The following is a 72,089-nucleotide window of genomic DNA, read 5'->3' as shown; positions in this document are numbered from 1 at the left end:
TCGGGAATTAACCACAGGTGCCGCTATCGAGGTGAAACAACGCAATCGTGATGGTATCATGTTAACGCTGTGTTGAAATTCCAAGGTCGAGAGTTTTCATATTATCCAAAATTAAAGTTAGCTAGAAAATAAAATTGATCAAAGCAGAAGGTTTGTGTGTGATTCTTCCTGAAATCCTGCATAATATTGTTCTGCGTATGAGATCTGAATCCTGGGGACCTATCATAAGCACACTATCACCACACATAATCCATAACACACATAATTCGTAATGTTAAATCGAGAGTAATCGTATCCTTATCGATAATACGGAATTAAAGAGCAGAGTCGAATCGACTCTCTCTCATTCACGCTCACAACGTCTGCGTCACTGCATACGATTAATTGCGTCATTCCAATTCATAACACAATCCTAGTCACCGAGGCTCGACCTTATAATCCATAACGACCTGCATCATCATAACCACGCCCACTCGCATAAATTAATACGATTATCTCTCGAATCAGCATAATTTATGCGCATAATTACACTGATTAACATAATTTCGGATAAATTATGCAAATCTCAAATTTCATTTAATTTTCATTATTTTCATCAATTTTCATAACACCTATATATACAACATATTGGGCGCGTCGTCCGGGATCTCTCGCAGACAGTTTATGCTTGAATTAAGGAACAAATCACTGTTGTATTAACCAAGGTTTTATGATCTAACGTTGCCCTGTGACTGTTACGGGTGTAAAGCAAACAAAAAACGCACTCTGAAGGGAAATTCCAGAGTAGCAGGGTATAACAAAGACAATTGAAGTAAGATTATTTGCTCGAGTCAAACTGACCATATCCTGTGATACAATTGTTTATACGTACTCTGAAGGGAATACCAGAGTCACAGGAGTCGAACTGATGAATTCTGGATACAACTGTTTTGATATGCACTCTGAAGTGAAATTCCAGAGATGCTCGTATTAAGAGTAATTTTTGAGTGGATTGCGGGATATTGGGAACTTGTACCAAAAAGGTCAGGCCGATCTGCTACAGAGCAAACAAATCAGGGAGACACATGGAAGGGGAGCTGTATTGATGACATTGGGACACTGCTTAAGAACTGGATAAAATGGGAGAAAAGCGAACACGATGTAAAAACATCAGGAATAGCTACGCTGAACTCAGACCCTCTCGCACAGACAGACAAACAGAGATTATGGGATGAGGAAAATTTCGGAAAAGAAACAGGTGGGACTGATAACCCCGAAGTCAGAGTGAGACAGAATATCAAAACTAAATCACCAGGAGATTATGTACTAATAACGCGAGAAAGGGCGGAGCCGAAGCTCCGAGGCAACTCTCCAGGAAAACGCACACCACGCACAGACGGCCGACACAAACATCGCGACAGGCACGACGCACCAGACAAATATAAATCAAACACCCCACAAAAACCACCTAAGTATGAGCCATGGGGAAAACATGAGTCACCGAGCAAAGTTGACCCACGTTACAGGCGCAAAATACACTACAAAAATCATGTTAAGCAACGCCACCGTGATGTTAATGACTCATCCGAATCTGACTCGGATGACGATGATCAACTTTCCGAATACTCGTTCAGTAGTAACACTCTGAAATTGATGGACAAAGCTCTCGTCAGAATTCCCTATTTTGATCCACACAATAAGAACAGGGACATTCACACTCACATCGCAACGGTAGAAGCAGAAGCGATGATCAGGGGTCTGAGGAAAACGGATGAAAAAGCGAGTTTGCTGAAACGCAGCTTGCATGGACAGTCCATATCATGGGTAAAATCGCTACCATACGAGGTTCGGAACGATTTTAAAAAGCTGAGCCTGGCAGTGATTCGGAAGTTTGGAGAGTATTCAACACTGTCTGAGGGATTTAACGCTGCAAAATCTATGACCCAGTGTGCAGACGAGGATCCTCGGGATTACCTCATGCGATTTAAAAGAGCGTACTATGCGGGCGATGTGGATCAGTATCACGAAGGTGACAAAAGGTTCAAAATTATGTTTTTTGGATCTTTGAGTCCAGAGATTACAGAAATTGTGGGAATGGTCTTGAATCCAGAGACAGCCTCCTTAGACCACATAGTGGATCGGGCACACATGGCTTGGCTGTACCGGGCTAAAAACAATGATTTCACAGCACACAGTGAACGGGACAAGGCAACCAGCCTATCAGAGGAAAATAAAAAACATGTGAGGCATTTGATGCACGCAGGCCCACAGTGCAGAAAACAAAAAGCACCCACGGATTACCAACATAATTACATACACGGGTGGTCAAATAACAATTACACGAGACAATGGCACGCAGACCGGGAGCGATCGCAGCGTGCAGGGACGCGTATTTGCGAGAATCGCAATGCGTGGAGACCACGAGCAAAGTCAGACCAGTGCCCAATTCCACGGCACACCGACCGAGAGCGTTCGCAGCGTGCAGAGACGCGTGTTTGCGACAATCGCCACGGGTGGAAGCAAAGAGCAGGACCATATCTTCATCCAATGCAGCGGCACACAGCCGGCCAAAATTACCCACACAGATGGCGAGATAACAATTACGGTCGACAGTGGCACATAGAGAATGGGCAGCCACGACACACAAAGACACATAATCGCGAGAATCACGGCGTGTATAGACCAAGAGCAGAATCACACCGATTCCCCATTCCACGATACGCAAGGGGCACACATGGCTTGGCTGTAACAAAGAGGGTGACATGGGCACGTGATAAATCGCTCACACCAGTTGAGAGGAAAATGACAGGGAAAGAGGTGTCCGCTGATCTGAAAAAAAAATCACAGCCCTTTGAAAAGATCAAGCATGTTGGAGGTTACAAACAGAACCAGGAGGGGAACCATGATTGTGGAAAACTAAATGCGCCATGCACACGCTTGGATGTGGTGGGGAATGCGAGAGTCGCTCCCGTGGTGAACCCACCTATTGAACAAGGAAAATTAACCATGAAGCGTGATCTAACAGGAAATGATAACCAACAGGATCGGGAGGAGAAACATGCTTGTTTGGTAAATGGAAACGCGATCAATTGTGTCGCAAAATTGCGTGAGAGTACAGTAAAAGTGCCAGGGAAACGCGTTACGGAGACAAAAATCCATGATGGATTGGGGAATGTGTGGAAATCCAGCACATGCAAAAACATGGAATCGAATCGAGGCACGGAATCGGATCGTGGTACGGAGTCAGCAAATCTGCACATGGCTGCGGAGAAGGCAAATGACCCCAACAGTCGAGCACGGAAACTCGTGTTGTGTACTAATCCTGGTGGCGTACGACATGGCTTCACGCCACATAAACCCACAGGGAAGGCGAGGGATAAAAAAAATTACCGATACGAACCAAGGAACCGTGCTCATTTGGCTAAAGCCATACCGACGATGGACCAAAACGACGATGTGATGATGTTGCATGGAAAGGTCACAGGTTACTCTAAAATACCTGGCCATGAGAAAAATTATTCTGCACTCTTGACCAAAGGTGGCAGTAAGGTTGCCAATAACTTGGTAAACAGAAAACAAAGAGGTGAATGGAGGGAAACTGTGTACCACCGGGCGCGAAACCGCTATCCAGTGTTTCCCAGGAACTGAAACAAAAATCAAAGTAGCAATAATTGATAACAACCGATGTAACATGTTGCCTTTATTTTTTTCTTTTTCCTGTTCTTTTATTTTCTTATTTCAAATGTAATCATGCTGTGACACGTACGCGCGCGTTGTAAGGGAAAATCAGTCAACTCGAGGAATGTCGATGGTTCTAGATGGAAAAGGCATTTTTCTTTTATTTTTAAAAATAATCCGTGGCAGACCACCGATCATTTTTAAAAGGGCGGTGTGTTGTATATGAGCCTTTTCCAAAATTGATATTAACAATAATATTTGCCGTTATATATATCATATTTTTTTTTAACAAACGAAACAAAATAATTAATAAAACCCGTAAGCCAGGCACACAAAAAAACCAGGTGTCGGTCATAAACAGGCTATTAATAAATAAAGAAATAATAAAACTCTCGAGGCGAGGATGTTAGCAGCTATCTGCGAAGATCTCCAGATGAACAAGAGTTTGATGTGCCCTAAGGGAGGTCAAGCAGAGGGAAGCCCTCCCGCAAGCCAGAAATGAGGACGCCCACGGGTTAAACTATTTTTTTTTTTAAACAACGGTTCAAATTTAAAATTCAATAACAAGAATGAGCTAAAGTTAGCGGTCCTCGCACTCACTCCAATCAAGACCAGGCCACCAGATACATCAGTGAATTATTATCCAATAATTAATTCGCTATCAAATGATTTTCACCTTTAATACTTTTACTGTTAAAACAAAGCTTGGAGACAAAATACCGAGTCACATCAAAGGTTATCGAGAAGGAATGAGGCGAACGGGCAAACTTACGAAAGAGTTTAAACAATATCCCAAGCAACCCCGACCATCTTTGTCTCTCTCACAGCGCGGAGAAGCAGGAATTACACCTTATCACAAGGGGCCATCTGGAAAAGCCAGCCGGGTTTGATGAGGAGACACACCCCACCCCACACACGGCAACCAGACAAACAAGTTTTAAAGAAATTGCAAAATAACATTAACAATAATGTGTTAACCTTAAACGATATTCCATTATAGAACCTTACAGAACCAAGGGATATGGATTCCAACAATCTGGAAACGGACCTCTTAAACTCAGGATGAAAATTATTTTTATTTTTAATAATTCCATCATAACATTTCGAACCTCGGTAAACCGAGAGGTGTCGGGAGGACGTAGTTACAAACACGAGTCGTGGCGAACATGGGACCAAATGGTATTTGAGAAATATAAGTCGAAAGTATAAAGAGATAGGTGCTCCCGACCACCTTTGTCTCTCCCGAAGAGCGCGAGAGAGGAATTTCACGCCAGGGCAAACAGATCGTTATCGCAGGAGCCATCTGTACACACACACACACGAACTCACACACACAGACCCCGCCCCCCCCTTTTCCACTGCGCAGAGAGAATTGTCTTTGAATATAACGGTCAGCCGCATTTTCAAAAGTCAGTGAAGTCAAGTCAAGAGTCAAGACAGATCAGCGAGTCAAGACGTCCACAGGACTAGCAGTCGCATGGAGCGGCTGGCTCCGAGCCTCGCTGAGTAGCGAGGATCGCTGAGTCGCGATGTATCAACAAAAGTGAGTCATACAGCAGTGGAGGAAACCTGCTGTCAGCGAACCAGCACGGGCGCGTTCGCGCACTTCAACAGAGAGAGAGCACGTGCGACTCAACTCACTCAACTGAAGAAAAAGCTTGGCCAGCCGCCAACAAAGTATCAGCGAATCAGCGCTGAGAGCGCTCGAGCATCTCCACAAAGCAAGCACGTGCAACGTGGCTCAACCAGCAGCGGAAAAGCTTGGGCAGCCGCCAACAACTTCAGCAAACCAGTGGCCAAGCGCGTGCGACTTGAGTCATACAGCAGTGGAGGAAACCTGCTGTCAGAGAGCCGCCAACAACCTCAACAAAGAGAGCGCGTGCGACTCGGCTCACTCAGCAGAAGAAAAACTTGACCTGTCGCCGGCGAGCGCAGCGTCAGATAATACAGCAGCGGAAAGAGCGCGCGCCGGCGTAGCTCATCCAGCAGTGGAGGAAACTGCGGTCAGCGAATCAGCACGGGCGCTTTCGCGCATCTTCAAGGAGAAAGAGCGCGGCCAGCAACGCCAAGCAAGAGCGTGCAGCAGCTCAGCCAGCAGTGGAGAGAAACTGCTATCAGCGAACCAGCACGGGCGCGTTCGCGCATCTTCAAGGAGAGGGAGCGCGTGCCAGCAGCGTGCCACCAGCGTGCCACAGTGCGCAACTTCGCGTCACCAGCGCTGAGAGGGCAGCGGCCACGCACTCAACACCCATCGGCGCGACGACGGCGAGCGTCGTGCTGACTCATCCAACCAGCGGTGGACAGAAACTGGCAGCCGGTCGTATGCAACCCCTCCTCCACACTCTCCCCCTCACTCCCCCACCGCGCCGCAACACACAGGAAACACATTTTGGACACAAGAGATGCTAACCTCGGCGTCTGCTTTACGCAAAGAATTGAACCAGTGATAAAGAAGACACACGATACGCATATCGGGATAATCAAGAAGGGTGCCACTCCAAGGTGGTGCATTAAAAATAAATTCATAAAGGAAAATACTGCTGTCATTGAGTTGCATAATAACCAATCGTCCTGTTAACAACGTGATACGAATTGACTTGAAGGTCTATGAATGGATGTGGTACTGTGTGGGCAATGTTTAAACACGAATTTACATATTATAAGGTTAAGGTTTTGATAGAATAGTTGCATGTTTTAATCTCTCTCTCAACAACCGATTGATTGCGTTACGCGTCGGGAATTAACCACAGGTGCCGCTATCGAGGTGAAACAACGCAATCGTGATGGTATCATGTTAACGCTGTGTTGAAATTCCAAGGTCGAGAGTTTTCATATTATCCAAAATTAAAGTTAGCTAGAAAATAAAATTGATCAAAGCAGAAGGTTTGTGTGTGATTCTTCCTGAAATCCTGCATAATATTGTTCTGCGTATGAGATCTGAATCCTGGGGACCTATCATAAGCACACTATCACCACACATAATCCATAACACACATAATTCGTAATGTTAAATCGAGAGTAATCGTATCCTTATCGATAATACGGAATTAAAGAGCAGAGTCGAATCGACTCTCTCTCATTCACGCTCACAACGTCTGCGTCACTGCATACGATTAATTGCGTCATTCCAATTCATAACACAATCCTAGTCACCGAGGCTCGACCTTATAATCCATAACGACCTGCATCATCATAACCACGCCCACTCGCATAAATTAATACGATTATCTCTCGAATCAGCATAATTTATGCGCATAATTACACTGATTAACATAATTTCGGATAAATTATGCAAATCTCAAATTTCATTTAATTTTCATTATTTTCATCAATTTTCATAACACCTATATATACAACAGTCTACATGCTCTTCTGGGGATATTACCCCACATTTACCATTCATTGATGTTCCCTTTGACATTGGTAATTGGCATTGTCACACCATAGTAATTCATGGGCAATTATGTAATTATCTCTGTGTCTATCTTTCTCTGCATCTACCTGTGTGGTTGTCTCTCTCTGCCGGTGTGTTTTTCTCTATATGCGTCTCTCGTGTGTCTCTGTGTGTGCCTCTCTCTGTGTGTGGATGTCTCTCGGTGTCTGTGTCTCTCTTTCCTTTTCCACGATGTGGTGTTGTATTTACATGCAAATTCTACCTCTAGCCCCGCCCACTTACCCTTGGGCTGAGCTTATCTCAAGCCAATATAACTTCGTGTTTCAGCAGCTTTCTCGCTACATTTTTTCACCTGATGATGGTTGCTTGTGTTGCGATCGAAACGTCGTGATCTATTATCTTTTCTACCTACGTGACTTTACCGAAAGAACCAAAGAGTATTGTGATTGTAATTTTGATTGTGATCGTTGTGGTGGAGGTGGTGATATTGATGGTGGTGTTAACAATAGTGGTGATTTTGGTGGTTGTAATGGTGGTATTGATGGTGGTAATGGTGGTTGACTATTACCCCTCTCGTGTCCTTACTTCCACCACCAGGTTTAAGAATCTCCTGGTGTCTGTGCTGGAGGTGGACGTCGGATATCTGTGCGGTCTGGAGCGGTGGACAATAGACTTCTGCAGCTCAACCAGGTGGACGCACTGGGCAGGGGGCAAGATGGTGGTGGCCTTAGAGACCCACTTACTCCCACAGAGAGCCATAGACTCACTCACAGAGTACATTCACACAGAGAGCCAAAGTCTCACTGACACAGAGCCATAGGCTCACTCACATGGAGACACATAGACTCACTTAAACAGAGAACCATTGATTAACCCACACAGAGAACCATAGAGTCACTCGCACAGACTCACACAGAGAGACATAGACTCACTGACGTAGAGGACTATATGCAGTACATCCTCGTCTTTTATGTAATGTGTTTCGCTTAGCGCACACCACACCCACTATAACTCGATTAGCACATGACGGACTGCTCTTATGAGTGGTGTGGGTGTTGGCAGCGTTGTTCTGTATTGCTGGGAGCTAATGCTGTACCGGTGCGCACTGTGTTACGTGGCGTGTCATCCTCTTCCTCAGCCTTTGTTCCAGCATCTGTGTGTAGTGTCATCTCACTCACTCCCTTATAGTTTTCACTCATCATATCTCCCTTTCATGTCCTTTGTATGTATTTTGATAAATGTAACACAATTTTTTATTATTATTTGGCTGCTATAAATTTCCACGTCATAAGCTACTTCATTCATCTATCATTTGTGGCCAGTTCGCTTCTGAAATAGAAGCTAATAGCTTAGAGGGCTTTACTAGGTAAGATAAAAAATAGTTTATTTTTTTGTGATTTGCTTACCTTTCCTATACTTTTCACTTCGATTGTGTTTTTGCATCGTTTGTTCTTGTAACTTTCTGTACCACCCCAACTGGAAATCTGTGAAAAAGGGCTTTTTAGATTCCTCCAGTATAAATAAAGATTATAATATAGATCTTCTACATATACACAACACATTTAAAATAAACATAGAAAACAGTGTACTGTACTCTCAATTAAAAATAATAATAAAAGTTATATTGTGCTAAAACGGAGTCTCCCCCTTTACCGTTTTTCCTTGTAGAAAAGTTTTCTGCTTGACGTAAAATAGCTTTAAGCAGCAATTTTCGACAACGCAACCCCCGCCTTAAGCAAGGATATGTTGTACTCACTTACACAGAGAGACATAGACTCAAACTTGATTTGGCACTTTCGTGACTGCAGGAATTACTCTTTGGTTATTTCGGTAAAGTCACGTAGACATAGACTCGCACAGAAAGCCATAAACTCACTCGAACAGAGAGACTTGGAGTCAATCACACAGAGCCATCGACTCATTCAAACACAGATGATGATAACAGATACCCATGAACTCACATTGAGACCCATGGACTCACACAGAGACCAGTAAACTTACCAGACCTGTAGACTCACAGAGACGCATAGACTTACAGAGAGGTATAGACTTACACAGAGACCCATAGACTTACAGAGAGGTAAAGACTTACACAGAGACCCATAGACTGGTGAGCGAGATTTGAACTCGGATCACCAGATTTGTAGCACAGCACATTCGCCGATACACTACCGTTCACCTTACACACTCACACACGCACTCACATGCTCACTCATTCACGCAACCAGACGCTCACTTACACATTCAATCAATCACTCAATCACTCACACACTCGCGTTTTATTGCATGTAGCAATATCTTCAGGAGCTAAATGTCAATTATTGAGGTCTGTTAAGATAAGCGAGTGTGTGGGTGTGTGGATGACATAGCAATAGTGGGTGAGTAGGTGAGTGAAGAGGTGAGCTCAGTAGCATGTTGCAGGTCTTCCCCAGGACAAGGCGGGTCATATTGAGGGTGTGTAACATGTTGATTGACTGGGTTGAGTGTTGTGTTTGTGAGCGAGTAGGTGAGCTCACTCGAATGTCGCAGGTCTCGCCCAGCGTTTTCCAATCAAAGATTAAACAGATGAATGAGTGGTGGGATTTTTGTTATTGTTTTCAGGTGAGCAGCACCACCTTAACACAAATATCTGTATTACACCTTCATCCATGTAATAGCTGTGTCCGTCTTACACCTCCATTTTCTTAGAAGCCTCTGGATTTGACATAGGGCATCTTTTTCTGTGTGTGTGTGTCTGTGTGACCCAGTCCTGAACCTTCCCTCGGTCGACTCACCCTCTAAAGAGTACCTGGTGCAGTGTCTATAATAAACATCAGCAATTGGGAGAGACAAAGGTGGCCGCGTGCATGGTGTTGGCCACATCACATCCCCACAGCGGATTTTGGCGAACCATCGAACAAAGGCGGTCGCTGCATCGCACTTTCAGAAGCGCTTCTGCGGCCGTCTCGAACGCTCTTCCTTCTGATATTAGAAGCCACTGGAGCTGTGCACTTTTACATCTAGATTGAAAACTCATTTCTTTGGAACTACTTTTTGTGCTTACTTTGTTGCCCTTCCCCTGCACCTCCGATTAGCACGGTTGGCTACGTACCGTGCAAAAGAAGTTCAACATACAAAATACATACCACCCCCTTGTGTGTTCCACAGCACAAGGCTCCACAACTTGCCCTAACATGTCTATTGAGGCTACTTTGGTGACCTGTGTGTGTGCATACTTAATTATCATTATTTTATTAAATGGCCTTCATCAACAAAGGACACAAGTCCATTGAGGGACGGGGACAGCGTGGGACCCTTCGTGGAGCCGATTCTCGCAATGGCGGAGGAAGAGTTGGAGGGATGCAGCAGAGGAGGGGGTGGCACCGCACGATGTTCGTGCTGAGAGTGAACGTGGCACTGGGGGAGGCTCCGGAGTTGGGCCTCTTCAGGGCGACTGGCGATAGAGTGGAGAAGTCGAGGTGAGAGTGACTCGGGGAATGGGGGTGAGGTGAGTGGAGGGGTGACTCGGGGAGTGAGATTAGTGGAGGGGTGACTAGGGGAGTGGACGTGCACCTGATTATGCACGAATGTGAGTGGACTGCCCGTGCATTCATCATCATTATGGGCATCATCACCAGTGGTAAATCCACTGTTTGATGAAGGCCTCCCCAAACCAACGTCACTTCTCGTGACGCCTGCGCTGTGACATTCGGCCCCAGCACCTCCTGTGCATGAGCTTCCCACCTCCTCCCCTCCAAGTTACTCTTGATCATCAGCCATCGTCACTTCCAGAAACGTTTTCATCTGCGTGTTGCTTTTTCCTTCTCATCATGGTCAACATGAGGAGGGATCTTACCTCTGTGTATGTTCTCTCATCTGCACGTTCCTCTGTCTTGGTGTGATTTCGAGCACGCGTCTCTGCATGCTTCTCTGCGCAGGGTTTGTTCTGTACGTGTTTTTTGAGCTGGTGGCCGCGTCTGAACCGTGTCGTGCCCGTCAGGATGCCACTCAATACAAAACAAATGGAAGGAGTGAAATTATCTTGGGACCACAGCCTTGTCTCAATTCTTCACCCCTGGTGTACAAGTCAGCAGCTGGGACCATCACTGCTATCCATTAATATGTACGGGCTGCTAAGGATTCTCTTCATCTCTGGGTCTCTACCTCTAAATGATGACTCTGAGTATTGACCGCAGTGCATTTCTCAGCTCTATCGAGTACCCGGTAAGATCGAGAAACTCTCAGCTCACACGGTGGCTTCGGGTGATCATCCAATTAATACATCAGGATGTGCACCCTCATGAATAACAAACGTGCATTGCGGAAGGTGCCGACTGACTGCCATGCTGCATACTGCTGTATAAATAACCCACCCACACATGCACAAGCCTGTGTGGGTATGCTTATTATCCGGTAATTGTATAGTGTTTCGCGTATTGCGCGATGAACTTGGCAACACCAGTACCGATGAACTAAAGTGGTTTTGGGCTAACCCGAGGTCGCCTCAGCCTCAAATGAGAACCTGGTGCAGTGTGTAGTGAACATCGCCACTGGGCAGACAATGGCGGCCGGGCGTGTTGGTGCTGGGCACCCACCCCCTCGTGTGCCACAGTGGCGGCCCTCATAGGCACTGCTCGCTAGCAGCACTTGCCCCTACAGTCTTTTACAGGCTATAGGGAGATCTTTGTCTTTGCAGAGTCTACGTGAGTCTAACTCTAAGTGTGTATCTATTCATACGCAGACACAAAGGCTCCCCACAGGCTATACACACTCACTCACTCACATACTCACTCACTCACACGCTCACTCGCCCACACACTCACATACTCACTTACACACTCAGTCACTCACACACTCACTCGCCCACATACACTCACAAATTCACACACTCACTCAATCACACACTCAATCACACACTCACTCGCCCACAGACACACATTCACCCACTCACATACTCACCCACACATTCACACTCACACATACATTCACACTCACACACACATTAACTCACACAAAGTGATTTAGTCACACATTCATTCACCCAACAACAACCGCCATTCGCCACTATGTGACGGTGATGTCACCACGACGCTTGTGCCAGGCTATGTGCACGTTAAGGTCACGTGAAGTGGCGAAAGCCTGCTGGGCAGGAGGTCACGGGGCAGACCCAGGTGCCACGGGTCGACTGACTGAGATGAGTGGCCGACGCACCACCTGTGCCCCCTACTGTGCCAACTTATTCTGCTTTAGCCACCCGGCGCTCTGCTCGTTGTTGTGAGCGTCGCTCCTCCCCCTCTCCGTTATTATTGGAGGGCGACTGCCTCCAACTGCCCAGTAGCGTCATTCAAGAGCCTCTTCCACAGAGGCTGATCTTGAGACCGCTGGTACCAGTCATCGGCAAGTCCGTTCAGCTCCACATCCTCCTGTACCATCTCTTCTCTACGTTTCGAAAGCATAGAAAATTAGGCAAATGAATGTGGCCGAGAAGACCTCAGAATTCGTTCAGAGCGACAGACCAGGTAGCTTCCACACAGCATTATGCAACCGATGAAAAGATAATGCTGCACGAATGATTCGGAGTGAGACTTCTGGTTAACCGGAGCCAATCATGAATACACTGCCCAGGTATGGGAAACTCTCCACTCTCTCCACAACTGCCCTATCACCAATTGGGAGTGTCCGATGGTACAAAATACCCAGGCAGGTGCTTAGTTTTGGTGGGGCTGATGGTAAGGCCCCACCTCTTAGCAGAAAGCTGAAGGTTCAGCAGCAGCGCCTTCAACTCCTCCTCTGAGTAAGCAGCAATTACCAGATCATCGGCAATAGGGAGTCATCCCTTGACCACACCTGGGCATTCCTCAGCTTCCCATTGTAGCTGTAGCAGATAGAAGGCTTCAGGAATGACGTGGTAAAAATAGATGTTAATTAATGTGGGAGCCAGAGGACATGCCTGTCGCACCCGAAGGTGTAGAGGGAATGGCTCCGACTCCCGGCCATGCAGTTTTACCCGGGCGGCAAATAATATGAAATCCTGCAGTCACAAACGCTGTAAGTGAAAATAAGTAATGTAATAATAGGAAGGTGATATTTTAAAAAATTGGTGTATTTGAACGTGAGTTCACACAATAACAAAGAAGATATTTAACGTGAGTTGACACAAGAATGAAGATGAAAGCAGTGGGCAAGTTATGAGCAAAACATTAGGTGTACGATTTGTATGGTGTGTATGGCATTGTGACAAATGCAACATTTATGAAAATGTTTGTAGCTACGTGATGTAACAGGTGAGCTGCCAGACCATTGAAAATCACCCCCTGCCCCGCAACCCTCCGCATTCCCCCTGCCACCCCTCCTCCACGAGCCCCAACATCGATTCCCTACACAACATTCATAAATACAGTTACACATCATCGGAATCACCACGCTCATCAGAATCTCGGAGCCGCGTTCACCCTTGGCTTCGTGTGCGGTTCACAGAGAGAGAAAGCTCCCCACTCATTGTCGTCTCAGTCAGGCTCAGAGTCGGTGCCGGTGATAGGAGCTGTTGAGGTTAAATGCGCCGGGCTGCTGTGTGAGTCGCGCGTGGGGCAGCTCCATCTGTTGCAGCGCCAGCGTCGCCTATCGGCTTAAATATACAACTGCAGGCTTCTTCTGGAAGTCCATTTGCTCCTCAGCTCCTTCTTCCCCTCCTCACTGAAGTCATTGTCGTTCACCCTGCAGCACAGAGAGAGGTTCACGCTGACGTGGGTTCACACGGAGACTCGGGCAGCGCCTCACAGTTCGAGACCCACGCAGCCAACACAACAACCACGCTGGATGAAGGTCTCCCCATGCTATTAGAGCTGCTTTATCATACTTCACAACGCGGGTCATTGCAGGTCTGTGATGGCAGGGACTGCAGATCTAGGATCGTAGAATAGTTCAACGGTGGATTGTGTTGCACACTGCAGTCTGTTGCCCGCAACTTAGCTCTGCTGCCTATAACGCCTGTGGTTATGTGCGGTGGTTTACCTGATGACGGTTGCTTGTGTTGCAATCGAAACATCTATTATATTATTATTTGGTTTTATTTTCTACGTGACTTTACCGAAAGAACCAAAGAGAATATTAAATGGACTGGAATACACTCCACTACTCACCCCACACTTCTGGCAATGACTCTCATAGCACACAAACATGCTATCAAGGTCCATTGCCCAAAACGTTGCCTTTTTAATGTTTTATTCTGCTAAGGCAACAGTGTTAATGACGAATCAAAGTTGTTTTCTCTGTAGCAACAATCAGAGCGCGTATGAGACACGAGCAGCATAACTTACCTGAGCTCCCTCAATGCTTTGTTGGTGATTATGATGTCATGGAGAGCCGGGATCGATTTGTCCTTCAGTGAGCAGCCTATGAGACTACAGGGAGAGAAGAGGCACTGAGTGGGGTGAAACTGGAAAATAAAGCGTGTACACACCCACAAGAAATGGAGAGCAACTCAACATCTTTTAGTACAATAAGGGTGGAAATCTCGTAATAAGCTAAATAGAGGGAGGGAGTAATCATTTCGTACCCAGGAACGCAACCCTATTTGTCTATTTGTTTAATGCGGCTTTGTCCAAAACGGCATTTTACAGGAACGTAACTCACCGCATTTGGCGAGGTCTGCCTCTGCAATATATTGTATTAAACATCACGTTGATCTATGAAAGGCCACTAGAAACAGGCAGGAGCCAGAATCTAAATCTGAATATTTATTAATGGAGAATCCGAAAATCTATAAAGCTCTTTTCAGAGAGGTCCACGCTACCCATCACAAGGCAAAGGCTGGTTTAAATTGTATATTGGGCAAGGTTAAAATAATGTTCAAATGTATAGGGCTGGCGTATAAGAGCCATTGGTGACTTTATGTCTTTAATAACGGTCAGGTTGTGGTGTTATCTAATGTAAAGTTTGGGTGGGCAATTAATGCCAAGATTGCAGCCGTTCATGATATTACATTCTTAATTGTAATCCATGACGTTAAACACAGACGACCATCGATTATATGCAAAGAGTGCCTATCTGGCTTCCAACATCCGGTGAAACCGGTAAAACCGCTCCAAAGGCTGTACCAGTCCGGCGATCGGCGCCATGTGCGTGACAAAACAAGTAGCTATCCTTTATTTCAGTGTCAAATAATATACACAGTACATCACACGCTGCATACAACTTAAACAATGAAAATACTGCACGCATATACTTTTTTCATGACTAATAACTAGTCATAGAAACAGTAAATATACAGTGCGATTTGGCGAAAATTGCGTGCAATTCGGCGTTTGCCAGAGCACTGATCTGAAGGCTGCATCAGTCTGACGATTGTCAAACACAAGATGTTGTTGTCAAACACAAGTTGTGGTTGTCAAACACAAGTTGTGGTTGTCAAACACAGGTTGTTGTCAAACAGAAGTCGTTGTCCTCAAACACAAGTCCTTGTCAAACACAAGTTGTTGTCAAACACAAGTCGTTGTTGTCAAACACAAGTTGTCAAACACAAGTCGTTGTCAAACACAAGTTGTTGTCAAACACAAGTTGTGGTTGTCAAACACAGGTTGTTGTCAAACAGAAGTCGTTGTCCTCAAACACAAGTCCTTGTCAAACATAAGTAGTTGTCAAACACAAGTCGTTGTTGTCAAACACAAGTTGTTGTTGTCAAACACAAGTTGTTGTTGTCAAACACAAGTTGTTGTCAAACACAAGTTGTTGTTGTCAAACACAGGTTGTTGTCAAACAAGTCGTTGTTAAACACAAGTTGTTGAACACGAGCGTCGTACGCACATCACTGCATTCAGAGTCATCGATATTGGAGTGGTGAGTGCGGTACAGTAAATGGTAACTTTTTACAGCAGGATATTTATTTAGTTTATTTGTATATTTATTTAAGCGATTTTCATATCGTAAACTATTTAAAATATTAAATATATACAGAGCACCTATAAACATAATCTTAATCAAGAACCTGCAAAAATAAGCTGTTTTAAATAATGACGCGATTATCTGGTGTTATTGAAAATCCAGTACCCCCTTCCTCCCGATGCTGCTTGATAATCGAATATCTACTGTATTAACATAATATAGTTTGAAACAATATTATTGGTTAGAGTCGGTAGTGACAATTGTAATTGTATTGTTATTTAAGTGGTTAAAGCATTGTCATAAGTGTGGTTAATAACTTAATTGATGGGTGCATAAAAAAGAAAGTTAGAATAGATGTTAAAATACAACATTATGCTACCAGCTTCTTTGCCCATCCTAGGACGGAAGCTGTAATATTTACGAACAAAAATGAGAAGAGTATAATTGTATATTGTGTTAATTGAATGGCAGTGAATAGTGCACGAAAGTATGCCATAAAACACATTCCTGCGGAGGGAGCTGGTAGGAACGTTGGGTTGCTCGGTCAATGGCCAGGGTCAACGGCGTCGTGGTGTATTCCGCAAATATGCCCGACTGTGAGGGCGGGCACAAGCCGACATGAGTAGGTTAAACGTTGAGTTTTATAAGGGCACCACGGGGTGACCCCCTCCCCGCCCAGCCCCACCCTCCCTCCCCAGCCCCACCCTCCCTCCCTCTTGTTTTCTTTAACGATCAGAAGAAACAGAAAGATGCTCGGTCTTTCGGCACTTTGCTTCGTCCATCATGTCTTTTTTTGTCTTTTTTGTTTACTTATGTGCCCCTTTTTTAAATAAAAGATATAACACGGTTTTACCGTGTAACATGAATCCCATTGTATGCTACTGTGTTCATAAACACCAGCAAAACAAAAATTCAGCCTTAAAACCCCATCACCAGATCCCCTGCTTTCGTCACATTACGCAAAGCGCCCTCGGTAGCCCAATGCTTCGAGAAAGATGCGACACCCCCCGTCAACTGAGGGTACCGAAATTCCAGCCAAATTCTGGCAGAAACCAGGGCCTTGAAGATGCGGCAGTGGCTGGGGAAGCCGCTTCCTTCAATTGCGCATTTCCTGGCCCTATAGATGGCCAGTTTGGCGTTGTTCATGATGAAGTTCGTCAACCCCTCGATATCCTTGGTACCCTCGTGCCCCCTATATCCAACCATAAGAATTGTGGGTGAGAAATGAAGATTGAATTTCAGTAGAATATTTTGTAACAGCTTATAGAGTGAGTCTAGGCTTTTGCAGCGTACGTATTGATACGCCACTGTTTCGAGCTCACCACAGAATCCGCATTCAGGATGTGTCTGTGAAAATTGTCAGGAATGTGTTTCGTGGTCACAGTCCCATGGGCAATGCTCCAGCTAAGATCACCGTGGCGCTTGTATGATGGATTTGAGTAAAACAGCTCCCAATGAGGCCTCAAGCGATCACTGCAGGGCATCGTGTCCCTCCAAGCATAGTCTTTACGTGACATTATTATTTGTTGATGGTGGAAATCCACCATTTGGGCCTACAGCTTTTTCCGGTCTACACCTGAGAAGCACCCCTCCTGGCCATTCCCCGAGGTGTGCCCCCCGTGCTGCTGTGAGGAAGAGAGGTGAGTGTGCTCCCATGCTGGGACGACATTCAGTTTTGGTGGCACTGGGCCACCACCGGCTGACTCGTCGCCAACACTCACAGCAGGCGCGCTCCCCACTGCTGTTGAGAAGGACCTTCATACCTCATTCACAAGTTTTGCGGCGAGTCTCACCGAGTGCATCTTGTTCATTGCAGTTATCTCGGTAGGGAGAAGCCACTGCCCCTCCATGCCTGGTTTCACTAAATCTCCCACCCTCGTGAGACGTGCGTCCACCATGCGTTTTTCCATGGCAGGGCCCACAAGAGAGGGTAGTGCCATGTTGGGGTTCTGTAACAGCGGCTCGTGAGCGAATTCTGATGCCGACTGGGGTGTATTCAGTCGAGCGGTGACAAGCGAACCCAGGTATGTAGGATACTCCTGTAGAAGTGGGGAATCTGTGCGAGTGGAATACCTTTAATGTCCATAAAAAAGAGCTGCTTGCTGCACTGAAGGCCCCCGAGGTTATTCAGAAAAAAAGATGCTGTGGAACACCACATGGGTGATGGGGCCGTGTAGAGAAAGCTCTGTATGGCTTGTAGACGAAAGGTAGAGAGTTGGCTCCGTACACACACCAGACCTTGCCCGCCCTCCCGCAGTGGCAAGGCCAAGATACCAGCAGCCACACGGTGCTTCCTCTGCGACCAGAAGAAGGCAGCTATCATTCTCTGAAGTTTTGCTATGAGGTATGCGGGTGGAGTGAGGGAAAAGAAGCGGTGCCACAAGGTGGATGCAACCAACTGATTCACCACCAGGGTTTTCCCTCTAAACGTGCGAGACTTGCGCAGGTGCCCCCATGGCTCCAGTCGTTTCCTCACCTTCTCTTCCAGCAAATCCCATTTTTCCTGCAGTGGTTTTTCTCCTGGCCCCAGGAGTACACCGAGATGGTGCAGACGCTCTTTGCTCCACGTTATTGTTTTGGCCAACTCAGGGAACCATGCTTTGTCCCACTTCCCAACAAGCAGCCCACTGCACTTCTCCCAGGAGGACGCACGCGGGGAGTAAACCTCTTGGCACTCGTGCAGCCGTTCGATGTCGTCAAAACTCAGTAAGAAGAGGAGAACGTCATCGTCATACGCTGTGAGGGTCACTGTCATACTGGGCTCCTTTAGAGTGAATCCGGTGAGTTGGCGTCGGAGTAGATGCAGAAAAGGCTCCACGACGAGGGTGTAGAGCTGTCCTGACATAGGACTGCCTTGAATGATACCTCTTCTGAAATCTATAGGAGCAATTAGTCCGCCATTAACTTTAACCAGACACTGGGCCATGTTGTACAGCAGACTAATCAATCCTATGAAGCGGGTCCCAAAACCAAACGCTTTCAGAGTGCCAAGAAGATACTGGTGATCAACCCTGTCAAAGGCTTTCTCTTGATCAAGGGAGAGAAAGGCAAGTGGAAAGTTCAAATGCTCCGACAGACTGATCAAATCTCTGACCAGGAAAATCCCATCATGGATGGTCCTCCCTGGAACAGTGTATGCCTGATCATCGGCAATAATCTTAGCCAACACCCTCTCTTAAGCCTTGCAGATGCAGCTTTCGCGAGAATCTTATAGTCTGTGCTCAGCACTGAGAGTGGACGCCAATTTTTAAGGTGTCTGAGGTCGCCCTTTTTCGGAATCAGTGTGAGCATGGCTCTCCTCCAGGACTGAGGCATCATGTTGGTCTCCACTGCTTCATCCAGCACAGCTTTGTAGTCTTTACGTATGGAGTGCCAAAAATGGTGATAAACTCTCCCGTCAGCCCATCAATCCATGGGGATTTGTTCCTGGCCAGGGCACTCACTGCCATGTCCAGGTCGCATTGTTCGACCTCTTCTTCTAGAAGGTCCCTGTCTTCTTCACTCAAAGTAGGCAGGTCCTTCCAGATTTCATTCTGGGTCACTGTGGATATATGCTCTGGAGAGAAGAGATTTTCATAGCACTGTGCTATTGTTGTAGCTATCTGATTATTGTTTGAAACAAGGACCCCCTTGTCATCAAATAAATGCTCCATGGCTTTGCGTCTACCATTCTGCTTCCCCAATGAGAAGAAAAGTGTCGAGCTGGAGTCCATATCAAGGGTATCTTTAAAACGAGAGCGTTCAAATGCCCCTTTTGCCTTTTCTTTCTGCAACCCTTTTAGACATTCTAGGGTTTCCACATATTCCTGCAGCAGGCCTGGATCGTCCCCAATCTTCCGCCTTTGCTCTAAAATATGGGGCCTGTTCTCCTGCTCACAAATTTATCGGTCAATATTTGTTGTGTTTCCCCAGGCGTACAACTGACACAGTTTTTTGATGTGTACTTTCCCTATGTCCCACCATTGTGCTAAGCTATTAAACCGATCTTTATTTCTCTGCCACTGTACCCAGAAGACCCCAAAAAGACCAGTGAAGGTGGTGTCTTGCAAAAGGGCATTATTGAAATGCCAGTATGCCGATCCCCTTGGGACCCCTCGTATTTTCATTTCAAGTAGTATTAGGCGATGATCGGCCAGTGGTGCCGCCTGAATACTGCACGACACTTTACTATTTTCAAGGTCTTTTGAGATGTGACAGTGTTCTGTCAGCTCAGGTTCTCGTAAAGGTGAAACCTCGCTGGTTTGGATGTTGCGTCTGCCACACATCTACAAGACTGCACGTGCAGAGCACATGCCGCAAGGTATTCAGGACACCGCTTTTACACAGCTCGGTGCCAGTGCGGTCGAGGACATCGAGTGTACAGTTGAAATCTCCTCCCAAAATCACACTCGTCATTCGGGATGTTTTTGAGATGGTCCTGTAACTCATTGAAAAAATTAAGTTTTTCTGCATAATTGATGGGGGTATAGATGTTTATGAGGTGGACAGAAATGTCATCAAGTTTGATCGTTATGTCGAGGGCTCTTCCCGGTACCACCTCAACCTGGTTAACTATAGTGGGTGTAAACCCTGGTGCAAATAACGTTGCAACTCCTGAAGAATAATGAGTAAGGTGACTGAAAAACAAATCACCTTTCCATTCTGTTTCCCATTTATCATCCTCGCTGGTTGTAAGATGCGTCTCCTGCACAAAGAGCACCGATGCTTTGTGTTCTTTTGCGAGAGAATGCACAAAGTGTCTCTTGAGTGGACCTCTACACCCATTTATATTAATTGCAGCTATCCGCAGTATTAAGTGTCAGTGGAGTTGTCGCCAGGTGTTTTCTATCCACGTAGTTATTTGGCTCAGGAAATACCTGATCCTCTTCCTTTCCTTCCCAGATGACGACTTTCCCTGTCTCTTGAAGTCCTGTTCAACAGGGAATAGGGAGGCTATAATTGCCTCCACATTTCGCCACCTTGACAGAGCTGCAGTCACTCGTTCTTCTGAGCCATGGACTTCATCTAAAAAGGTCCACAGCTCTGACTGTGAGAATATTGGTGCCCCTTCAGTCAGCTCAGCAGATGTCAGGTTCACTGAACTCTCTGTGCTGAGGGTTTCTTCAAATTCCTCTTCTTGGCTTCCCCCCTGAGCCCCCAGGCTTTGAGGATTTTCAGTCGTCGTGGTATCCTTCGTCGATGCATATATTGGGTGATGCCACTTGCCCCTCCACTGATGGCCCTCCATCGTCCTCGTCCTGGTCACCCCGCGTAGTTTGGGCAGTTGGGTCCTGTTTGGGCTCCTCCGTGCTCTTGGCCGCTCGCGTTTCCTGGCAGCCCTCGGCCGCCTCACTGGGCGCGTCGTCGAGGTCTGAAGTGTGGCCCTCTTCACTTGTTTCCTCCGTCACTGCACAGATTGCGTTTTCCCCCGCTTCTATTTCAGGCTCCAGATTTTCTTCAGGCGTCCTGCGCTTGAGCTTGGTTCCTGCACGGGGCTTCTTCCCTGTGCGTGTCCCACCTCTAGGGATGGTGAAGACCCCGTCCTTGCCACCAGTGCTCTCCGCATCTCCCCCAGGCGTTGGTGCGATGTCAGACTCCAACCCTGGGAGATGTTTAAAGGGACTGACCTCATCCCCACTTGACTCTGGAGACAACGAAGCTGAATCCTCCATAAATTTCCTCTTCAGAGGTCCGGCTGTCAATAATGGCTGGGTGGCTGGCTGAGCCTCAGTCTCCACGGAAGTAGCTGGTGTTGGAGTGGGGTCTACCGCCATCTCGGGTGATCTCCGTGGTGAGGGACCCTCTCCTGAGTCACTTGTTGGGTGTGCTTCTTTAGCACCATTTTCCACCGTTGCCTCACTGTTGGATTGGGCATTTGCTGTCTTTGGGCAGTGTTTTTAATATACCCCTCTGCTTTGCATAGGTTGCATTTTAGCACGTCCCTGCAGTAAAACAGCCTATGGGCCCTTCCTCCATGCATGACCACAAAGGAGCCCTCCTCAAGCTGCCCATTGGGCACCAGCATGTAGACCTGTCTTCTAAAAGACAAGACATGCCACGAGGCAGGATTTTTGAGGCCCAAAGGCACACGTTGTAGGTTGGAAGTCAGCGTGCCCAACTTAGCCAGCTTATCTTGGATGTCTTTATCGGGAATGTAGGGGGGGGGGGGGGCGTTGGATACGATTACACGTACTGATGGCGATGACAGTGGCTCTAAGGTGAGGTGCCAATTGTCAACCGTCAGCCCCTTTCTCCATGGCGGCATTTGCCACCTTTTCGGACTCCATGAAGAAAACCATCCTTCCGCTCACCTTGGAGGCATACTTTATCGAGCCTCCAGGGACGATGGCGCCCAGCGCTTCCATGTAGACTTCGAGCGGGACATCGGTGGAAGCGGATCCCAGCCTCGCGTGGAGGCTTCAGCTGCGGCTGCTGTGGGCGCTTTGCAGGCCCCAGAGACCGGCCTTGCGTAGGCGCGGTAGCTTTCACGTATGTTGTTGCGGGTCGGGTGGACATCTTCACTCGTGTGAGATGTCACACACGACTACTAAAGCAAACCTCTCTATTTTCTAAAGCCAAGAAAAAAATTAACAAAATAACAACAAGAAACGAAAAAAATGTATATAAAGATGGTCAAACCTGTGTTATGACCACCTTCTCTTAATTACTATTACTGCTGTCCACCCAAAGCTCCCCTGGAGAGGGTAAAATTACTTAAGCACACCAATAAAAATAAATGTAAACACGCTCGTAGCACAAAACAAGAGGGGTCTAAAGGGGATGTTAGCACTGCATTCAAACCGGCCGGTGTGGTACAGTGCCAACACGTGGTGTGTGTAACACGTGGAAGCACACGAGACAAAGGAACGGAAAAAAACACGAAAAACCACAAAATTCTAAAATTGCTTGAGGAACAAAGGAACTCAAAATCGAAATTAAAACAAAGAAAAGCGTGAGTATGAAATCAACTATTAAATAAAAGGAGGATTGTGCGGATAACAAAGACACCTGTACACTGCAGAGAGTGCAGCCGCGCCCTGAACAGTGAAAACAGAAAAGAACAAAGAAAGAAGGACGAAGGAAGTCTAAACAAACAAACAAACAATCTGATCACAAATTGTGTATAAAGCGAGACACTGTTGGTGAAATTACATCCCGAAAAAAGGTGAGAAAAATAAAGTTTTAGAGGTAAGGCCAGGAGCTCTGGGTGAAACACGTCTCTTGCCCCACCCTCCCCGCCCAGCCCAGCCCCACTCAGCCCCTCACCACCCTCCCCTCTCCACCCAGCCCCACCCCTCCCATTTTTGGATGCACGACGGACAGACGGAAACAATAATCCCCTGTTGGCTGGTGTAACCAGAGGTTCCTACCAGTAACACTTCACTGCATTTCACTGTAGCACTGTATATAACTGACCTTAAATTTGTTTTAATTCACTGCTCTCTTTTGCTTTCGGTTGCTGGGGTTCCAATAAATTGGATTGCAGTACAATATCTGGAAAATCACCGAGAAATGTCTATTTAACCAAAATGTAGAAGCATAAATTAGACTTACCTTTTGTTTCAAGTGCTGAAGAAAAAAATAAAGACCCCAAATCCACTTTGAGCTGCGTATAATTTATCATAAAATTCACTTTCAATAAAGAAACGTCTAATTTAAAGTGAATTTGCGAAAAATATATATTTCCGCTCGACCTTCTAAATGACGGGGCATGTGGAGTGACGTCACGCGCACGATGCAACTCCCTCATCAATAATCATGAGCGGATGACGTCACTCCACATGGAGCTTCCCCCCTCATCAATAATCATGAGGTGATGATGTCACTCATGTGGACCACGCCCCCCACTCCCTCATTAATAATCAAGAGCGGATGACGTCATTCTACATGGAGCTCCCCACCATCAATAATCATGAGTGGATGACGTCACTCATGTGGACCCCGCCCCTACTCCCTCAATAATCATGAGCGGATGACGTCACTCCACATGGAGCTCCCCCCCCCCCGTCACTTTCTGTAAAGAAACGTCTGCGAAGAGTTATTTATTTGGTTAACTTTCAATAAAGAAACGTCAAATTTAAAGCGAATCTGCGTAAAAAAAAAATTCCGCTCGACCTGCGTGAGTGTAAAAATCCACCCGCTCATGATCATTTTATTATTAATGACGGGGGGGGGGGGTGTGCGGCACGTGGAGTGACGTCACGCGCGTTACGCACATTTCTGGGCTATTATAGTAGTAATACTGTGTTTTGTGTCTGTATATGTGTGTGTATATATTTGTTTAGGTGTACTTATATAAATATGTGTGCATCAGGACATTACTCACAATAACGTCTCCAAACTCCCTTCTCTCCTAAACATCCCGTCCGCTATACGCTGGAGTCCGCTGTCTCCGATCTTGTTGTAACTCAGCCTAAACCCAGGTGGACGGGAGAAGGGACAGCGCTGACTCACTGAGCCCACGGGAACCGCGGAGTCAAACACGCGGTGAGTGAGGGACACTCACAATGGCGGTGCACGTGACCAGAGCACACACAGCAAAGATGCTGATTGTTTAATGCTTCTGTGTTAGGCATTTTATATATAATAGGTGACATTCACAAATATCAGTTTACTCACAATCATCCATTCAATTATACTGCACTGTGCCTTTATAATATGAAAAATGTTTGCATTTATATAAACACAAAGTTGCAACAGAGGATCACACACAAGTGAAGTACATTTTCATCGCAGAACACAGGGAGATGTTTACAATTAATATATCTGATACAATATGTTGTGAAAATGAATATTGCTTTAGCCTATGTGTTAAATTAAACAAATGTGTTTAAGGTTACAGTAAAACACTTTTAAAGTGGACTCGATTAAGCAGGACATTTGGGTAAGCCCGCCTCCTGTAAATGTTTTAACATGAAATAATCATTTATGGTAATTAAATTTGAGATGTCTCTATATTTTGCTTCCCTGCCCTCTACTGCCTACAGTTCATGGTGGACTCTCATACAGGCTCTATCCAGGCTGAATTCTGATTCAGTTTGGTGCATTCTGCATGATTTTGGCGTAGACAAAGATATTGCTCAGCCTTGCCATGTAGAGACAGCAAGATTGCTGTATTGACATTTAAATGTTTTCTTCACGATGCGTTGCACCAACAATTAGCACAGTTAGGGCACAGAGCACATGTGAGAAACGAACAGCAGAGCTTACCTGAGAATCTTCAAACCTGTGTTGAGGATGACACTGAGAGAGGAACCCGACTTGTCTGTCAGTGGACAGCGACGCAGGCTGCAGGGAGAGAAGAGACTGTTGGTGGGGGTAGAGGGGATAGGTGGAGGGTCTGGGCAGAGAGTGGGAGATGGTGAGGGGTGGTGAGGGGTGGTGGTGGTTGATGGGACAGTGGTTGAGGGTCGTGTTTGTTGAGATTGTGCACAAATGAACCTCATGTCAACTTTAATAGGAGCTTGCAAATAGCAATTGCAGTGTAGGTTTTTGGGTTGAATGTGATGTGTAAATGTTTACTTTGTGTATATTTGCGTTTGTCAATCTCTATGCGTGTTTGTACTTGTGTATCTTAGTGTATGTGTAGTGGGTTCACGGGACACGGAAATGGTGGAGTAGAGGCAGCACTGTTTATTCAAGCTTGGCAAGGGTTACACTGGAAGGGGTAATGGCCCCTTCACCCGTATACACGCTGGGACACCCCCTAGGCTATCTAGCCTAATTCCTGTGCTCCCAGTTCCTCCGCTACAGGCGCTAGAGGAGGCTATCTGACCTGGCCCTGGTCATGGCACAGGTCACGGCACCCCACCAACCAGACCGACCCTTAAAAGGGCTCCGGCTCTGAGGCTCTGGGGCCGCACCACTGGCTTACCCTGCCGGCCCTCAAAAGGACAGCGGTCAGGGGAGTCCCAGGGTCTATCTAGCCGGCCTTCCTTCTTCACTGGTTCTTCACTCTTGGCTCCAACACACTGCCCCAAACTCTCTAGCTCCCCGCCCTTTATACCCATACACCACTGAGGGGCGGGGCTATAGCGGACGTTGTTGTAGCCACCATGATGTGACTGTGTGTTCCCTTCCCGCAACACCCCTACATCTGCATATTTGTGTGCATGCACGTGGGAAGTAGTGGTGCAGTGGTTAGCACACTGCGCCACAAACCTGGTTCGATTGCCGCTCACGGCTAACTTCATTGATGAATATCTAAAACGGCCATGGACCTCACCTAGGTCGACTCGACCTTAATTACTACCTGGTGTAGTAAGTAAACATCAGTTGGCTGAGTGTGGTGCTGGCCTCCCAACCCCTCATGTGCCGTTCTGGCCTTCATTAGGTGTTCCCGAACAGTATATGGCCAAAAGTCTGCTAAAAGCTCTCTGTAGAATCTCTGTGCATGTATATATAGATCAAATAATCATGATTTCTCTTCGATATTGCATCATCCTATAAGCGGTCACATTTGAAAGCGTTTCATTTAACATTTCAACACAATGTAATTGAAAGGAAACCCCCAGTGACAACTGTCTGAGCACAAGGTAACTTTGCACCTGGCCTGCATATCGGCATTTCCACTACAAATCTTCCCATATCCTCTCATTCGTAATTTCCTCAGAACTTCCTCCCATTTCCGCGTCAAATAATATATACAGTACATCATACACTACAGTAAAACCTTGGATTGTGAGCATAATTCGTTCCGGAAACGTGCTTGTAATCCAAAGCACTCTATTTTATAGCGAAATTCCCCACAAAAAATAATGGAAACTCAGATAATTCGTTCCACAACCCAAAAATATTCATATAAACATGATGAATACAAAATACTGTACCTTTACATATTTTTATTTAAATTTAATATAAAGTAATCAAATGTATTCATTAAATTTAATCGTGGCTGGTGTGAGGGAGACGAGAGAGAGGAGAGGAGGAGGAGGGTTATTGTGTACGACGACTTTCACTGTCACTAACGGAATCACTGCTATTTGTTGGCTCACTAGAATATTTTCCTTATTGTGCGACTTTAACAAGGAACCTATCCAATGACACTTGCTTTTGCCTCCTTTTGAGGATTTCATTGGGGCCATTATTGCAGTACAGTTACTAAAGAACAGTCACTACACTTGGACACAAAATAAAAAAATGCTTTACGCACACATGTGGTGCCACGGCCGCGAAGCCGCTCTGCCGAGGCCGAGCCCGCCACTGGGATGCCGCAGCAGCAAAGCCGTTCTGCGGACCCAGTGGCCGCGACGCCGCCACCTCCGAGCGACGGGGCCGACCCTGCTCGTCCCTCACCAACCCCCACCTGAACACACGCATACCCCCCACGTAGAGCCCCGAGGGGAGGTCACCTGGCCGGCAGGTTTTCACCCAGAAGCCCCTCATGGGATCAAGCTTCACGGTTTCCTGCGACCAGGGAATTGGGCGACCTACCCCGAGGCTAACGTGCACCGCGGCGCTGTGACCTGGATTGTAATTACATGGTCACGACAGGGGCTGCTGAGCCACCGTGTATAGAAAACATCCACACTCAACACGGGTCAGCAGGCAGGTCGAGGGTGGGGCAGAGTAACGAGCGGCAGGGAAGATATGGGGCCCTCCTCTCCGTGTAGGACGTGTGCGCTTGTTCAAAGGGGCAAAAAGCGGACGTCGGAGAGAGCACGAATCCGATTATCAAAAGAGCGGGAAATCCGGGGGACCTGATTGGATGGGAGACCAGGGGAGCGGGCAGCGCGTTGCCTTTGATGTGAGGACAATAAAAGGGGGTGAGAACCAGGGAGTGAGGGCAGTCGTGTTCTTCAAGGGGTCAAGATCGGAGGAGTGATTGCGCCAGCCATTGGATCGTCCGTGAGACGAGTCCCAACACAGCCAGGCCCCGTTCCCCACGAAGGCTACGTGCAGCATCGCCCTTCCACGGCTTCCTGCACATCAGAGTAGAGCCGCAAGTATGTAAGAGAGAGGTGAGTTTGGGCTTGATAACTAGGGGAGAGTAAGTGGAGCGAGAGGCAAGAGATACTGAGTCCCAGACCACCGGGGGATAGGCTATACCTGCCCTGCTGACCCACACTGACACGCGTAGTTTAGTTTGTTTATTCGCAGGGAATAAATCGTCAGCAGAGGATAAACCGTGTCGTGTGGTCTCTATGAGTGCGAAGAGGAGGGTGGGGTGGGGTGTTCGTGAGTCGGATCGCTGGGGTGCACTGTATTTACACCCAACTGTTTGGTGGAGTGCCCTGTGTTTGCGCGCACGCGCGGTTGTTTACACGGCCTTTAAATCGGCTCCGGGGTACCTCCTCCAATTGGCTGTGCGCGCGCACGCGGGGGACGCCCCTGCCCTCTGACCCCGAGTCCCGCGCGTGCGATTGGTGTGCGGCGCCGGGCAGGTAGCGGTGTCGGGTTTCTTGGTGCCTGGGTACTTAGAATGTGTGTGGACTGACCCCGGTGGCTAAGCGCCAGCCGCGGACCATGCCTCGAGCAGCAGAGGTGAGGGTAGGAGAGCCGGAGGGAAGTAACCCTCCCCCGAGTAACGAAGAGGAGAGCCTCGGATCCCCAGGGAGCGGGGAGACGGAGGGCAGCATCCCCCCCACACACACGTGGTCACAACACTATAGTAAAGAGTACTGTATACACTCGCACGGATGTTGACTGTACGAGTGAGGCACGCCGACTGAGACCGAGCATGGGAGACGATTACCTACAATCCCGCGGCGAGAGAGCGAGAAGAACCATTGGCTCAGTTGTGATCACGTGACGCTCAGCAGACAAAGCGTATACTGTACATACTGCTCATATTGCAAGACCTTGCTCGTTTATCAAATTAATACTTATTTAAAATGTTTGCTCGTCTTGCAAAACACTCGCAGACCAAGTTACTCGCAATCCAAGGTTTTACTGTACATGCAACAAATTAAACAATAAAAATATTGCACTTATATACATTTTTCATGACTAATAACTGCAGTAATAGAAAAGTAAATATACAGCGCGATCCGGCGAAAATTGCATAGCAATTCGGGGTTCGCGAGAGCACCGATCTGACGCCTGCATCAGTCTGACGAGTGTCAAACAAAAACACAAGTTGTTGGTGTCAAACACAAGTTGTCAAACACAAGTTGTCAAACACAAGTTGTTGTCAAACACAAGTTGTTGTGTAACACAAGTTGTCAAACACAAGTTGTTGTCAAACACAAGTTGTTGTGTAACACAAGCTTTTGTCAAACAGAAGTTGTTGTCAAACAAACACAAGTTGTCAAACACAAGCTGTTGTTGTCAAACACAAGTTGTTGTCAAACACAAGTTGTTGTTGTCAAACATAAGTTGTTATTGTCAAACACAAGTTGTTGTTGTCTAACACAAGTTGTTGTTGTCTAACACAAGTTGTCGTCAAACACAAGTTGTTGTCAAACACAAGTTGTTGTCAAACATAAGTTGTTATTGTCAAACACAAGTTGTTGTCTAACATAAGTTGTTGTTGTCTAACACAAGTTGTTGTTGTCAAACACAAGTTGTTGCTGTCAAACACAAGTTGTTGTCAAACACAAGTTGTTGTCAAACACAAGTTGTCGTCAAACACAAGTTGTTGAACAAGAGCGTAGTACACACATCACCCCATGCAGAGTCTTCGATTTTGAAATGGTGAGTGCGGTACAGTAAAATACTGTCATGTTTTACAGGATATTTATTTAGTTTATTTGTATATTTATTTCAGCGATTATCATATCGTTAACTATTTAAAATATCATATATACAGAGCACCTATAAACATGATCTTATTGAAGAATGTGCAAAAATAAGCTATTTGAAATAATGACGCGATTATCTGGTGTTTTTGAAAACCCAGTAACCCCTTCCCTCCAAAGCCACTGGATAATTTAATTTATCTACTGTATTACCATAATATAGTTTCAAACAATATCATAGGTTAGAGTAGGTAATGTGACATTTGTAATTGTATTGTTATTTAATAGTGGTTAAAAGTTCTGCAATAAGTGTGTTTAATAAGTTAATTGATGAGTGCATAAAAATTAAGTTATAACAGACATTAAAATACAACAATATTATGCCATCTTTGTGTTTTGCATATATTTTTTTAGGTGTACTTATATAAGTGTGTGTGCATCAGGACATTACTCACTCTAACGTCTCCAAACTCCCTTCTCTCTCCAATATCCCGTCCGCTAAAAGTCGGAGGCCACTGTCTCCGATATCGTTGAGAGTCAGCCTAAACCCGGGTGGACGGGAGAAGGGACAGCGCTGACTCACTGAGCCCACGGGAACCGCGGAGTCAAACACGCGGTGAGTGTGGGACACTCACAATGGCAGTGAACATGACCAGAGCACACACGTTCATAAGCAAAGCTGCTCATTGTTTAATGCTTCTGTGTTATACATTATATATATAACAGTTGACATTCACAAATATCAGTTTACTCACAATCATCCATTCAATTATACTGCACTGTACCTTTCTAATATGAAAAGTGTTTGCGTTTATATAAACACAAAGTTGCAACAGAGGATCACACACAAGTGTAGTACATTTTAATCGAGGAACACAGGGAGATGTTTACAATCAATGTATCTGCTAACAATATGTTGTGAATATGAATATTGGTTTAGCCTACGTGTTAAATTTAACAAATGTGTTGAGGTTACAGTAAAATATTTATAAAATGGACTCGATTAAGCAGGCATTTTTGTGAAACCAGCCTCCCGTAAATGTTTAAATATATTATAAGAATGTTATGGTTATTAAGTGTAGGAAATGTGAGATGTCTCTAGATTTTTCTTCCCTGCCCTCTACTGCCCACAAAGTTTTCCTGTAACCCATAGCACCTATTAATGCATGGTGGCCTCCCATCCAGGCTCTATCCAGGCTCAATTCTGATTCAGTTTGGTGCATTCTGCGTGATTTGGGCGTACACAAAGATATTGCTCAGCCTTGCCATGTAGAGACAGCAAGATTGCTGGGTTTACATTTAAATGTTTACTTCACGAAGCGTTGCACCAACAATTAGCACAGTTCGTGTACAGAGCACAAGCGAGAAACTAACAGCAGAGCTTACCCGAGATTCTTCAAACCTTTGTTGGCCTTGAGGATGACACTGAGAGAGGAACACGACTTGTCCATCAGTAAGCACCGATACAGCCTACAGGGAGAGAAGAGACGATTAGTGGGGGCAGAGAGGATGAGTGGAGGGTCTGGGCAGAGAGTGGGAGATGGTGAGGGGTGGTGAGGGGAGGTGGTGGTTGATGGGACAGTGGTTGAGGGTCGTGCTTGTGGAGATTGTGCACAAATGAACCTCGTGGCAACTTTAATAGGAGCTTGCAAATAGCAACTGCTGTTTAGGTTTTTGTTTTTGGGTTTAATGTGATGTGTGTGAATGTCTACTACGTGTGCATTAACATTTGTCCATCTCTATGCATCTTTGTACATGTGTGTCTTAGTGTATGCATGTATGTGTGCATGCACGAGGTAAGTAGTGGTGCAGTGGTTAGCACAGTGAGCCACAAACCTGGTTCGATTGCTGCTCACGGATAACTTCATTGATAAATATCTAAAACGGCCGTGGGCCTCACCTAGGTCGACTCAGCCTTAATTAGTACCTGGTGCAGTAAGTAAACATCAGTTGGCTGAGTGTGGTGCTGGCCTCCCAACCCCTCATGTGCCGTTCTGGTCTTCATTAGGTGTTCCCTAACAGTATATGACCAAAAGTCTGCTAAAGGCTCTCTGTAGAATCTCTGTGTATGTATATATAGATCAAATAATCATGATTTATTTTCGATATTGCATCATCCTATAAGCGGTCACATCTGAAAGCATTTCATTTAACATCTCATCACAATGTAATTGAAAGGAATCCCCCAGTGACAACTGTCTGAGCACAAGGTAACTTAGCACCTGGCCTGCATATCGGCATTTCCACTACAACTCTTCCCATATCCTCTCATTCCTAATTTCCTCTGAACATCCTCCAATTTCCTCGTCAAATTATATTTACAGTACATTATACACTACATACAACAACTTAAACAATTACAATACTGCACGTATATACATTTTTCATGACTAATAACTAGTCATAGAAATAGTAAATATGCAGTGCAATCCGGCAAAAATTCCGTGCAATTCGGCATTTGCCAGAGCACCGATCTGAAGGCTGCATCAGTCCGACGATTGTCAAACACAAGTTGTTGTTGTCAAACATAAGTTGTTGTCAAACACAAGTTGTTGTTGTCTAACACAAGTTGCTGTTGTCTAACACAAGTTGTTGTCAAACACAAGTTGTCAAACACAAGTTGTCAAACACAAGTTGTTGTTGTCAAACACAAGTTGTCGTCAAACACAAGTTGTTGTTGTTGTCAAACACAAGTTGTTGTTGTCAAACACAAGTTCTTGTCAAACACAAGTTGTTGTTGTCAAACACAAGTTGTTGTTGTCAAACACAAGTTGTTGTCAAACACAAGTTCTTGTCAAACACAATTTGTTGTTGTCAAACACAAGTTGTTGTTGTCAAACACAAGTTGTTGTAGTCAAACACAAGTTGTTGTTGTCAAACACAAGTTGTTGTTGTCAAACACAAGTCGATGTCTAACACAAGTTGTTGAACAAGAGCGTAGTACGCACATCACCCCATGCAGAGTCTTCGAGATTGGAGTGGTGAGTGCGGTACAGTAAATAGTCAGTATACAGCAAGATATTTATTATGTCTTTGTATATTTAGTTAAGCGATTTTTATATTGTAAACTATTTAAAACAGTCTATATATATACAGACCACCTAAAAACATAATCTTATTCAAGATTGTGCAAAAACAAGCTATTTTAAATAATGATGCGATTATCTGTTTTTCAAAATTCAGTAACCCCTTCCCTCCCAAGCCGCTGGATAATCGACGATCTACTGTATTAACATGATATAGTTTAAAATAATATCATTGGTTATAGTAGGTAATGTGACAATGGTAATTGTATTGTTATTCTTTGGGTCTTTCGGTAAAGTCACGTAGATATAAAAATAATAAAATATTATTTTCTATCTACGTGCCTTGACCAAAAGACCTAAAGAGTATGAATTCCTGCAGTCACGAAAGCTTTAAGTCAAGATTTATTTGTAGTGTTATTTAATAGTGGTTAAAAGTGCTGTAAAAAGTGTGGCTAATAACTTAATTGATGAGTGCATAAAAATGTAGTTATAAACGACGTTAAAATACAACATTATTATGCTATACTGAGTATCTTTGTGTTTTGTGTCTGTATGTATTTTTATTTGTATAGTTGTACAGTACTTATATAAGTGTGTGTGCATCAGGACATTACTCACTCTAACGTCTCCAAACTTCCTTCTCTCCCCAACATCCCGTCTGCGAAAAGTCGGAGGCCGCTGTCTCCGATCTCGTTGCGACCCAGCCTAAACCCGGGTGGACGGGAGAAGGGACAGCGCTGACTCACTGAGCCCACGGGAACCGCGGAGTCAAACACGCGTTGAGTGAGGGACACTCACAATGGCGGTGCACGTGACCACAGCACAAACGTTCATGAGCAAAGCTGCTCATTGTTTCATATATAACACAGAAGCATATGATATTTGTGGCATTAACAAATATCAGTTTACTCATAATTATCCATTCATTTATACTGCACTGTACCTTTATAATCTGAAACGTGTTTGTGTTTATAAGGGTGTTGTTTTGCAAGACCTCGTCTCCAAAAAAAGACAAAGATCCCCCTTATAGCCTTAACAAACTGTGGTGGAAAGTGCTGTTAGTAAATACCTATGAAGGCCGGAACGGCACACGAGGTGGGTTGCCTGCAACACGCCCGACCGTCTTTGTCTACCCAGTGGTGATGTTTACACATCGCACCAGGTGCTCATTTGAGGCTGAATCGACCTAGGGGAAGTCCAAGTCCTGTTCAGATAATCGTCACTGGTGTTGGCCGTGAGCAGGAATCGAACTCGGGACACCGGGTTCATAGCGCAGCGTAGCGCTAATCACGACACTACCGCTTGTCGTCTACAACAACAACCGCCATTCGCCACTAAGTGGTGGTGACGTCACCACGACGCTTGTTCCAGACTATGTGCACCTTGAGGCCACGTGAAGTGTCGAACACCCGCTGGCAGGTCACGGGGCAGACCCAGGTGCACCGGGTCGACTGACTCAGATGACTGGCTGATGCACCAACTGTGCCCCCTACAGTGCCAACTTGCTGTGATTTAGCCACCCGGCACTCTGCTCGTTGTTGTGAGCGTCGCTCCTCCACCCTCCGTTGTTGTCGGTGGGCGACTGCCTCCAACTGCCCAGTAGCATCCTTCACGAGCCTCCTCCACAGAGGCCGATCTTGACACCACTGGTACCAGTCATCGGCAAGTCCACTCAGCTCCACATCCTCCTGTACCACATCACTCCATCTCTTCTCTAGCCCGTGCCACCCCCATTTAGCCCCCTTGATCCGGCCAAACCTAAGCTGTTTGGGCATGCGGTGATTGGACATGCGGGCTACATGGCCCAGCCAACTCAGCCTTGCCTGCTGGAGGAGCTCACCGATTGGACTTTGTCCAGATCTTTCAGGGATTTGTGAGCTCCTCACACAATCCAGCCTGGTTAAACCCAAGATTGATCATAGGCAGGCCAGCCTAAATGTTTCTAACTGGCGAAAATGTTTCATTAGGGGGGTCCACATTTCACAAGCATAGAGAAGGGAGGGAATGACTGTGGCCGAGAAGACCTGAAGCTTCTTGCGGAGCGACAGACCAGGTAGCTTCCACACAGCATTACGCAACCAATGAAAAGATAATGCCGCTCGACTGATTCAGAGTGAGACCTCTGCTGTTAAACCGGAGCCGGTCATGAGCACACTGCCCAGGTATGGGAATCTCTCGACTCTCTCCACAACTGCCCCATAACCGATTGGGAGTTGTGGGGGTGGAGTGCCCGATGGTACAAAATACCCAGGCAGGTGCTTCGTTTTGGTGGGGCTGATGGTAAGGCCCTGACCTCTAAATGGCACACAGTTTCAGCAGCAGCGCCTCCAACTCCTCCTCTGAGTGAGCCGAAATGACCAGGTCATCGGCATACACAACGTGGTTGACCAATAGGGAGCCATCCTTTGACCGCACCCGGGCATCGATCAGCCTCCCATTGTATCTGTACCAGATGGAAATTCCTCCGGTACAACTACTGAAGGCTTCACGAATTACGTGGTCGAAATAGATGTTAAATAATGTTGGAGCCAGAGGACATCCCTGTCACACCCCAATGTTAACAGGGAATGGTTTCCGACTCCCGGCCACGTAGTTATACCCGGGCCCGCTCACCATCATGAAGGTCCTTAATGATCGTGAGCAGCGTGTCAGGGACTCCGAAAGCACAAAGAACAACCCAGATCCCAGGCCTACTGATGGTATCATGGGCCTTGACCAGGTCAATAAAGCAGAGATGTAGGTCTTGTTGGAATTCCCTACACCTCTGCTGTAGCAGACGGACAGAAAATATGGCATCTGTGTAGGACCGCCTGTTCCTGAATAATCCTTGCCAGGACCTTTCCTGGTACACTGAGGAGTGAGATGCCCCTGTAGTTGTTACAGTCTGTGCGGTCTCCCTTCTTAAAGATGGGGACCACCAGGGCATCCTTCCAGTCCTGGGGAACCCGTCCAGTGGTCCAGACTGTTGTTATGATGTCATGTAGGGCAGTCTGTGCACAAACGCCACCCTCCCTCAGCATTTTGCTTGGGAGATCATCTCTGCCCGGTGCCTTTCCTTGTCTCGGACTCTGGATCGCCTTCAGTACTTCCTCAACAGATGGCACCTCAGACAGCCACTGACAGGGGGTGACTTCCTCTTCCAATATTTGAGGCACCGCAGCCTCAACAGGGTCATCCCCACTTTGTCCCACGATGTTTTCCATGTGGAGGGATTTCCCCTCCCCCAGGACTTCACAGAAATGCTCAGCAAATCTGAAAACCTGTTCTTGGTGGTCGGAGATTGGATCACTGTTTTTTCCCCTAATGTTGGTAATAAGTGTGGCGCTGCAGGTTACTTTTTTGATGGAATTAAATATGGATTTGTGATCATGGGCCATTGAGGCAGATTACTTCTCCTCAGCAACCCGCGACCACCACCCATCCTTGCAGTGCCTCACAGCTCTCCGAACCTCCGAGCGAAGGCTGCGGTAAGCCTCCTCATTCTCCGACGTGGGATGCTGTAGCCAATGAGAGTGGGCCTGTGGCTTTTTCTCAGCCAGCTTGAACACCTCCTCTGTCAGCCAGGGTCTCTGGGGAGGTCTGGACCATGTATCCAAAGCAGCCATTGCAGCTGCCTGAGTCACAGTCCTAAATCTCACCTATTTACCTTCGACATCTGCAGGAATGGGGGACGATGCCAACCCCTGCCACAAGCGATGCAACTTTCATCAGCTAGCTGAGACCAGGCCACCTTAGATTGGAATGGGGTCCTGGGTGTACACCCACCACCGGAGTGGAATAATGGAAGGCGCATCGTACAGATGACTAGTCGATGGTCAGAGGGTAGATCAGCTCCACGGTAGGTCCTGGTGTCAAGGACATGGGCCCGCATCCACTGTTCTGTCACTACGTAGTCCAGCAGATGTTCTTGCTTGGACTCGGCATGCATCCATGATGTTGTATGGATGTGCCGATAACGGAACAGCGTGTTGGTAATTACAAGCTTTACAAGAATCTAGCAGCCTCCTACCGTTGTTATTGAGCTGATCTGGCCCATGCCTTCCAATTGCTCCAGACCAGGTGCCAGCATCATGACCAACTCAGGCATTAAAGTCACCTAACAAGATGACTCCATCCCAAGGGGTCACTTAGCTAGCACCTGTGACAGGAGGTCATAGAAGGCATCTGACTCATCAGCCTTGCCTGCATCCCTCCACGGATGTTCGTCTTCAGTGGGGGCATAAGTAACTACGACCACCACTCCTCGCCTCCGGTTGATGGGAAGGCGAGCCCAAAATAGCCTGGGGCTTACAGCATCCCACCCCTCACCACCACGCTCCCACGCCCCCTTAATTCTTTTGTCCGGAAGAAGAGCCACTCCCTGTTGGTTGGCAGTCTCCTGCCCCGAGTATAGGACTGCCCACCCCTCATGGTGGCAGAAACCAGAGCCGGTCACCGGACCTCCTGAATACCACAGAGATCCAGGCAGTACTGGTCCAGCTCCTGACAAAGGAGTGGCAGCCTCTCCTTAGCAGTGAGCATTCAAACATTCCATGTGGCCATCCATAGTGGCATTTTTTGTTTCTGGAGGAGCCCCGAGGGTAAAGATTCAATCTCCTGGCTCCGCCAAATGGGGTTTGGCCAGGAGACGTCATAGACGCCTGTCCCCCCGGGGACTCCGGCACAAGCTTGTTCGTAAAAAATTTCGGTCGTAGTTTCGTGGTAGTTAAATGAAGGTGGGGGGGTTACCAGCCCCTCACACCTGTCCAGCCCCCCCCATTTAGCCGCTGTGGTGGTCACTGACACCAAGAGAGGAAAGGCCAATCGGAATTGGCCCTCCCCCCCACAGCACTGTCCATGACAGCGTTGCCCGTCCGACACCACGCGGAGGTAGGGGGTTGTTTTACCTCGTCTACACACCTACATACACACACACAGTAATTAAAGTAAATAACTCAAGAAATGAACTTAAAATGAAAACCAGCAATAGAAACATGGGAATATATAGTTCTCAGCATAGAAAACAAGCAAATACGTAATGCTACAAAAGGAAAATAATTATATAATACAATAAAAAATACCTTAATCCTCGTGAAGCTCGGGCTCGGTGAAGGCGACATTTTGGTTGAGGCGGGGCTTAGGCCTCGCTCCGCAGTATTAATATGCAACCTCAACGCGCTGCACTAGTTACACTTATGTAACTAACACTAACATTTCCACACGTTGAGTTTTTTTTACATTATTTATGGTTGCATTTCCGTAAATTCGGATTTCTATAAACCTGGGACTGCCTGCACATACATGCGTATATTAACTAATTTTGTCTATGGCGCAATCAGATCACTGGACGAATTGAGCCTTATGAATGCTAATCCTTATTATATGAAGATTGCTTGCATTTATTTTAACGTAAAAAAATACTGTCACATTAAAACTGCAGACTCAAACAGGGGTGTGTATAAGTGTGTGTGTGAGTGTGTAGCAATGTGCAAATATACGTGTATATGGATATTAGTGTTTATGTACATGTGAGTGTGTGTATTCATATATGAAAGTGTGTATATTAGTGTACATGTAAGATCTAATAAATCTGAAAATCTATAAAGTATCGAGCCTGGATGGTGCTTCTACTTCTACCCGTGACTAACATGCATAACAACAGTTATTGTAGCCTGCGGAGCTGCGTTATGGTAATGGAACAACATTCATCTCTATGCTCTACACCAACCCACACTGACTTGAGTGGTGATGTATGGTCAAATAACCCCCAAGACCTGCATGGTGTGGGAGTGCTTTATCCAGCAGTGGAGTTACCAAAGGCTTTACTTGTACATGTGTAGGAGTGTGTGAGTTTATATGTACACTGTGTACATGTCTGTGTGTGTATATACGAGTGTCTTTCATTGCGTATTTGAATGTGGTTATGGAAATTGTGGGGAAGTCCTTGGCACCATTCCATTACTAAGTGACCTGGGTTCAATATCTGGTAACAGCATCAGTGGTGAGTGATAAAAAAAAATCTGGTCCTGGAAGTCCTCTATGGTGCCTGAGCCTTAAATGAGTACCTGGTATGGTGTGTAAACATCAGCAATGGGGAGAGAAAGACAGCCAAGGACAGTGCTAGTCAGGGAAGTGTGATCAGCACTTGCCTCAAAAGTGTATGCAGGCTCCACGGGGAGATTGTCTTTGTGCTCTAAAGTGCAGTGTAGTTGTGTGTGCTTGTTCTCTGTCACGGGCTTCACTTTCCCCAACAGTTTGTATGGGGTACTTGGGGGATATCTGTCTCTTTAATGCTTTACAACTAAGAATGACACCCATTACATATCAGCTGTCTCTGTAGTGGGGGCACCATAACTGACCATGGTCCACTGTAAACAAGGGACTTGAATCGGCCACGTGAATCAAACCGTTACCCTCACTCTCCACCGCAGAGTCGCTATCAGGGCTCCATTTTCTAAATGTGGCCTACGGTCACCTCACTTCCTGCGCCTAGTGTGAGGGCTATAATTATTGCGAATTAAATGTTGCTGAAGATGATGGAAAGCGTTACAGCAGCCACCCATATGCATAACTTTTCTTCCTTCTGTACTTTAATGTACAGTGAGTGCAGCATTCACTGTGGACCCACCTACTCAGTATACATTTACTCACCCACTCACATTAATTATCTCATTTACCAAACCACTCACACAGCACTGACCCACCTACTCACTCACATCATCACCTAACTCAACATACTCACTCATCGATCCATCCCCCAAGTCACCCACCAACTCAAGCAGGCACGCATTCACTCACCAAACATTATCCCTCTATGAATGAGTGGGCGTGAGTATGGGGGCAGAGTGAAGAGATGGGCAAGGGACGGGTGGGGTTATGGGAAAAGTGAAGGCAGGAGCAAATTGGGGGGGGTTAATGGGAGGTATAAGGAAATGGGTGAGCGTGGAGTGCGGGGAGAGGAGTGAAGTGAGGAGTGAGGACAATGATGGCAGTGGCAAGGGGAATAATTTCGTCACAAGTTGTATTCATGCATGGGCTACGCAAGACCGAGTGTTTACATGACATGAGTATGGCATATGATGGCGTCGGTGACCAGCATCGTGCCCGGCCGCCGTTGTCTCCCGAGTAGCAATGTTTTACACAACGCACCTGCTACTCATTTGAAGACGAGTTAATATCACACACACCCACACATACATATGCGTGCACAATTTGTGAAGTAGTGAATGCGAGGTGTGTCAGTCTTACACTAGCTCTTTACATCTGTGCAGTCCACGCTGGAGTCTCTTCATTTCCTCGGTGCCGATGCCGCAGCCCCACAGGTTGAGTGTCTCCATAGGTTCTTCTCGATGCATCAAGATCCAGGAGAGGGCAGCGCAGTCTGGCAGGGACAGCTTTGTGCATGACAGGTCTATCTTAGTCATGGACCGAGTGGCATCATTGAGGGATTTGCGGTCTTGCAGCTCGTGCACACAGTGCAGGAGACTGATGAGCCTGTGTTTGTCAACCATCTGAGTCTTCATGCTGTGATTGAGCCACTCGATTATTTCCTTTTGAGAATCTGCAGATGGAGGATCCAAGATACCCTCAAAGAAGTTCCATGGAGTGCTTGATGCTAGTCCACAAAAAAACCTCTGAAACACATCAAACCTCCCATCTTTGCTGTCCTCAATAGCCTTGATGACGTCACTTACTGGCCGTGTTGAATGTGACAGATGCACGGCTATCGCTGCAAAGAATTCCTGCATTGTCAAGTGTGAAAATGAATAGCAACTCCCTTGTTTAATGCCCTCGCATGTGAACACTTTGTTGATGAATGTACTTCCGAGTTCAGAAGAGCTAACAAAACACTCTTCTAGATCTTTTTGGCTGAACATCTGGATGTTTTGCTGAACCCCCTTCAGAGCCATATTGGCAAGAGACGATAAGGTTTCCTTGGTTCCGTGGCTGCCACGTCCATGGTGTTCTATTAGCCCAAACACGTATTGTGTGAAGAGGTCGGTCATTGATTTGAGGATAATCTCAGAATGATCAGACTTTTGTAAATGTTCCTTCAGTGTAATGGCTGCTATATGGCAGAATGAAGGGTTCTGGGACAATGTATTCACTGTTTCATTTTCCTGCAGGAGCTTGAGTGCCCTTTCTGCTAGACTCCTATCTTGGTAAAATGTGTTAAAGAATGCTATTTTATCTTCGTTGGAAAACCCAATGATTTCAACAGCTCGATCAACATTCACTTTCCTCAGCTGCTCCATTGCAATGGGTCTGGTCGTTATCAAGACCGTGGCATTGGGTAAGAGGTTTCCATTCACTAGGGCAGCAATGATAGCTTCTACTGTTGCCGTCTTACGTGGATCAGTGCAAGCATTGGCATAGTGAAGGCACTTTCCAAACTCGTCCAACCCATCCATAACAAAAAGGGTTCTCTTTTGGTTTGCGAAAACCTCATCCGCTTTGTTTCCCAAACATGAGTGCAGCACAGAAAATAGCTCCGCTAGTGACATCTCTCCAACATCATTTATCTCCCTGAACGTTATGAGCACAATGTGATCAAAGCATTGTGCAAACACTCTCTCACCTGACAGCAGGCTGTGCACAATAAATTTGCTCAACATGGTTTTACCGCTGCCTGGAGTCCCCACTACAATAACCAGTCGGGGGTGTTTTTTTCCCCCAATGGATTCAACGGGATCAAAGAGCTTCTTGTAAGTCATCCCTTCTCTCTGTGCTCTCTCTATCATTTCCTCGTGCTGTTTTCCTCTCGCTAGTAACTCGTGCTCCTTGGTTTCTTGCTGGCTGTAATAGGGAACCAGAATTGGGTTCACCATCCTCTCCAGCAAAAACACTGCAGGTTCTCCAGGTCGTGCATCGTAGTCTTGTGTCAATGACGTCAGCTTCAGCAAGAATTCTCTGTAATCATCACCAGGCTTATCTAAATAAAACAAATAATTAAACGACCAAATTAGTTTTACTTACACTAAAACAAACATTCCTATAGCAGACAAATATGTTTAAAAGAAACTACATTAAAAAAGCGTAGCGTATTTGTTCACCATGGATAATGCAGCAACATCATGTACATCACGGATTATTGTGTGGAAGCTTTCACGATGTGTATTGTACATATGCAATTTTTATAAACACTGTACCTTTGTAAAAAAAAATCATCTTAACTAAAATGTTACCACCACTTGTCTTGTGTGTTTTGCATGTGAAACAAGATAGTACCACCACATTTAGCATTACCGTGTACATCAGCATCATCACAACCTAATTCTATCAATCTGTATGTAAAATTCACTGCGGCCTTGTCCTACAATTATAGCTTTTTGTTGTTTAGGATGTTGAATTTTACTTTTTATATTTCACTGGTATTGGGGCTGTGTTTCCTCTTCCATCTCAAGCTGGCCTACATCATGTAGCAATGGGACTACACTCTGGTGGAGTGCAGTACACCAGCCACGGTCCTAACAGCAGAGAAGATGAAGTGCTTTCACCTCCACAACAACAGCCACCATGAATTACAGAACTCGTAGCATCCCACGTGATGCATCGTAGGTTCACTTGAACTTCAACTAATATGGCTACTGCATCATCACCAAACACTGTGGCAGCCACTACATTGTGGAGAGTGTCTATTTGCAATGACAAATTTGCTCAATAACTTCCATCAGCTTTCCAAGGAAACATTGAACCCAGTGGCTCACCACTTGGGCAATGGTGACCATGGGTAGCGTGATCCCTCTGTATCTGATGTTATTTTAATCTCTCGGGAATCATATACTCGGAGTCATTATCTCCAATGGACTTTTTTCCAAAATGACGAGGGCTACAAATTTGACGTTTAATCTGGAGTGAATTATAACCAATCCAGTTTCAGTTTCATTTATTTGGTATAGCCCTGTGAGCCATTTGGCTCTTGAAGTGGGTGCAACCGCAACAAAGACAGGAACAAGAAACATCTTAAAGTGACTACGCGCAAACAGAAAAATCCAGGAACAAACAGCAAAGTCTTCCAGAAAAAGCACCGTATATCAATGCTGTGTGCAAACATCCTAGTGGGATGCAAGTCAAACAATAACAACCATAAGACAATTTAGATTAAAGTTATCAGTCTAACGCTGTACTACAACAAACAAATATGGCTAAACCGAAACGTTTTCGAAATCACCAAAATAAAGCAATAAAAGCAATGTAACACTGATCATAGAAACTGATTGAAATTTCGATTTAAAGCTTTCGTGACTGCAATGATTCATCTTCTGGATGTCTTAATTAAAAGGAGACATGATGGTTCAATGAGCCACTCTGTCTACAGGAAAGCTACCCATACAGATGCTTACTTGAAACCGGATTCCCACCACCATCCATCCCAGAAGAACTGCCTCATCAAGACTCTATACCATAGAGCCCAATGCATTTCCGACCAGGAACACATTACCAGTGAACTCAAGCACGTACACCAGGCTCTCAGGGCTAATGGCTACTCCGACTACACAATCCGCAAAGCCATCACTCCAGTCATGAAGAAGGATCCTCTTGTGGAGCCACTCAAAACCATCACCTTACCCTACATTGCAGGGGTCACTAAAAAGATCTCCAAAATCCTGAATAAACACAAGATCCAGGTCCGATTCAACACAGTACACAAAATCCGTGATTTAGTTCCATCTGTAAAAGATGCTCTTCCAGACATACAGTACCCGGGCGTTTACAAACTAAAGTGCCTCTGTGGTAGTAGCTACATTGGAGAAACCAAAAGACATATCTCGGACCGCATCCGCGAACATAAAGCAGACTTGAAACATGGTAAGACGAACTCCTCTGCCGTGGCAGATCACTGTTACAATTCAGTGGGCTCACATGACATTGACTTCTCCAAGACGGAGGTTCTTTGCAAACCAACTGGCTACCATGAGAGATTCGTTCATGAGGCCATTCACATATACAAGCACAGAGACAATTTCAACCGAGAAGATGGATTCAGGCTTAGTAACCACTGGAAAGATGTGTTAAATCATTTCTGTTCTTAATTAATTGTAATTTTACGATGACCTTCAGACCGCAGCTCTTTCGCCAGCATTGCCTCTTAATACCTCTCTCACACCACGGTTAATGGTATGGTTTACAACATGGAGTATACTAGGGCTTCGCAGCTGTGTCTCTCCACCTCCTCTGTTCCGACCATGGACGAACTCGTCCGTCTGAACGGGGCCCGTAACTATCCGTGGTACGGAAATTTGAGGGTAAGAATCCACCCATTTTTTCGCCATATAGCATTGTGATATATAACGACTTATGGTTGGTAGCTTAGCTGATTGGAGAATATAGAGTTTATTGATAACATGAAGGTAATTTATATTTTAGTTTTTATTGGTTCACTATATAGTATATAGTATTCTGTGACCAGTCACCAGCAAATCACCCAGTTATTTCAATGCTAAATTCGCCTAGTTATTTCAATGCTAAATTCTCCTGTTTTGATTTGTACTAAGTGCCTCGGTGAATGTGTATGCTCTGACTTCAACGTAACTATTTCTGTAGCAGTTACAAGCGAATGCCTTAATTTAGCTATTTCAATGCTAAATTCTATGCTAATTCATTTTAACAATGGGTGCCTCTGCGGATGTGTATGCTTTAACTTTTAACATAGCTATTTCTGTGACCAGTCACAAGCTAATCATTCAGCCTTTTCAATGCTAAATTTTATGCTAATTCCTTCGTCAAGGCTCTTTGTTCCTCTCACACAGCTTAAAAACCGTGATCTGAACGTGGCTCTCTCACTCCAGCGCTGTCCTACCAGACAGTCTCGCTCCCTTCACCTGATGAAGGCCGCTTGTGTTGTGGCCAAAACGTCGTGAGAATATTATTGTGTTATTTTATTTTATCAATTTATTATTTTATTCTCATTCTACGTGACTTTACCGAAAGAACCAAAGAAGATGATTGAAATTTAACAATAAACGATATACATAACATGTACTACCAAACTTTGCAGCCATAGCTGGCTACATGAGTCACTCCATAACAGCAGGAGTATCAGTAGGAGTATAATGCGATCGTACAATGACGGTCGCCAATCGGTGGGATAGGCTTCGCCGCTTCAGCCTCTAAGCCAATCGGGTGAAAGGGATTATGTGGGCCAGAGCTCAAGGGCAGAGCCCGAGGGTGCTAGTGGGGTACTATCTAGAAGGTTCGCAAGGGGGCGTGGCTAGAGGCGGGGCTTGGTGACGCGGTCCGGAGGCGGTCTCCCTGTGTGCCGTCTGCCAGCGGTGCGCGGGAGCGGGAAGAGTAAGCGAGCGTGCGCGGAGGATGCCAACTCACGCCGTGCAACGCGGAGTGACGGTGATAGCGTGGGAGAACGCGGAGCTGTCCAGCGGCGAGAAATAAATAAATATGACATAGACAGATTGTCGTCGAAGTGTGTTATTACAGGAGTATCAATTTTTTTTTCAAGAGTTAAGAGGACAGAGTAGGTTCCATTTCATGAGTCAATGGCAATAAAAGGCTGGGTGTCATTAGACATAGCAGTGATAGATAGTCAATATAAAAAAATAGGAATAAAAAATGTCCACAAAGGAGGAGACATTGTACTGAGAAGAGCAGATAGCCAAGGACGGAGCCATGTGGAACATCATAGAATTGGGGCTTCTGAACGGAAGGCAGTCCTTGTAAAAATAGGGCTCACTTTTTAGAGGGTGAAGCAGAAGCAGTGGGGAAGTGTGTGAGAGATGCCTGCGTAGCCATGCCGATTCAAGAGGATGGAGTGGTGTGGTATGCAAAGCAGCCCAAAAGTCCAGAACTAGAAGCAGCTTCCATAATTTAAGAGAGGTGGTCAATCACCCTGCATAGAGGAACAGTTTCAGCGACATGGCCTTGGTGGAATCCAGATTATACGAAGTCATGGAGACCATGGCAGCTGATGGGTTTGCTGCCATGGCCAACCATCTTGGGCTTGACACTTGAAAGAGAGCTTCATAGCTCATTACATTCTTCCAGCTCAAATAAAATGTCTGTGTCTGAAGAGGTGAGAGAAAATCACCATGTTTAAGTCTCTTGCAAGGAAAGGGAGGTGTAGGATAGGACAGAAATTCAGGAATGTTGGGGTCCAGTGTGGATGTAATGTTTTGATACTGACACACATTTCCATTATCCATCCATCCTTTCCTCCAAATTGCTGATCCTTTGTACATACCCTGCGATGGAATGGAATATGAATGTCCTCCTCCTGAGTGGGATGTTATTATGCAAGAGTGGTGCAGTTTGCGAATATCAAATGGCAATTGATATCAGTTCAAAGCAATTCCTTCGCTTAAACTTGCAAGAGACATGCAAATGGATATGTGAAATTTAGCATCACTCACGTGAAGCTGCTCCAGGGATGGCTTTAGCCGCAGTTCTGCTCAGATCGACACCCATAACGTTGAGCTGCTGCTCATTCTGTGAGATCCACTGATTCAAGGGTGGGATCTCGGATCTCAGCGGCACCAGCACGGCTTTAAGGAATCTTATGCACACATCTTCTCCCTTGTCGAGCACCAGGTCAACCAGGTCCCGTGTTCGCACAATGGGGTCAGTCTTGCTTTTAAGGGATGCGTATTCACTGTCCAGGACTATCTCTGTTTGATAGGAATAGTCAAGCAGTTCTGAAGACTTCGCCTGGAGGTATTGCTGCAGTTTAACTTTGTTGGTTCTAATGATCTCATATGCAGGATCTTTTGATGCCATCACGACAAATGCAGTCACCTGAAGAAAATGAAAACAAACCACGTATCACCTGTAAACATAGTAGTGTAATTTTAGCCAGGTACAGGAAATAATAATAATTATAAAAATAAAATGTTGCTACTAAAATCTGAGAGGTCTCGGTTAGGTACAATTGTGACTTTAAGTATTTGATTGTGAATACATTGAGTTATGTAAATTGTAATGTAAGCTTAAAATTGTTATTTTAATTTATGGAAATACATTAAATAGTATCGAAACACCTTAGGCATCTCAAAACACTCTTCAGCGCAAGCATATGAACATTCATATGAACACAACACTACGACAAAAAAATGTCAACCTAATACAAAACACCACACAAGTCTAGCAGATTAAGTAGCTTTGTGACACCACGCGCTCAATGCCTCTATCACCGTGATGCCACGCAGACGGCGAATTGCGCTGTAATGTGCAACGATCGGGAAAGTGCCACCTCTCGTTGAGTGACGATTATGATGGAGGTGGAACGGCAGAGGGTGGGAGCCAGGTTTGATCTTGGGTGGTCCCTATGCAGTGGGCACTCCCATGTTCTCAATGTATGGGTAAAGGGTGATCTGAGGTTGTCTAGCAGTAGTATGATGTCACATACGCTTCACGGATATCAGTGAACGGGATCTTTTGTTCATAATAAAGGTTTTTTGGGTTAGATCGCGTTTATTTATAAATGTGTCGTAACCCTCCACCACCCGACACGGCCAATCAGCAAAGAAAAGTGTCACGTTGACAAAAGACAAATAATTCACTACTTCAGCCCACCGGTGTGTTGAAGAGTTAATCCACATTTACAGTTTGAGTACGACGTTTCGCTGGTAAATACTTCCAGCATCATCGGGCAATTCGCCAGAATGGTAAAGCCCTCGCTTGCTCCCGGTTTTATATAGAGCAGAAGAGTGACGTCATCACTATATAAAACCGGGAGCAAGCGAGGGCTTTACCATTCTGGCGAATTGCCCGATGATGCTGGAAGTATTTACCAGCGAAACGTCGTACTCAAACTGTAAATGTGGATTAACTCTTCAACACACCGGTGGGCTGAAGTAGTGAATTATTTGTCTTTTGTCAACGTGACACTTTTCTTTGCTGATTGGCCGTGTCGGGTGGTGGAGGGTTACGACACATTTATAAATAAACGCGATCTAACCCAAAAAACCTTTATTATGAATAATATTGGTCGCGAAAGCCTACGTGTTAAACTGAGGGATCTTTTGTGTGGCGAAGCCAAAACTTAAAGTACACACATGAGGCAGCGTCAATGTTACTGTGATGTTCATTATGTTAAATAAATCCCTTATCCAGGACAGCAGTGGTCCAGGTGTCTGTGCAGCCATCTTCCTATGCCATTGAATCTCCACCTACACTGTCGCTTAGGAATCCTTCAAAATAAGCGGCACGTTACATCATCAGCAGCAGCCATTGTCTCTCCCGCTGGATGAACGCCTCCCTATATTTGTTTTACATAAGAAATTAATGAAAAGATCCTTAGTTTAACATTTAAAATTAGTATCCATAAAAATTAAGCATCTCCATAACAGCATCTTGTCAGTGAGCATGCACCACGTGCATTTACAACAGCACGCAGAGCATGAGACTATAACGAGTTTTGTACATCATGTTCGTAAACCCAAGTGACCCATTATTTAGTTTGAGATATTCATACATTTAACTCGTTGTGTATTGAGCTGTGTGTATTGCACCGCTGCAAACTAAATATGTATACTGTACATATACAGGCCGGTCTGACTTAATGAGCGTTCTTTCTACGAGAATGCCCCATAACAAGCAATTTGAACGTAAACCCATTTTTTGCTAAATTAGCAAATAATTGCGTAACGAGCGGAGACGGCTTGATCAAATAGTATTCTTTGGCAGCAGGGAGCATACAGTGGCCTGCAGTTGTTTGCATCGCGCGCTTTCAGATGCGCTTCTGCTGCCATCTGAAATGATCGTTCTTCTGATATTAGGAAGCCACTGGTGCAATACACTTGATTGAAAACTCATTTCGTTAGAAGTGAGTTTTGCGTTTAGTTTATTGTCTTCATCCTCACCTCACATTCAATAACGTTTTGTTCGTATGATTTGCTGAGCAGTCAAATAGTACGAGGAGACACTCTAATGGGGGGGAGGGGGGGAGGCCATGGGCTCAGTCGCTTTCTCTCTCATACAGCACACATCTCCACGAGAATTACGAAAAAAATGGACACCTGGCAAATGGACATCCATTGATGTTTACGCCCAAGGTGCAACACCTCTGTTGGCTTCACTCTCGTGCAACTCCACACTGCACACAGCAGACGCGCGTTCCCTACAGAGGATCAACAGTCGAGCGTCTTCTACGCCTACAGCACGAGCTCCAGCACAAACATCCCCCATGGAGCTCCACAGACTGGTGGGGCAAGTGCTGTTATTGAGCCCCTTTGAAAGCCGGCACGGCAAATGGGGGTAGAAATGGCCAGTACCACACCTGGCCACGTTTGTCTCATAGATTATACTGATTACCTATTGTACCAGGTACTAATTTAATGCAGACTCAACCTAGAGGACCCAAAACTGGTATAGATATCATGTGCTATTGATAACTGTGGCTGAGTTTGTTGTGCAGCATGGCTCGCCACTAACACACACATAGGCGATGTACACAAACATACGCAGATACAAACGAGAAAATTCTCCCAAAAAGTTTTTGACAAATAATTGGGATTAGTTCTGCTAGCGAGCACCTAAGAAGGCCGGTATGGTACGTGAAAGTGGTGGATACATACACAATAACAGCCATTCACCACTAAAAATTGGTGACGTCAAAACTGCTTGTGCCAGGCTAAGTGCACATTGAGGTCATGTGGACTGTCGAAGGCTCATGGGCAGGTTACAGGATAGATAAAGGTGCCATGGTTTGACTGACAGGGATGACTGGCAGAATTTCCACCTGTGCTCCCTACTGTTCCAACTTGCTGCATTTTACTCGTCCTGCATTACGCTCGTTGTTGTGAGCATCACTCCTCCGCCCTCCGTTACTCCTCCAGAGAGGCTGATCTTGACACCACTGGTACGAGCTGTTGGCAAGCCCAAGCAGCTCCACATCCTTCCGTTACACAGCAGTCAAACTCTTGCCTATAACGTTTAGCCCCTTATATCTGGACAAACAGAAGCTGTTTGTTTATGCAGTGACTGGGCATTTTGGCTACATGACCCAGCCAGTGCTGCCTCACCTGCCTTAGTATCTGACTGATGGGAATTTGTCCAGATCTTTCAAGGATCTAAGCTGCTCACATAATCTAGTTTGTTAGACCCATGGTGGATCGTAGACAACTTGAATATGCAAAACCAGTGTAGATGTTCCTTTAAAAGGGATCCACATTTCTCAAATGTAGAGAAGGGAGGGGATATCTGGCTGAGAAGACCCAGAGATTTATGTGGAGCGACAGGCCATGCAGTTTTCAGTGCGTTATGCAGCTGAGATAATTATGTTAAACTGATTCGGAGCATGACCTCTGCTGCTCAGCTGGAGCTGGTCATAAGCACCCTTTCGAGGTATGGAAAAATGTTCCGCTCTGTCCAAAACTGCCCCACCACTCATGGGAAGTGGAGGGACGGGATAATGCGATGACAGAATACACAGGCAGGTGCTTTGTTTTTTGTGTGGATGAATGTAAACCCTATTTCCTAGTAAAATGCTCGAAGTTCAACAAAATCTTCTCCAGCTAATACTGGATATAATTCTTATGGTGGGGATGGTTGTAATGTGGAGCTGGGTAGTGGTAACACACGCTCCTGTCTAATGAGGAACCGACAGATAGGGACCAATTTCAAGATTATGTAAACAACGCCTCCAAGACCTGCCCAAGAACCCATTGCAATTTTCAGAAGGGATGAATTACCGTATTTTCCCGCATATAACCCGCGGGGTATACCACTTTTTCCAAACAAAACAAGACCCTTCGGGGTGTATGGAGGTGCGGGCTATCCCAAACATTTTTTACACGTGAGACGTCATAACTCGTAAAAAAAATTTCGTGGTAGGACTATCCACTATGCAACACTTACCTTTGATTAAAGCACTGCTGAATAAACCACTCACACTAAAATTGCACGTGTTATCACGTTTTAATGATTCGAATTGTTTGTACAATGAAATTACAATGTTTGAAGTGGGCGCACTTTGTTTACCGGCGACGGGAGAGATTGGGGGAGAGAGAGGTGGGGAGTTAGGGGTGGCTGCAGAGCAAGATCTGTGGTAGTGACGGGAGAGCTGGGGGGTTGGGGTGGCTGCAGAGCAAGATCTGTGGTAGTGACTGGAGCGCAGGGGGGAGAGAGAGGTGGGGGGTTGGGGTGGTTGCGGAGCAAGATCTGTGGTAGTGACGGGAGCGCTGGGAGGAGGCAATGGCGTCACCGCAGTGCCGCTATTGTTTGTGCAGTGCGCAATCTACCAGTGCTAAAACTGTACTAATCTACCAGTTATGTGTTACTTACTTATTGGATATTTACTTTTGTTACTTATTTACTGTTTTAAGTTCACTCGTTTCCGGTTAGTTTGTTGTCTTTGTGCACTTTATGATTTTAATGTTTACAATTGATAGTGGAATATATTACAAATGTAAACTTCGTATTAATATGATGAAATTAAGCTGTGGTAACGACGTTAAAGATATTAATGCATGCGGGGTATATGGAGGTGCGGGCAATCTGAAATTTGTTTTACACAAAACGCTATTTTTGCGGGGTATATGCGTTTGCGGGTTATATGCGTATGCGGGCTATATGCGGGAAAATACGGTAGTGATTAAACGTGGTGTTTAATTGAAATAAAGAACGTAAAAACTGGTACAAGGGCCCATAGAGGACTACAAAGACCTAAGAAGGCAATGCAAAACTCAGATCTGGCATGACCAGAGGGGGCCTGATGGAAAATCTGCAGCAGTGGAATGATAACTCTCTAAGTCAAATCAAGGATGATTTTGCAAACTTCAGTCAGCTCAGGGGAGCCTACTTCAATGTTTCCTGCGCAATTACAAATGCCAGTGGCAAACTCCTCAGCAGTAGCATGCTAGAAGTAATTATGCTCCCAAATGCAGAATCACTCTTCGTCATATCCCTCTGAAGAGCTCATGCAAGCCACAGCAACCAAAGACCCTACACCTTCTGCATTGAGCCATTTGAAGAAAAAGTGAGGGGTGCCCTAAGAAAAATGAAAAAAAAAATCAAAGTATCCAACATTTGCAATATCAGAGCAGAAATGCTGATGCCCAGAGGCTCACCTATCATCACATAGTTGGGAAGGATCTTTTAACACGTGTGGAGGGCAGGCATGACACCAGCTTGCAACGATGAAGCCTTTTTGGTTGGACTGCAGGCAGTCTTACTCGTGCCGTGTCAGTCGTAGAAGTTGTTGGACCATACTTATATTTGCCTCAAGCAAGTCTTGACGAAAAAAGTGTGGTATGACTGAAATTATCTGCTGAGCAGTCAAATTGTACGAGATGAGACGGGAATGGTAGGGAAGTAGAGGCTGCGAAATGAAAAATAACCAATTAGACTGCATTTACAGTGCTATGCACACCACTGAGATAAGATCACCATTGGGAACAAGGTGTACATGCAGCCTACCTTTATAAAGAGAGAACAGACGTGATAATCGCAGGAAAAAAAATCTGTGGATAGTAAGACACAGGCCCAAAGAATTACATCAAAAGAAAAGGGAATGAGTGACCTCCCAATGAGTCAAGGTTGACTGGAAGTTTCAACAGGAAGCCTTGGTTGATGGGCGTAGAATGAGTCAAGGGGAGTAAAGCGAGATGGTAGGGACGATATAGGAGAGCGTTGGGAGGGGAATGAGACGATGGGAGAGGCAAGCAGGATCCATGGATGATCTTGAAGACAGTAAAGGGGATATTGTGCTTGATGCAGAAATGAATCGGGTACCAGTGGAGGGATCAAACACGATCACAACTTTACCAATTAACAAAACAGGCAACAGAAAAAAACGAGTACAGTATTGTTCTTTGGTTCTTTCGGTAAAGTCACGTAGAATGAGAATAAAATAATAAATTGATAAAATAAAATAACACAATAATATTCTCACGACGTTTCGGCCACAACACAAGTGGCCTTCATCAGGTGAAGGGACGAGACTGTCTGGTAGGACAGCGCTGGAGTGAAAAAAGCCACGTTCAGATCACGACCTTTAAGCTGTGTCAGAAGAAACAAAGCGCCTTGACAAAGGAATTAGCATATAATTTAGCATTGAAATGGCCGAGTGATTAGCTTGTGACTGGTCACAGAAATGGCTATGTTAGAGTTAAAGCATACACATCCGCAGAGGCACCCCTTGACAAAGGAATTAGCATAGAATTTAGCATTGAAATAGCTAAGTTAAAGCATACACATCCGCAGAGGCACCCCTTGACAAAGGAATTAGCATAGAATTTAGCATTGAAATAGCTGAGTGATTTCTGTGACCAGTTACAAGCTAATCACTCGGCCATTTCAATGTGATTTTTTTTATAATTTCTGCATGGTGTACAGTTTGGAAAGTACCGACATGGCAAATTTCAAGTTTGTTGCATGTCGGGAAGTACGCTAAACATTTTGAACAGACACACAATCATTACTTTGCCTTTTATATATAAACTAATGCAGGAGTCCACGTGTTTTTAAAGTCGTGGATGTTTCTTGACCATAATTCAACGTGTGGATTGTTGAGCGGGAAAGCAGGAATGATTTAGATAACACCTGCCACTGACATTCACCATGGCAGGGAATCAAACTCATGTGACGAGGTTCATGCTCAGCGCAATATCTCCTGCAACACCACTCTCACTTTGATGATTAACCTCGGGGAAATTATATCATCATGTATTATATAGAAAATATTATAACGGGTTTTAACCATCATGTGATGAGTACCCATTTCACAACAGAGAGTGTAGGGCAGTGTGGTTCCTCGTGGGTACGGATAGTGAGTCCACCCCAAGGGGTTTCCAGAAGATGGTCGGTGAAAACTCTTGTGCTGCCATTCTCTGCCATGTGATTCTCTGCATCTATGCTCTGAGATTTGTAATTAGATTCTTCATCACATAACCATTAAAGATAAAACTGAACATCAACCGCTGGATAAACTCGGAAAAGAGGGTGATATGGAATAAGTGGGAAGCATGTTCCATCAGCCCCTGGTAGCTTGCCAGAATTGTTCTCTCGCCCCCCCCCCCCCCCCATCAAAGATAATCCACGGGGCCTCAAGCCGCTCTGGACCGTTGCCATCATCCTCCGAGTCTGCAGAAATAGACAGATCCCGTTCTTTCTCTCTCTGCATCCGTTAAAATAGAGGGTAAAGTAATTAATTAGCCAGCAGGGAAAAGCTGCTGGTATTGATAAGATCAGGGACCTGTTGACCCAAGAAGATTAAATGTATTCTTTCCATCTGATACAGGCACGACAAGATATCCCGCAGTCACACTTCTACAGGTAGCTAAAAACCAGGGACACCATCACCAAGGCTGTAAACAAAAACTTTGCCGAGAACACCCACCCCATAATGGACTGGCTCGTGGAGAAAAAGCAAAAACTAGCAAAGGCGTGAAGGCGTGCCATCACCTTGACTCAGGGGACGAGCAGATCAGACTAAAAACCAATAAACTGTGGGAATATACAACAGGCATCAGGGTCAGGACCGACTCCACGACCTCCTCCATACCAGGCTAGGGAATTAACATCTCGCCACCACGGGGACCCATGATAGGGGGTGGCAGGTAGAAGTGAGATCAGTGAGTATTTTCAAGATGGCGAGGGCGATCTTGTAATTTGATTCACAAATGAATTGGGAGTCAGTGGAGGGATCATAAATAAGACCGTAGCTTTACCAACAAAACAGGCGAAACAGAACAAATCGAGTACTGTACTATGAAAGACAAGACTCCCAGTTGCTTGGCAACCTTGATAAAAAGCGAGTTTTTAATTGCATTCAAACATTTACAGCGAGGTGGGTTCCACTCCAGTATAACTTCATGTAAACTCAGGCTTCTACGTGGGAATGAGTCTCATAGGCAACACCATGGGATGAAGGGGACAGTGGGGGTTGGTCGTTCCCTCACTTGACTGACTGGGCACGAGTAACAGACTTCAGCCCCCATTGACAATGTCTGTAAATAGGGAGGTGGGAGTCAATTGAGTCAGCAACAAAAACCGTTACTTTTAAATCGACATTTTTTCTGTAAAAAAACGATTGACTATATATTACGGTGATGCAAAGGGCAGTAAAGTGACCAAGACCACCAGGCGCTGTACCAGTATACCGCGTCAGATTAATATGGGGCGCCGCGGTGGCGAAATATTATCTCCATTGCCTCGTATGGAGCAGACCATGGGTTCAATCCCAACCCTGACACCTGCATATTCGGAGTTTGCAAGTTCTCCCCGTGGTCGCATAGATTTTTTTCTGGGTCCTCCGGTTTTTCCCTCCACATTTATAAACATGTGTTTTGTATTTTGGCAGTTATAAATTTACACGTGACAAGCCACTTCGTTGAGCTGTCATGTGTAGCCAGGTCGCTTCTGAAAATGCGAATAGCTCAGTGGATTTTACCTGATAATTAAAATATTTTTTTTTGTATTGAACCTCACGTGACAAACGCCAAATCCAACCAACCCGCCCAGCACAGAGACGCATTGAATAACACCATAATGAAGGAGGAAACATCTCACAAAGTCGTATATGCATCAGAGACAACTAAAGAAAAATAATCAAATCCACAACCAGACCAGGATATGATGATAAAGTAAAGCCCTGCTGGATAATGGGCACCCTAAGCGCTGTCGGTCGTGTGTTTTTTTTGCTTTGCTTTACTTTACCACGCTGGAAAGCGCAGGCTGGTGAAGCGAGGGGGCCAAGACTGATTCGTTTGTCAATCGCCTCTGATTTAATCCAAAGGCAAGGGATCGTAGTGCAGTGCGCCAAGCACTGTGCAACTGTTCCACCCCTGATGCCCTAGGCATGTTTGCGCATGAGACATTCAATATCAATAGAATTTGCAGGTGAAAGGTTTTCTAAAATTAAAAAAATGCAAGTGCCATTAAGGAAAACAGAGATATTTTAAGTTTTGCCAAAACAAAGTGGGCAGGTGTGAGATACAATGGATTAAAACGATGAATCACGACTGAACATACAAGCCAAGTACACTATGGTGGTGCTCGCTTCATCCACCCAGCTTGAGCGCGATTGCTTTCCAACGCGTATCTTGTGACTCGCTATGGGAATCGCTGCGTCGGTGTCCGGTCATGCAGCTCCACGCTACCCACAGCAGACGCGTACTCCCTACAGAGGATCCATGGTCACGCGTCTTCTACGTATACAGTAACAACAACAGCCATTCGCCACTAAGTGGTGGTGACGTCCCCACGACGCTTTATGCCAGGCTAGGTGCACGTTAAGGCAACGTGAAGTGTCGAACGCCCGCCGGCAGGTCACTGGGCAGACCCAGGTGCCATGGGTCGACTGACCGAGATAAGTGGACAATGCACCACCTGTGCCCCCTACTGTGCCAACTTGATGTTTTTAGTCAACCGGCGCTCCACTTGTTTTTGTGAGCGTCGCTTCTCTGCCCTCCGTTGTTGCTGGAGGACGACTGCCTCCAACTGCCCAGGAGCAGCGTCCTTCACGAGCCTCCTTCGTGCCTACAGCACGAGCTCCAACACAAACATCCCCCATGCAGCTCCACAGACTGGTTGGGCAGGTGCTGTTATTGAGCCCCTATGAAAGCCGGAATAGTAAACGAGGGGGTCGGTGGTCAGAACCAGGCCAGACCGCCTGATTAAGCTAGTGTGGGGCCTGTAGCATTTGTTAAAAAGGGGCCCTAAAAAAACAAATATTAAAACACAACATTTAAACTTGCATAGTAAAGTAATTGTATATTTTTTTTCATTTGCTATACTGCCAGATAATACGACAAATCGCTAACCTTAAACACCCAGTCGTTCATAAAAGTTGAAGGCAGTACAGTTGACCCTTCCACATCACGGGTGTTAGGGGAGCAGGCCCCCCACGATCTGGAAAAACCGCATGCAAACGTTTGGTCCCCTTGGCGAACGAAGCGAGCACCTCCATGTACGAGAAACGCGAGATACAAAGATCACTGCAAGATATCACGCGAGAGGCTGCCGTGAACACGCTTGGCGTCAATCTTGATTTGAAGCTTTCGTGACGTTTGGCGTCCTCCAAACCAGCACTTAGGACCGCACTTCTTTTCGCAAACTAACTTTTTACAACATTTTACTTTTAACACCATATTTATGGTGTTAAAAGATAAAATACATTAATATTATGCAGTACTGTACATATATTTTATGAATTTATGAGTTACTAAACCTTTATGTGTAGTCTGCTGGCCTTCGCGTGTCGTTTGCGGCTTTCGCAAAACTCCCAGAAACTCTAAAAAAAAATTCCCATTTAATTTATTATGCCGACCCCGCGATATATCGAAACCGCGATAGGGAAAGTCGCGATGCAGAAGGGTCGACTGTATAGTACTATAGTAATAGAGCAAGTTCAGAATAAATGAACCGGAATTGATAGCTTGAAAACATTTAGCGCGGGGCCCTTGAAAGTGCAGGGCCCGCAGCATTTGTAGCGACTTGTGCTTCAAGGATAATCCGGCACTGGCCCCAGGTACTCATTTGAGTAACACACACACTGACCTCCCTACCGCTCACCGTGTACACACACTCACATGTGCTACACCATCTTACACACACGCTGACCTCTCTACCGCTCACCGTGCACACACACTCACACGTGCTACACCATCTTGCACACACAAGAAAGAGACATTCGTTAACAAAAATAAAAAGACCCCGTGTAGACTACACAGGCGGTTTATCGTCTGGACCACACCACCCAACGTCCCCCACGCACCACAAACTCCCCACACTCCCCCACGTCGTGAAGTGTCACACCACCCACCGTCCCTCACGCACCACAAACTCCCCACACTCACCCACGCTGTGAAGTGTCACACCACCCACCGTCCCCCACGCACCACAAACTCCCCACACTCACCCACGCTGTGAAGTGTCACACCACCCACCGTCCCCCACGCACCACAAACTCCCCACACTCACCCACGCTGTGAAGTGTCACACCACCCACCGTCCCCCATGCACCACAAACTCCCCACACTCACGCAATCTGTGAAGTGTCACACCACCCACCGTCCCCCACGCACCACAAACTCCCCACACTCACCCACGCTGTGAAGTGTCACACCACCCACCGTCCCCCATTCACTACAAACTCCCCACACTCACCCACGCTGTGAAGTGTCACACCACCCACCGTCCCCCACGCACCACAAACTCCCCACACTCACCCACGCTGTGAAGTGTCGAGTCGCCCGCGTCTCTCGCCCCTGACACGCGCAGACGCGGCCCGGCTCCCCGTGTCGCCTCCTCTGCCGCTCTCTCAGTCTCAGGCCCTGACGCCAGCAGTGGCATCAAGAAATCTACTCCAGTAGTAGCAGGAAGGATAGGGGTAGGGGGGTGAGGGGAGGGTTGGTGGGAGGGGTGAGGGGGGGTTGGAGGGGTGCTGGGTGTGGGGAGCTGTGGCACCTGCAAGCACTGTTCTCTATGTGTGGTAAGTGTTACGTTTGATGTTTTATTACTTATTATGATTTGTATTTCTCATGGTAATAAGGTTTCTCAAGCGTGGAACATTACGGGGCGGAAAGTAGCTCATTTTTTAGCATGAGAGTCAATGGGGTAACGATGATTGTTCGACGAGTTTTTGCTTATCGAGCATTTTCCACGGAACGTATTTTGCTGGTTAAGCGAGACACGCCTGTGTTACATTGTACTGAGACAATGTTGGTTATTGTGATTGTGAGTTCCTCACCAGGTGACTTGTCATTGGTCTATGAGCTCAACTCACGATAACCATCAATGTGATCAGCTCACCTTTCACACAATTCGTGTGATGCACTGATGCAGGCCGTAAAACTCATGAAATATCTAAAGTGAGTCATTTGTTCCTAAAATAAGCATTGAGGTGGTGCTTATTTCCTGCTCACAGCCATCTTCCGGTGGTGGTTATAATTCTACTTTTCTATGACGGGAGCGATTTCTAGTCTCAATATCGTGTGGCGATTTTTATAGCTGGGTAGACAGTGGCAGTGTAGCAATCATTGCCTAATGATATTTCTATTTTTCTGACCCCGGGCGACTTGCAAATGAAACTGACTTGACTTCACCTGATTGGATTTCCCCACAAAGTCGTGCTGATTTTATCGACCCATTAAGGATGGTGAGATGAGTCAACCCCAACCAGGGTTTGACCTCAACCTTTTAATTGCAAAGCCGTTTACTCTACTACTGAGATACCAGGGCAGTTAGTTAACATATGAGTATTATCATCCTTAATAGAGTTTTTTTGGGTTGGATCGTGTAAATTTATAAATGTGTTGTTGTAACCCACCACCACCCGACACAGTCAACTAGTAAGGGTTGTCACGTAAACAGAACATGCCAATTCGTCACTAGTACAGCACACCAGTGTGTTGGAGAGCCAAGCCTCAACATTTACAATCTGAGTACGACGTTACGCCAGTAATTACAACTAGCTTCATCAGATTTGAGAAGTCTAACTGTTTCGTTCCTTATACAGAGGCGTAGATGTGGTAACTACACTTCTGCTCTCTGCGCAAAGTGAGGGGGGGGGGGAAATAATGAGCCAACGTACATTATGCATGTGTATTATGCGAGCCCTTTGATCTTGTCCTTTCTCTCTATTGTGTGTATGAAAATAGCCATACCAACTATAATCCCTATTGGAGTATGGTTCCCTTTAAAGGCATGCATTTAAATAATGTATTATTTGATTATTCGCTTCCACGCAGCACTAAGGCGGTAGCTATCCGAACGGTTAAAATATTTTTTACTTCTTTCAATCTCGACATATTCTCTAATTAGTCTTGGCCAGTAGTAGCTAGTTTTGCAAAGGAACTTCAACATTATCAAAAACAATTCAGTATCCTTGTTGGCACGCCTGTTCTGCAACTGCTGACAGTTGTATTTTGGAGTTTTAAATATTTCTCTGACGTTATTTTAGTATCGTGCTGATCATTCATCCTGTTTGCCCAGTCATAACATTTTCCACAAGTGTAGTTAATCCTGTACAAACCTTCTGTTGATAGCTTCGGTAAAGCATCTTTCATACAGATATTAATTTCTGTATTTTATGTACCGTGCCAAATCTGACTTGGATGTTTTGTTTTTCCAAACATCTGGCTAGTTTATCAGTTACTACCGCAATGTACAGTATTTTGATCGTTTTAATTACTTGTGCAATTTCAATGCTGGTGTTATTTGATTTGGATTTGACATTCGAATGCCTTGTTGATTTGTGTATCATTGTAACCATTCACTTGAAGCGCTTCTTAGCTCGATTAATGTGCGTCTAGATAAGAGCAGATTTCTGTGTGGGGTAATGGTGTGACTCTCCATTCAGATATGCGTCAGTATGCGTTTTCTTTCAGTAAACACCGTCTGTTATTTTACCATTTTTACCCCGTCCGAGCAGAATATCCAGAAATAGTCGAGTTCTGTCAGCTTCCACTTCCATGGATGAACTGGATGGATGGGTTTTGCGAGTTGAGATAATTTAGAAATGCGTTAGTGTATCTCTGCCGGGTGGCCAGACCACCAATGTGTTATTCATATATCTTAACCAAGCAGAGGGTTTTAGTGTGCTTGAAGCTATTGCTTTTGCTTCAAAATCTTCAATGTACAAATGAGATATCACAGGAGATAAAGGAGAGTCCATTGCTTCTCCTTCCTTTTGTTTATAGAAGTCACCTTGCCGCAAGAAGTATGTGTTCTTTAGAGTGTTCAGCTAGTTCGTTACCAGAGTGTCGAGTAATTAAATTGTACTCAGATTATATTCTTAGCACTTTCGGTAAAGTCACGTTGAAGGGAAACAATAAAATAATAAAATATATCAAAAAATTCTCACGTTTCGACCATAACACAAACGGTCGTCATCAGGTGTGAAAAACCAACGGCAAGAAACATTTGAAAGAAGTGTCGGTCAGCATTTATTTATTTATTTTCGAACTGCGTGTTTATTTATTTATTTAAAAAACCGTCAGCGCCACGCGCAGCGATTTGGATTGTAAATGTTGTGGCTTGGTTCTCCAAAACAACCGGTGTGCTGTACTAGTGACAAATTGGCATGTTCTGTTTATGTGACAACCCTTACTAGTTTATATATTTACGTGATCTAACCCCCAAAAAACCTCTTATGGATATTGGTCGCAAAAGCCTACGTGTTAAGCATACTGCAGCTTATTGAAAACATTCTCAAATATGCCAACAAGCAAATCATTACAGTCGTCGAGTCCAGAGTAAATAATGGCGTGTGTTAGCTTCTCAGCATCAGCTAGAGAAAGGCAAGAGCATATATTAGCAATGTTGTGAAGGGGAACGAATGACGGTCTTACAAATTTTCAAATATGTGCTTCAAAGAACTGGGCAAGATGAAAACAGATGCAATATATCAATCAATGCAAACTACCACCATCATCAGATATATAACCAAGCCATCCTCTAAATTATAACTTCCAGAAATTATAATTTATGACAATTAGTTATCATATACAGCAGTGCACAATCCCCAATGCACTGGTGTGAATATTTGTTAAGATGTTTTCAGCAACTTCATTCATTTTATGTCTATAACAACTTCAACTTTAAAATAACACAATGTGCACAGACTCTCAGAGAGAACGATTCTGAGCGCAGGTTGTAAGGAGTAGCTACACACAAGTGGGAGAGTCACCCACGCGATGAGCCAGCACCAAATCTTTTGCCAGGCTCTGTGGTGAGGCCAAGTGGCTCCGATTGGAGGCACTTGGGCAATGGGTAAACATTGCCACTGGGAAGTAAAAGACAGCCGGGCATGGTGCTGGTCACCCACCCCCTCGTGTGTTGTGCAGACCTTCATCGATGCTCTCTAACAGCACGTGCCCCAAACGTCTGTTATGGTTATACGGGGTATCATTGGCGCAGTCTCGCATATGTGCATGGCAAGCAGGACTGGTGTTGTCAGGAATGAAGATCAGTGCTGATAAATTTAGACTCACATTCCGGGGGCGCATTGAGTCAATTGTCACATTCCACTGCTATAAACTTAGCCACGCAAAGCTGTGATTTGTGGAATGTGGGCACAGGAAGACCCCCAATACATAGAAAGGCTTGCTATAAAGAGGAGTTCTTGCCCAAACCGTCGCTGCTTAAACATGTTTTATTTGAATGTAGAAGTGTTGTTCATTGTGTAGCAACACAGCTCTGGGCCGGACCCAACTAGTCTTGGAGACACGGGAGGAATGAGGAAATATGTTACGTGAGAGCTCTACAACGCAGCAAGGTCAGTTGTACACACCGGACAATTTTCACAATCATTTCTAAAACAGAGCTTATCAAGTTCAATTACAGGCTGATAACTTGATGAAGATGGATTTTAAATGCTGCTCAGGTTGATGTTGTTGTGAACTTGAAGAGGCAATTTTCCATCTACACCTCCACAACATTATAACCATCATAGCAACAACCTCCGACACCAATAATGTAATCGTCCTCAGAATGGCCACCATCATCACATTGTAGAACATGCTGCCACATTCATGAAACCAATACAGTATTACCACTAGATACGAATGAAGATATGAGTGTATTGACTGCCTTGTTGCACATGTCTGGTGAGGATTACGTGTCAATGGAAACTTGAGGCCGATGTTGGTGGGGATGTACATACACACATGTATACTGCACGTACACATATGTATGTGAATGACGAGCAGGTGCGGTGTAGCCGGGTGTCAGGATCAGTGCGGGTGAATGTAAACATTCACATTCCCTGAGTGCATTGACCAAATGTGCAAATTCTGCTTTTATTTGCTCATTCTCACAAAGCTATGAATTGCATATTGCAGGCAAAGGGAGACTCACTCCACACATGAATCGAACAGTTAACAGATGCAATATATCAATCAATGCAAACTACCACCACCATCAAATCTATAACCAAGCCATCCTCTAAATTATAATTACCAGAAATGATAATTTATAATTAGTTCTCATTTCCAAGCACTGCACAATCCACAATGCACTGATGTGAATATGTATTAAGATGTTTTCAGCAACTTCATTTATTTCGTGTCTATAACAACTTCAACTTTTAAATAACACGATGTGCACAAACTCTCAGAAAGAGAACGATTCTGAGTCCACGTTGTGAGGAGTAACTACAGACAAGTGGGAAAGTAAACCACGCAGTGAGCCATCACCAAATAATTTGCCAGGCTCTGTGGTCCTCTATACATCAAGGTGTTGTCGACCAATTAATGAGAGTTGGGAAAATCAATACCAACCATTTCTCGTCACAGGCCTGATGACAGCAAGTAATGGAGTTTACATAATCTGCTGTGCACGTTTCTCTTAGGAAACACTGGCGTAGATGAGGCATCACTCGCTTTTCACTGCAGATGCAGTTTGTATTCTGACCCTCGTTGAGATGGCCCCACTTTGAGGTTTAATTCGCAATAACCGACACCTGTTTGGTAGCAGTTCAGGAACCGCCGGTTGCCCTTATTTCTCCTGACTCTGGAAGTCTCTGCTGCTCGCAGTCTCATCTTAGCAGGTGTTGGTGTGGCTCAGGCCTGTGTTCTACTCCTTTGAGCTTTATGCTCTCTGTAAATGAGCTGAAAGGTTCCATAGTGGTGGAAAACTCTTACGCGACTTAAGTCTACTGCTTCTTGCAGCAGGTTTATGCTGGTAGAGCAGCTATGTTGAGTCTGTTCTGGCATGATCATTTTGCATGGCTGGCTACCATTATTCTGATATATGTAGGTGCAATGCCAGCCAAGAGGTAGAGGCCGTCTACATTGGCCAGCTTTAGATGTAGAATTTGTTACACAGGATCAATCTTTCTTGCACATACAAACCTCTCCAATGCAGAGGAGGCATATTCCACTTCGCAGTAGCAGAGAGCCAGCGTAGTTGACTTAAGTGGAGATGCATTCGTTACCCATTTAGTATTTCAATCTTGATTTGAAGCTTTCGTGACTGCAGGAATCCATACTCTTTGGTTCTTTCGGTAAAGTCAAGTAGGGAAAAAAAAAATATATATATATTTTATCTACCTACGTGACTCCTACGTGACTTTACCATTTAATTTTTGCCAGTTTTATAGAAGATGTTACCTCATGAGCTTTGCCATGGTGTTCTCAACATGTACCCTGTATGTCGGAAATCAGTTTATTGTTACGCCGAGGTACATAGTATTTGAGCAGTGGGCCATTCAATGGATGTTGAGTTTTCACTTCACACACCTGCTTCTTAAATGGAAGGTGCATACTTGGATACTAATGGAGTTTGTTCATAGACGGTTTTCCTCATATAGCTTAGTTAGTATATGAAGTTTAAGCCATCTGGCCAGGATTGCACACAACTTAGCCCACTTTTCACACAGACAAATGGAGAGCAGCACTAAGTAAGTGTTTCTAACCCAAGATTAAAACTAACACTTACACATTTAATATTCACAGTTAATAGCAAAAACATATATACTATAAAAAATATAGTATTTTTTTTACTTAATCTCAATGGTCATCATACTATATCGTGAGAACAAACGAATTTATTCTCACAGCTGATATTTACCCACATTTAGCGAAAAGCCAAGTTATATTGTATTTGTTTGCTATTGAGCTGAAACCACCAGTACACTTGAGTTCGTAGTTTCATCATAGGGAACTGAAATCCGGATTCTAACTTGAGGTCTCGGGGGCATCTGTGTCACTTGGCCTGGCTCGATTCTAGTTTAGCTCAGGCAGTATCACAGCTCTTGGCTGCACGCACCGTTTTTAAAACACGGGAAGAATGAGGAAGTTGATGATATCTGAAGGCTGTACAACACAACAAAGTCAATCTCGTGTAGGAACAGACATATTTTACAATCCATTCTAAACAAGCTTAGGTTTTTAAGATTTAAAAGATGACAAAGCATGTGTAATATGTTCAAATCTCTTCGATATCGTCTAAACACAAGTCTCTGGGTCCTAATAGCTTAATGAAAACATCATTAGATACGTGAACAAGAAAATCATTACAGCAGTCGAGACGAGGGCAGGCAATGACGTGTATTAGCTTCCCAGTATCAGCTACAGAAAGGCAAGAACATATGCGAGCAATGTTGTGAAGGTGAAAAAATTATACTCTTACAACATTTCGGAGATGTGTCTCAAAGGACAGAGTAAGACAACAAAAAAACGTTAAATTCCGAACCACAGGAGGAGGTTTAATGACAGTGCTGTCAATAAGTAGTCAAACGACATCATATTCTGGAAGCTGATTTAGAGAGCCAATTGTCATAATCCTGCATTCATTTTCTAATATTAATTCGAAAAGCCAAAACACAACACAAACATCAAAGACCACGTAACGCACTTAAATCTATATCCTCTCAAATGAGAAACCAATTGGGGGCACTTCGGCTCACCGCCCTTCCACCATAGGGAAACCGATCAAGAACATAATATTATTGGGGGAGGGGAATACAAGGGAAGAGGGGAACGGGAATAATGCTACCCATACAAAACCGTAAATAAAGTAACATGAATGCCACACCAGAGCTTATCATTCTTGTAAATTACTGCACCTCAAATGAGTTAAATGATGACGTCACCCTGCTGCTCTTTTTAAGACGAGAGCAAGTTAGGGCTTTACCATTCTGGCGAATTGCCCAATGATGCTGGATGTAATTACCAGCGATTCGTCGTACTCAAACTGTAAATGTTGTGGATTCACTCTTCAACACACCGGTGGGCTAAAGTAGGGAATTATTTGTCTTTTGTCAACGTGACACTTTTTTTGCTGATTGGCCGTGTCGGGTGGTGGAGGGTTACGACACATTTATAAATAACGCGATCTAACCCAAAAAACCTTTATTATGAATTTCCTAGTAACAATGGTCATTGTATGTTTACAATAATGGTTCAGGGTCAAGTGCATCCCCTCTCCCCAGCCACCATTTTCCAGTCATTCATGCTGAGTTCAGCAGTTACTGGGACCACGCTGCCTCATTATAATTCCTTCTATTTCAGTTTATGGCTCAGGTGCTCCATTCTTGCCAGGTCAAGAAGAGTTCTATACCAAAGTCCCCAAGAAGGGGGTTAATGATCTATACAATTCACCAGGATAGTTTTCCTCGCTACAATGTAGAAGGTTTGGAGTAGTTCCTACTGATATTTGATGCCCGTCTTGGCTTCAAGGCCCACATAGTTGCGTCCTTTGTGAGGCTCAGCTCTGTGCCCCAAATCCAATTAAAATATTCTGCAAAATCCTGGTAGAATTATGAGATATTTTGGCACATCCAAATGCATGTAGATATGTCTGTACTGTATCTTGTGGGCATCTATGGTAATCTGGGGAGGAATTGGTTAATTTGTCTCTCCTGTCGTTAGTTAGGTAGGTCCCATGAATGCATTTCAACTGAATGAGTTTCAGCAGAATAGACCTGGGGCCTGTGGCCGTGGCCTACCATATCTGAGTCAATTTCGGGTGGGGGATGTTGGGTCCCAGCCGCCTTTCCAAAAGCTTTCTAGTTTTTAGTCTTACCCAGTCCCCATCAATTAGGTAATATGCCTCCACCAATCTACATTTTTCCCTTTTTTTCGCCCAGCCAATCCAGGATGGGATGAGCGCTATGGTCGAAGCATCCCTTATCTATAGGTATCCAAAGAAATTTGTCCATCGGATTTTGTAGTCTGCCCACAACTGCTTGAATGACTTCACTTAGGTCAGGAGGTCCCTGACCCTTTCCAGCTAGGTCAGTTAGCCTCTGTGCCTTCCCTGCACATCCCCAAGGTGATAACCTGCATTCATTCTTCCGTTAAAATAATCCCCATCTCTTCTTCTTAGTCCATCTTGTGGCTACTTCCTGCCCTGGTCCTCCAGCTACGACCTGGCCTACCCCAAATCCTTCTTAACCACTACCACCTCTGCTCCTGTCACCACAACTACACCACGTTTAATAACATCACTCTTTATTTTAACCACTTTCATATTTCGTACAATTGTATGATTACTGTAAAGCGCTTTGGACGAAGGTGGTATGTAAATCTGTTTAGGAGAATATTCAGAGGAGTGGAGCACGTGTGTAGGAGTTACACAATGGAGCTGAATGCATCGCGTGAGAAGCGCGCCCTGAGAGAGGAGACGGACGCCTCGTATATGCTGATCTCCCATCAGCAGATCACAGCCACGAGTAGGTGTGGGTCAGCTGCTCCGTGTCTGTGTTTTCTCACTGAGGGAATGGTTTCCTAATTCTAATTCTCATTCTGTATATGTGTACACGTGTGTGTATATACGCGTGTACACGTATGCAAATATGTACGTGTATGTGTGGCATATGATTCCCGCTCACAGTCAACACCAGTAACGAATATCTGAACCAGTCCTGGGCCTCCCAAAGGTCGAATCAACCTAAAAGGGTATCAGTACCTGGTGCTGTACAAAAAAACACCACTAGGGATACAAAGGCGACCGGGCGTGGTGCTGGCTACCCACCCCCTCGTGTATTGTTCTGGCCTTCAAATGTGCTCGTGAACAGCATTTGCCCCACAGTCTGTTAAGGCTATAGGGAGATCTTTGTTTTTTGTGTGCATATGTAGTGTGTTGTACGGAGGCACACACTGGAGTTGGAGGCACCACGTTTATTTAACAACTCCACAAAAGGTTAACTCTGAACGTACACTGGTTCAACGTCTAGGTGATAACTACACAGTTAACTATGTGAGTAGCTGGTTAACTACACGATCGGGTCAGTCAGCTTACACGCTGCCTGACCCTTGATGCCGAGCGAAGACCGAAGAGACGTAGCACCCAGGGTTGTCGATTCCACAGACGAGCCCCGATCACTCGGGGGGCTTCCCCTTTATCCCCCCTTCCCCGAGCCCGGCCTCGCTCCGCCTTCGGCCACGCCCCCTTCTCGTCCCCCCGTCACGTGTCCCTCGAGCCCCCTTTGGCTCGCTTGCATGACAAGCTATGGTCTGGTTGCCGAGAGACCTCCCGGCGTTTCCACTCCTGTGACAGTAGCTGGCGCTAAGCGCCATAGTGACATCCATGACGTCACTACACATATATGTAAAAGTCACTATGTACTTGAGTGTGTGTACATATGTTTGTATATGTATATATGTTTGTGTATATGCGTGTCTTTTCGATTTAAAGCTTTCGTGACTGCAATGATTCATCTTCTTTGGTTCTTTCGGTAAAGTCATGTAGAATGAGAATAAAATAGTAAATTGATAAAACAAAATAACACAATAATATTTTTTTTATCAATTTATTATTTTATTCTCATTCTACGTGACTTTACCGAAAGAACCAAAGAAGATGCGTGTCTTTGTTTTGTGTACAGTATATGTATACGTGTGTATGCCTAGCAGGTGTGATATAGTTAGGTGTGAGGATCAGTGCTGGTTAATGTAAAGATTCTACAAATGTTCACGTCAAGCAGATTTGCACATTCCGCAGATATGAGTTCAGTCACACAAAGCTGTGAGTTGTAGATTGTTGCGCAGCGATACTCAATATGTGAATTGATCAGTAAACAAATTAAATATGTCAATCAATACAAACTACCATCACAATTATAGCAACCACCACCATTCGAATAATAATCACCACCATAATAATTATACCCGACAACACCATCAGAAGTAAAACTACAACGATTATCATAAGACTTGGAAACATCACCACCATCTGTTGGGGGACGGGTACATCTTATGCTTCGTGACGTCTTTTTAAACATATTCGTATAACTTCATTGCCACCACTGTCACGAGCCCTGTCCCGCAATACCCCGTAATCAATAATTATTATTTTCATTAGTTTACCCGAAATAGACTTAAAGATATCTTACAGAGTTCAAACAATGTAAATATTTACGTAGAATGAAGATACTTAATGATAACCTTAATATTTTACACTTGTGGCGAGTTTTAATTTAAGGGTGCTGTATTAGGGGTGCTATGCTGGTAAGGACACCCCACAGAAACAATGTTAATACCCTTTAAACAAAACATTGAGAAAATTAGAACATGTCCGACTATCTGTATCGTTTATTATTCGGATTACTAACAAAGCAAAATCGCCACAATATTCGATAGTCCTTGGCGAAAAACCATGTGTTTAAAATCTGGTGGTTTACGTGTTTGTAGGTACAAGTATTAAAGTTTCAAAATAACGTAACTTAGCAAAAATTAGGCTATTCATTTTTTATTCTAAATTCCCTTCACTTTCAGGAACATGTTATGGCTGTCAGTGATCAACGTGAATCTATAAACTTTACATTATTACCTCCTCAATAACGTTTCAAACAAATCCCACCAGGGCGCTGTGTACTGCCAGGTGCGGGCATGTGACTGGAGCAATGGCTCATGCAGCGCTGTAGCTGCAGTAGTGGCGACACCTGGTGTGAGTGAGCTCACGTGTCTGCACCTGGTAAAGCACAGCCTACTTGTGAGGGTTGCTCCATTTGAGCCCTCTGACTCTTCCCACAAAGGAGGGTCTGTCCACTCACCAGGCCCCATAGCTGAACCACCCCACTCAGGCAAACCCTAAGCCTACAAAAGTGGAGACCATTTCTCACTTTCCAACCACAACACAAATAAAAAAATCAATTAAAACCAATACACCAAAACGCGCGACACAAAACCCAACGCTCACCACCACCATTACTTTACGCATTTGTATCAACAACTCCCACATGTCGATAGTACGACTGTCCTCTTGAAAGCACAGATCTTGCTTCCTATAAATGGGTAACGCACTCGATTAACTGTAATATTATGGTCACTGCATGGAACTTTGCTTGAGCACAGGTTGCGTTGAACTCGAACAAGGTAAGTTGAAACGATGATCATGGCCTGGTAACATTCACTGATCCACTGTGCAGAAGAGGAACATGTTGCACACGAAGAAGGTAAGTTGATACTTGAATTCATGCCTGGTAACATCATCAACAACAATATGAGAACAATAACTTTTCTTCCTAAGTGACTTTACCAAAAGAACCAAAGAGTATAGATTCCTGCAGTCACGAAAGCTTCAAATCAAGAGAACATTAATAATATATCATCAACGGCGATTTTACATATCGAAAATACCATCAACATTAATGACACATCGATAAAAATAAGGTTATATTGTATAATATAAACAACAATATGGCAATGATAATATAATCAACACTACTTGTATACATTTTATCAACAGCCGTACAATAATTTTGCAACCACAACGGAAACCACGATATAACCACAAACCAAATTATGACCACAATTAAAACGATAATGTAAGCACAATCATTACCACATTATTAGCACAACGCCCAAATTGCTACATTATTAACGCTTTACAACGACAACATCCACATAATAACCTCAACATAATCACATCCACCATAACATAACCATAACTATGACGTAACCACAGAGGAGTTCGGATCCATTTTCTCTCCCATGCGAATACCTCAAAAGGGCACCAATGCGGACTTTTAAACGCGCTTTAAAAGCGGCATGAAGAGGGACAATAACTCGATCGGAAATACAGTCTTAATGAGATCTAGAATTGATTAACTATGCCTTGAGACACTTTGTCCAAGGACACGAATCAAACAGTCTAGCATAGAGCCCCCGCACATCGACCAATCACAGAACACCGAGTCCCACCGACTTTACACAACTCTAGTATAGAGCCCCCGTGCATCGACCAATCACAGAACACCGAGTACCACCGACTTTAGAAAACTCTAGTATAGAGCCCCTGCGCATCGACCAATCACAGAACACCGAGTACCACCGACTTTAGAAAACTCTAGTATAGAGCCCCTGCGCATCGACCAATCACAGAACACCGAGTACCACCGACTCCTCGAAACTTCTCGCAACTCGAACAACACAGCTCCCCATCGCCCTCGTGTGTTGACAACAAAGCACAGTGGTAATAAAACAAACGACTGTACCAAACCTTCCACATGATCCACTCTTGTGTGACGACTCAACGCAGCAGAAGTCCAGGGTAGCTAACGGCAGTCTCAGGACTTGGCTGGGGTCTTCAACAGCGCCCTGAGCAACTCAACGCAGTTGCAGTCTCGGGATCTGCCTGGCGCCATCAACAGCACCTTGTCGAGCTCGACACGGCTGCAGTCATGGAGCTTGCGCTCTCGACAGCGCTCTCGAGAGACTCCACGTGGCGACAGTCTGAGGACTCGGCTGGCGCCTTCAGCCGCGCGCCCTGCAGCAACAGCTGCTCCTCTTCTGGAGTCCCTTGGACGTGGTAAGCGTCGATCGTCTGCTCCTCCCCGTGCGAACGCCGACAGCAACAGACGCCACCCCCCCCTCCACCACGGAATCCCCAGCCCCCTCAGCAGGGTAATAGTAATCATCCTTGCATGTTTGCAAGATGATTGATATATTATTTAATACTTGCTTCGTGATTAATTTTGATTATATTAACATAAATGCAAGGTCATTATTCACATGCATAATTAATATATTTTTAAATGTTGTATTTACCTTTGACAACTGTTAGCTTTACCTGGCACCAATTGTCAAGGGCCAATCCACACACACTGCGCGAGCTGGGCCATTCCACGAGGCTGCACCACGACAGGGAATTCAGAATTGACAATCACATTTCAGATATAAAACTAACCAACCAGAAACGCATAAATGTCTTAGACTAAGAATGACTCACTTGGGTCTATTAACATGCTGTACTTTACACGTTAGATCCTTATGCTCTGTGTGCTCTAAATGATCGCGGTGTGTGCTCACTGACCAGAAGCTGTTATGGAGATGCTTTATTTTTCTTTATATTAATAAAAAATGTAAAATTCAGATTTTTTTTTCAATTAATTAATTTGTTGCATAATGTTAGTCGGGAAGCTTTCATCTAGCAGTAGAGAGACACTGGCTGCTGCTGATGATGATGGTGTAAAGTGCCGCTCATTTTGAAGGACCCCTAGGAGACAGTGGAGTGGAGATTCGTAGGGACGGGAAGAAGGCAGGACAGAAAGCTGGGCCACTGCTGTCTTCGATAAGTGATGAAGTAATCCGAGGCAACGATCAGGAGTCGTTTATGATTTATTTTACATATACAACGTCACAGTACCATTAACATTGCCTAATTTGTATATTGTTTTGAGTTTTGGCTTCCGCACAATAACACACTGTGCCTCTGAAACATCATGTTCAATAATGCCCTTGAGGCATGTGTGACGTCATACCATTGCGAGGCGACCTCAGAGCACCCTCTACCCATATATGGAGAACATGGGCGTACCCTCTACATAGGGACCAACCATTGGGAACCGGCTCCCACCGTCTGCCCTTCTACCTCCATCTTCATCCTCACTCAGAGGTGACGCTTTCCAGATCATTGCACTTCACAGCACAATTCGTTATCTGGATGGGGTCACCGTGGTCGAGGCAGCGAGCAAGTGGGTGTCTTGCAGCTACTCAATCTGCCGAACCTGTGTCGTTTTGTATAAGGTTTACATTTTCTTTTTTGTTTTAATGTTGTCTTTATATGGATGTTCATATGCTGGAATGAAGAGCGTTTTGAGATTCCTTATGTATTCACAAATACCTAAAGTCACAATTGTCCCTAAGTATTATTTGCCACAATATCGTATATTTTGTA

At 45.1% G+C, this 72,089-nt stretch overlaps 1 protein-coding gene across 1 annotated transcript; it reads right to left on the bottom strand.

The window, feature by feature from the left end:
• Positions 1-13,083: 13,083 nt before the first annotated feature.
• LOC142908438 (NACHT, LRR and PYD domains-containing protein 3-like) lies at positions 13,084-57,773 on the bottom strand. The gene is made up of 10 exons (XM_076059145.1): positions 57,695-57,773; positions 45,938-46,319; positions 39,822-41,505; positions 33,213-33,299; positions 30,955-31,038; positions 30,024-30,110; positions 25,100-25,177; positions 24,216-24,302; positions 14,347-14,430; positions 13,084-13,744 (listed from the first exon to the last, which is right to left on the bottom strand). Exons 2-10 carry the CDS (start codon positions 46,299-46,301, stop codon positions 13,657-13,659), a joined length of 2,643 nt encoding a protein of 880 aa, XP_075915260.1. The 5' UTR covers positions 46,302-46,319; positions 57,695-57,773; the 3' UTR covers positions 13,084-13,656.
• Between the last annotated feature and the right edge of the window lie 14,316 nt (positions 57,774-72,089).

Source organism: Petromyzon marinus (genome assembly GCF_048934315.1).
Source record: "Petromyzon marinus isolate PM22_M1 ecotype Great Lakes invasive population chromosome 84 unlocalized genomic scaffold, UKy_Petmar_22M1.pri1.0 chr84_unloc.3, whole genome shotgun sequence".
Lineage (NCBI taxonomy): Eukaryota > Metazoa > Chordata > Hyperoartia > Petromyzontiformes > Petromyzontidae > Petromyzon > Petromyzon marinus.
Note: the sequence above shows the minus strand (reverse complement) of the source record. Positions and strands in the feature narration are given on the sequence as shown.

Bases quoted from the DNA above. Each gene is read 5' to 3' on its own strand.
- LOC142908438 (XM_076059145.1), bottom strand. From the start codon at position 46,301: ATGGCATCAAAAGATCCTGCATATGAGATCATTAGAACCAACAAAGTT. The intron at 41,506-45,937 runs GTGAGTGATGCT...TGTTTTATTTAG, and splicing joins CATCCCTGGAGCAGCTTCAC to ATAAGCCTGGTGATGATTAC. The intron at 14,431-24,215 runs GTGAGTAATGTC...CTCTCCCTGTAG, and splicing joins GGGAGTTTGGAGACGTTATT to TCTCATAGGCTGCTCACTGA.